The sequence below is a fragment of the Lygodium microphyllum genome, chromosome 3 (assembly GCF_053477565.2).
Source record: "Lygodium microphyllum isolate KBCC chromosome 3, Lygodium_microphyllum_v1.1.10, whole genome shotgun sequence".
Taxonomy (NCBI): domain Eukaryota; kingdom Viridiplantae; phylum Streptophyta; class Polypodiopsida; order Schizaeales; family Lygodiaceae; genus Lygodium; species Lygodium microphyllum.
This window is the reverse complement of record NC_141137.1, coordinates 52,802,520-52,874,608: the sequence shown is the minus strand read 5'-3', so window position 1 is coordinate 52,874,608 and position 72,089 is coordinate 52,802,520. Positions and strand designations below refer to the sequence as shown.

The following is a 72,089-nucleotide window of genomic DNA, read 5'->3' as shown; positions in this document are numbered from 1 at the left end:
TATCAAGCGACCTTTATTTTTCATATCCTCAACAAAGCATCCATGAGGATTAAATCTGACCTGCAAGCCCTGCTCAACCATTTGACCAACAGAAACCAGAATCTTGGTGATATTCGGGACATGAAATACATCGGACAGGTATTTCTTTTTCCCATCCTGCATAGACAAAAGAATTTTTCCAATCTGCACAATAGGATGTGCAGTATCATCACCAGTCTCCACAAATCCTGGTTTTTCCATTTTCCTTGCATCCTCCATCCATTTTGCATGACCTGTCATGTGGTTTGATGCACCTGAGTCAACATACCATACATCGTTGCTTTCTTCTGCACTTGTCACAGAATTATTCATGTGCTGCACCATAAACAACTGGTCATTTCTATCATCACCTTGTCTACTAGAAGATGCATAATTCCCTTGTTGCAGTTTTCCATTCATGATGTCATTCTGCTTTTTATAGCAGTCTTTAGCCATATGACCCATTTTACCACAGTAGTAGCATTCAACATTACTATTTGCATTTTGGCCTTTTTGCCATCCACCACGACCTCTTTGGCTCCCCCTGCCTCTAGAGTTACCACGTCCTCCTCCATAGGACTGGTTTTCTTGAGTTTACTACATATTCTGATTTCTACCACGGCCTCCAGATCGACCTCCTCTACCTCTGCCTCTACCTCTTCCAGCATTTGAGTAGAAGACAGCTTCTTTTGAAGTTCCTCCTGAAGAAGATGCACCACCATTTCTCTACTCCTCAGAAATTAGAAGAGCAATCAACTCCTCAAAATCAGGAAATCTTTCACGGACGGAAATGGATGTTCGGAACTGTGCATAATCCTTTCCTAGACCATTCAAGGTCACAGAAACTAAATCATCATCTTCCACTGGTGACCCAATGGAAGCAAGTGCATCTGCAATCTTCTTCACCTTCATATGGTAGTCATTGATGCTCATATTTTTTCTTTGCACATTATGCAACTCTTGCTTGAGCTGCATTTTCCTGGCTTGAGTATTTGTGCTATATATTTTTGACAAAGTATCCCATGCCTCCTTTGGCGTACTTGCATCCTGAATATGCACAATCATAGAGTCTGAAATACTGATAGACAGCCAATACATAACTTTCCTGGCTCTCTCATGCCATGCTTTAAATGCCTGCATTTACTATTGATTGGGAACATCCGGAAGAACTAGTTCTTCTTCATTTCCTGCAACAAATTCCCAATATCCTTTTCCCATAAGGAAATTCATCATTCTAAACTTCCATGCTTGGAAGTTGTTCTTGTCAAGCTTTTCAGTGACAATCTGTGAGAGAGAATCAGACGCCATTACAGAACACTACAAAAAGTTCTGTCACTGCAAAGAACACAGCTTTAGCCTCACAAGGGCTAATCTGTAAAACTGACGAAAGTGGTATTTGACCACACAGTCACTTCCTAGTGACAATTTTGCATCAACAGGCAACAAGGATGATTCTGTAACTCCCAATGTCTTTGCACACAAGCATACGATGCAATTTCTACAGTAACTTTTCACCGACCTGTAGAACAGTGGTCGCACAGCATAAAACTGGGCCTTTTCCTGAGTGCATGCAAAAAACTTCCGCCTCCAAAACAGGCCCCGAAATGGCCTCAAATCAAAAAAACAGGGTCGCCTAGGGCTAAAGCCCTTTTCCCGCAGCATATACTGCCCTCTTGCTTTACCGCGAAGGGCGTCTCAACCTGAGACAATGCACTCTTGCAATTTCCAGCTGTGCTACCTGCAGAGATCTGCTCCCAAAACAGAAAATGAAAGCAACACTGCTCCTCTTACCAGAACACCACGAGCTTGGCTTGCTTTCTTGAGCTCCTTACCACGAACAAGGCTCTGATACCATGTCAAGATTGTGGGAGAGAAGGAAGGAGTCTCACTTGTAGCTTTCTTGCTTGCACAATGGGGGAATACACACAAAGGTGGAGGCTGAAAACAGTTTTTCCTCTTCTTAGTTGTGTAAGCCAAAAGAACTCAAGTACATAGAAATAGAAGAACCCTATATATGGGTCTCAAACTAAACTCAACTAACTAAGGTGGCATACTAATTGAGCCACGAACTAGAGTAGATAAGGATAGCTGTCATCTAGCTATTATTCATGGGCGGTGTACCAACCGCATTTGCAACTGACAAGTCGGTGACATAAATGCACAACGGTCACCCTGGCATATCACGAGTGGAGCTCGATCTCTCAACATTTTGAACTAAGGGACGGGCTGTTTGAGGAGCTACAGAAGTTGAGAAAAGTGGGTTTGATCTTTTTCGTTCTACATACTCAATGGTGTTCACCAGTTGTGATCAGAAAGAAGAAAAATAATCAAATCCGACTTTGTGTAGACTTTAGAGAGTTGAATAAGCAGCCTGTTAAAGACTACTAAACTGTTGCCCTTTATTGACCAAATTTTATATCAATTAGCGGGTAGGGAAATATATTTGTTCATGGATTGCTTTGCGGGGTATAACCAAATGGTGATTGTTGAGCCTGACAAGCTGAAAATGATATTTATTACTGTATTTGGTACCTTTGCGTACCATGTAATGGCATTTGGTTTATGTAATACACTTGGGTTGTTGCAAAGAACTAAATGGTGTTCAGTACTTGCTATCATAAAGAAGAAAAATATTCAAATCTAGCTTTCTGTAGACTTTAGAGAGTTGAATAAGCAGCCTATTAAAGACTACTACCCGTTATTCATTCATGGATTGCTTTGTGAGGTATAACCAAATGGCGATTGCTGAGCAAAGACAAGCTAAAAACAACATTTATTACTATCTTTGGTACCTTTTCGTACCATGTGATGGCATTTGGTTTATGTAATGTACCTAGTTTGTGGTAAAGAACAGTCGACAAGACCTTTGGTAATATCTCCGTAGAGGAGTTGAAAGTATTCATTGATGACCTAGGGGTAGCTACCACAAGAGAAAGGCAGTTGATTATTTTGCAGAAGTGTTTCGAGTATTGTAGACAATTTTGCATAGCTCTTAACCCATAGAAGTGCATCTTTGGAGTGTCTATCTTAGGAACACTATATTGGCAGGGTGTTGACCATATTTATCGCCGATGTGTGATGCCTGACAAGGTTCCATTTAGCTTGGAGGAGTGCAATAACTCTGCTTGTGGGGGGCACTTTGCTGGGTGGTTGACGGCACAAAAGGATTTAAGAACCAAATATTAGTGGATGTCCATCTTTCAGGATTCATTTAAGTATGTTAATAGATGTGATACATATCAAAGACATGACAATCGAGAGAATAGGAAGCACCCACTTGCACCTATTATAGCTACCCTTCCATTTGAAAAGTGGGACATCGACTTTGTGGGTCCTATAACCCTATCGTCTACTACTCAAAAGATATATATTATAGCAGCAACTGATTATTTAAAAAAGTGTTCAGAAGCACGGGTGATAAGGTAGGACAATGCAGAAGAGACTGCCAATTTCCTACTTGAGCATATCATTTGCCGTTTCAGTCCACCAAAGGAAATAGTATCGGACCGTGAAACCCATTTTTTGAACAAGGTGATTAAAAGCCTAACTGAAGCATGGAATATTAAGCATAACAAGACAACCCCCTATAATCCGCAAGCAAATGGGTAAGTTGAAAGTACCAATAAGCAGCTTGTGGGTATCCTGTCCAAGATAGTCTTCTTTGAAAAGAAATGCAACTGGGATACAAAATTCTATGTGGCGGTATGGGCTAATAACACAGCATTTAAACGAGCCACTGGCCACACCCCATTCAAATTAGTTTATGGGGAGGCGTGTTTCTTTCCCTTGGAAATTGAGTTTTCGACCATAAGATTCACAATCAATCACTATTTGGGTGAGGAAGATGCCCTATTCGAGTATTTTACGACTATAGCCCACTTGGATGAGCTCAAATTGTAGAGTTTGTTGCACCAGGAAGTGGCTAAGCGTCGAATGAAGCGCCTGCATGATCTAAAAGTGAAGAAATATACCTTTAAGAAAGGACAGTTAGTTCTATACTACAACATGCATAGGGAGCTATTTCTAGGAAAGCTGGAACCTAGATGAGATGGCCCTTACAAGGTAGTTAGGATAGGAAAACTTAAGTCCACTGTTTTACTAGCTAATCTACAGGGAGTGGATTTTAAAAATAATCCTAATCTTAATAAAATTAAACCTTATTATTTTTTAGTATGCTAATGCACTAACTACATTGCAAGTCCATGCTAGGGCTGATTTGAGACCTGCAGGAGAGCTTAAATTGATTGATGGGGCGGTTAATCCATTATTTGGAGCACCCATATCTAGAGCAAAGATATTATCAAGGGAAGCTTGTCTGGTGGAGCAAAGGATACAAAGTGGTTGAGCAAGAAGACGCTACCTTTGTGTGGGAAATCAAAGTTTTCTGCCATCATTGTTTACAAATTTTGACCAGCATCCCTGTTGAGTTTAATGCAAAAGGTGGGATGGAGCTGTCCATTTATCCTCTAAATATGTTGAATTTTGATTATCATAATTATGAATAGGAGAGTTCTTGATGGTTGTCTGTGTAAACCCATTGTGGACATATACATTATACTTTGATGGAGTATCTAGGGGCCCAATAAAAAAGGAAGTGTTGGAGTAGTTATTCGAGATCCTCGACGTAGAGTTATAATGAAATTAGCTATTTATCTCGGGGTAGGATTCACTAACAATATGGGGGAGTATAAAGCCTTGATTATGGGACTGAATATTGCCAAGAAAGGTGGTATTCGACAGTTAATGTTAGTAAAAGGGGATTCCCATTCGATCTTAAATCAACTAAATGGGACATACACAGTCCAGAATGCCATCCTTCACATGTATCATCGAACTACTATGACCCTACTTGATGAATTTGAGAGAGTATCTCTTCAGTTGATTCCACGTTCTTGGAATCAGTTTGCAGATTCCCTAGAAAATTTTGCTTATGAAGAGGACCTCTTCTTCAACTATGGTCATAGTCCGGATGTTGCTATTGATAATGAGACAGGACCTGGTCATTTGTGGAGAATTTTATCAGGCTATGCGTTATATGGCAGGTGATGGTTGGTATGGGTAATGCAAAGAGTGGCCCGGACCCATCTACCACTACTATCTTGGACCCATAGGTTGATCAGACGACATGTTATGCATACTCCTCTTGCTATATATGCAGGAGGGATGGGTCACAATTTGATGCATTTAGTTTAGGGTTGAGAGCCCTGTTTTTCTCCTTGGAATGGATCATATTTCATATATCTACCTTATTCCAAGGAGGGATGTGTAGGTGTTGTTCTCTTTGATCCCATTAGGCCAAGAGGGCTAGTTGTTTTAAGGTTTTAATGTTTGATTTTATTAGGCAAAGAGAGCCAGTCAGTTTTGTAGTGTTATGATTGATTTCTTTAGGCCAAGAGGGCTAGTTAGTTTGCAGTAAACTGTGCTATTTCTTTAGGCCAAGAGGGCCCTATGTCTGTTTGGTGCAGGTATGTTTGATGGATTTTGTTTTAGTGATTGCATCATACAGATTGATGAAGTCACTGCAGGGAGCCTTTGCTGCGGAGGATCTTCTTGTGGCCAATCCACGTCGTTTCCTCCCCTTCTTGAGTTTTTTCCTTAATCAATTAATGATATATATGTCTGTGAGGGTTACTTTCTTTTGTTTGTTGGGGACCGGCGCTCAAGGCATGAAGTCCCAAGTTTAGGTTATGTATGTCTGGGGAGGTCTGAGTAGTCATTGCCTCCTATCAAAGGCATTGTCAGGCACTGAAATACCTATTTTAGAGGAAGTTCCAGTGACCATGTTCTGCTGACCTGTTAGGCAGCCATTCTAGGAGTTTCTGTTAGTTGTGAGGCAATTAGAGAAGCTTGCTCTAAAAATAGAACAGGAAAGAAAGAAAAATCATGGAGCAATTGTTTATCACCTTGCGAAGGCCTGATAGGTTTCTAGGGACGAGACAAGACCCGGGGCCAATGCCTTGTCTTCCTAGGGGTGGCATCTAGCTTTTAAAAAAAAGAGAGAAGATTGGAGCGAAAATAAAAGTGAGGGTTAGAAAAGGATTAAGTGTCACCTTGCGAGGGCTTGGTAGGTTCTTCGGTACCGAGACATGACCTGAGGCCAATGCCTTGTTCTCCTTGGGTCACTACGCTCAGCTCCCTCCTTTTTACACGCCTGCATATGAAAAATAAAGGCCTCAAAGTACAATGTGTTAAAAGAGAATATTTCTTGATAAGGCTATAGGAGTCCTCACCTAGTAGAAACTCCTCGGTGAGTTGTCCTCAATTAGGTAGGTAGTTTAGACCACCACTTAGAATGACCTCTTCGATAGTTCTTTTTAGTTTGGCTATGTTGGAACAATTGGCTAGTGACTAGCTTTAGCCTTTTTTGTCAGATTATGCTAGGCCTACTACTCATGGATTGCATGCCTTGGTTTTGATAGGGGATAGGGTGAGAGCTGTGATGTGTTTTGTTGAGTATTTCCTATATCAACTTGATGCTCTTTGTGGTTGTGATTTTGTGTAGATCTGTTCATGGGATTTGACAGGCTGAAACACACTATCCCGTGGTCGCCAATGAGCAGTGGATTTTGCCCAAGAAACTTACTCCAAATTAGCCAAAAAATCCAAATTTCAAGAGAAAAATAGACTTTGTCGAAGGCAGCATCTACAGTTAGTACGAATTTAAGTGGCAAGTTAGAGACGGGTACCAAAAGTGCTTTAAGACCCACCGAGCAACGGTTGGGAAATTTCATAATTTTCCATGATATTAGATTGGATCCCGGGAGATGCTAGGCAGTGCAGGACCTCGAGATAGATACCTAAAATTTTTCAAAAGTCAAATCCGATGCCGGTTGCGAGACTGGGAGTGTCCGAGGTGGAGGGACAAAAGAAAAGCAAGTATAAATGAACTTTAGGTGCAAAAGGGTGTGACCCTTGGGGGCTCCCCTTGCGGCCCCCCAAAAAATTGATTTCATGGGGGGAGGGGGGGGGGAGGGGAGGGGACATTGTTTTCTTCGGGCGGAAAAATTTTTGAAGGCACCATTTACGAGCGACGTGATTTTGAGGGAGAGGGGGACTATGGTGGCTGAGAATACCCCCCCCCCCCCCCCCCCCAAACACCGATTACATCCCTGATTTTGTGTCTTCCTACACTCTCCATTGCCATTTTCCACCCATCCAATGGCTACCTGGATATGGAGATTCTGTTCTAGTCTTTCTCTCTTCTCCCTCTCTCTCCCCTCTATGGGTTGTTCATACACACTATCTTGAAGGAGGAATCGGGAAGGAGATTGAAGCAAATGATGATGGAGATTAATGGAGATACTAAAGCTTGATGTGCAGCATGGAATTGAGAGAAATGGAGACTCGATCCGTTGGTCACACAGTCATTTAATGCATCTCGGGTTTCGTAGAAACACGTTATGACTATTTTTTATGAAGAAAATGAAGTTTTTTTGATATTTTATTATGAAAATGATGTTTTTATGAGATGAGAATTTGTTTGAATGGTGATTGCATCATGTTTAATTACTATCTATAAAAAATTTCTGATTTCACAATGATTTACATGCACTATTTAAATCCTGTAACATCCAAAATGCGGTTTCTAAGAGTAAAATGATGGTTTTGTCGTTTCGGGTGGATGAAATGTGTTTCTATGGGAAAAAATGAAAAATTAAATTAAATTTTAGTATGATAAAATGATTGGTATAGGAAAAATAAAATTAATAATAGTGATTATTGACAAATAAATATCTAAAAATAATAAAAATAATAAAAATAAGCTTCATAAAAATAAGAAAAAATATAATGAGTGTTTGTAAATGTATGGTAGTGGCAGAGCGTGAGGTTTAGCATCAATTTTTCCTATTTGTTTGTCAAAGTTCGTGATTTAAGAAAAAAATATAATGAGTGTTTGTGAATGTATGGTAGTGGCGGAGCATGAGGTTTAGCATCAATTTTTCCTATTTCTTTGTCAAAGTTAAGAAGATTTAAGAAGATTGGGGGTTTGAATGATTCGATTTGAGTACTGATTATTGCTAATTTTGTTGATGCATAGCATAATATAGGGTTCATTGTATTTTAATTAAGAGGATAGTAGCATGAGCATTGTCTCGGTGCTATCCTTACATCGCCGTAACGAGTTAGTAAATGAGCATTGGAAACCTTGGTTGTGTATGACACGTTTCTGATTGAGAATTATGTTTGAGCACTTTAGGATCATCCACTTTTGCATGTGCATATCAACCATGGTATTGGAATATGAAGAACTGGATGCATAGCACCTGTTTTCCGTTATGATGACATATACTTGTGTGTGTGTGACAACCTAATCTGTAGGCTAGTCGATCGTTTTTTGGAAATTATTTGGTAAGGACACATGGTATCTCCTGAAATATGTTCAAAATGAAAGAGTGGAGCTTGTCTCGTGTGTACTTTATGTTGGAGCGACGCATCTTGGGGCCAACCTTCGAGGTGTAGAAGAGTCGCAGTGGAGCCGCGGTAGTCAGCCAAGAGAGGTGCTTCCCTATATTTGTGCTACGAGGCACTATTTCTATATGTTATGGGATCTCCCTATGAGGAGGAGGGATCGTAAACGTTGGACTATGATCTAATACAAACACATAATCAACATTAGCATTTAGTGTAGAGTGAATCTCAGACACTCCTAGTCCACGAGGCCATGTGGTGGGGACGTTGTCTGTTATGTGCATGAGGTCCGGTAGTGCCATAGCCAGTGCCGGCCCATTTTAGGTCCCATCAGTGGGACACATGCACTGCCCTTTATCCCAACACAAATCTCCCATGGATGGTCATTCTATTTGTTTTTGCTCTTCAGTTTGCTCCCAAACAATTTTGCACCAAGATGCAGGTCTCTATTGCTTCAACAAGGAGAGAAAATAGTCCACCACATAGAGTCTGCATCAAGATGGTAATATGTTTTCACTATTGTGGCCGGATAAATTTATTGAAGAAAGTCCACCACATAGAGTCTGCATCAAGATGGTAATATGTTTTCACTATTGTGGCCGGATAAATTTATTGAAGAACGTGGCTTTGCCAATGAGAATTTCCAATTCTTCAGTGATAGAAGGAACTTTGCAAGCATCCATTGAATTATTCTTCTCTCAGCAATGTCATTTCCATAATTTTCAGCCCCTTTTTTTATGCTTGTTGGCAGTCTTCCCCAGCTACGCACAAAAACATGGAGCCCTAAGAGGAACACCAACAAAAAGGGGAATCTACTGCAAAAAAATCTTTGATCTTGTGTCTTTCTACGCTCTCCATCATCATTCTCCGCCCGTCCACTGTCTGGACATGGAGATCCTGTTCTAGTCTTTCTCTCTTCTTCCTCTCTCTCCCCTCTATGGGTTGTTCATACGCTTGAAGGAGAAATCAGGAAGGAGATTCAAACAAATGATGATGGAGATTAATGGAGATGCTGAAGCTTGATGTGCAGTATGGAATTGAGAGCAATGGAAGCTCCATTCACTAGTAACGCAATCATTTAATGAGTCTCGAGTTTCGTAGAAACATTGTATGACTATTTTTTATAAAGAAAATGAAGCTTTTTTGACATTTTATGATGGAAATGATGTTCTTATGCGATGGAAATTTATTTGAGGGGTAGATGTATTAAGTTTAATTATTTTCTATTAAAAATTCTAATTTCATAATGATTTACATGCGCTATTTAAATCTCGCAACACCCAAAATGTGATTTTAAAGGACAAAATAATAGTTTTGTCATTTCGGGTGGGTGAAATGTATTTTTATAAGGAAAAATAAAAAATAAAATTGAATTTTAATATGGTAAAATGATTTATATAAGGAAAATTAAAAAAATAATAGTGATTATTGACAAATAAATGTATAAAAATAAGAGAAAATAGAGAAAAAATAAAAATATGCTTTATAAAAATAAGAAAAAATATAATGAGTGTTTGTGAATATATGATAGTGGTGAAGCATGAGATTTAGCCTCAATTTTTGCCATTTCCTTGTGAAAGTTGGTGATTTATCACTTTTCATACATCAAAACATGACAAGATGAACCCCTATATCTATGCAACGGAAGCACTACCTAAACGTAGGGGGTGGGGGTTTAAATGATTCGATTTGAATGCTGATTTTGCTTATCCATAGAATGATATAGGGTTCGTTGTATTTTAATTAAGAGGATAGTAGCATGAGCATTGTCTCAGTGCTATCCTTACATCGCCGCTGTCGTGTTGCTGCGCATCCGAGTCGTATACACCTCCATTTCTTTTGTTGTGCATTTGTGTTAATTTCTGCATGTGATTCATTGTTTGTGAGGTGCATTTTAATAATCCGCATCCAATATATATATTCCCTTAATGCATTGCACACAGATTATGTTCTGGAGTTACTATCTGAAGTTGAGAAGACTGACCTCAAACCACTCCAACCATGTTTTGACAGTGCCATGAATATGTATTTGCAATTGAAGTGCTATAAAGAAGTGGAGTCTTTGTTCGACAGGGCAAAGGCTGCGAATGTGCGGCCTGCACATGCTACTTTTAATATGCTTATAAAGGCTTACATAAACAGTGGACAGATGGAAAAGGCAGAACGTGTTTATCAAGAAATGAAGCAAACAGGTGGTATTGTTTTGAAGGCATCAAAGTACTCAGCAAAACAGTTGCAACTAGTAATGAAAGCTCTTAAGGCTAGAGCAATGGATTGTTGGAGAACATATGATGGACATCAAGTTCGCTTTCAAGGCAAATCAGCATCTAAGATTTGGATGTTCATGGAACCTCATTTATTACTTGAACTTAAGGAAGAACTAAAGTCTGAAGAGGTATGCTATAGCTGAACCAGGGGGTAAAAAGTTAGGCGAAATAGTGCAGAGGCACTATTCTGGGGGACAAAGGGGAAAGCAATGCTAATTAGGGAGAAAAGGAGAGAAAAAGCAGGGGAGGTCACGAATGGATGAGGGAAAAAGCTAAGAAAAGAGAGGTTTTTTTTTGAAAAGGCAAAAATGGCGGGCTGCGCCTGGATTGGAGGAAGGGAAGATTGTTCGTGGGGATATCTCTGGGGGGGAAGGCGTGTGGGGGGCGGCACCTTGATTCATCATCGTCTCCTCCTAGGTTGCTCGTGCGTTCAAAGTGTGCATCTGCAAGTTCTGCTCTCGCTGGAATCCTTGTCCACAGATTTCACACACATATTTATTAGATTCCATCAATACCTTTGGCGACAGTGCTACTACCTCTGCATCTGGATCTTTGAATAAGTGAAGTGGACAGGAAGAAGGAAGGGGCAAGAAATGATGGACTCTTTCTCCTTTTCGCGCTTCTCTGTCTCAGCTCCTTTCCTGTTGTTGGTTTGCGGCAGCAAGAGCGTGCGAATGGGTGTCTGGGGCCGTCTGTGAATCGAGAGATGTTCGAGGATACAAATCTCTGTGCAATTCATGCGAAGCGAGTCACCTTTATGCCTAAAGACATTCAACTAGCCAGGCGAATACGAGGCGAAAGGACTTAATTATTTCCCCGGAATCTAATCCTTCTTCAGCATTGTGAAGAATTCTGAGCGTTGATGGGAGAAGAGGGTTGAAACGCTATTCTTTCTGGTTCTAGTCCAGGATGAGGCTGATGTAGTTAAAGAAGCGGAGGAAAACTTGGAGGAAGCAGAAACGATTACTGGTGCGACAGAAATGAAGATAGACACTGTCAACTGATTGAGGATGCATCGATGGTTATGGTCCCTGGAGGAATACCGCAAGTGGCTACTTCCTGTCCCTATCCCTCTTTCTCATAATTGCAATTGCATCATGTGCACTTTCAGTCTGAGCTGCCATGGCTCAATGCCCGTCCTACTTATCCTGAATCTTGGTGGTCCCTCGCTTATCTGAATCTGACGACTATAACAGGCCTTCACCATCATGACAAAAGTGTTCTTTAATGCTTACCGCAGCATTATCATCCTGCTGTTCAGCAAGCATATCACTTGACAGTTGGATGGGACTGAACAGCAAGCTTTGGAGATGCAGAAAGTGGAGTTATTTTTGCAAGCTGCAGATGCTGATTTACAGGAAAAGTTGGATGATCTTTTGGAAGATCAAGCTACTGATTCAGGTTTAAAGACTGAGTGGAGACATGTTATTGATGCTGTGAATGCTCTTGTCAAGAAGCAGCGCAGGAGAGTCAGATTGCATTGTAATACAGGATTAGTTCCTGAAAAATCCTTGGAGACTTCTTCTTCTACCCCTGCTGCTTCTTTGCCTAAGCCTACTCCTCCTGTTGTGAATCCACCAATACCTGCTGCTCCAGTGCCCTTATCTGTAGATGATGTTATTAAAGGCTTGGCGGATTTGACGATTGAAGCAGTCAAAGCTGAAGTTGGTAAGTTAAAGGAGCAACTTATGTCAGTACCTGTTGTAGCACCTGCTCCAGTGACTGCTTTTCCAGCGCACTGGTCAAAGAAAAGGGCGACGATGTATTTGGTGTGATAGTACAGAGCACCAACACTGCAGAGATTGTGATGCTTTTCAGGAAGCACGTAAGAAGAATGTAGTGTTTTGGGGACAAGATGGGAAGATATGGCTGACAGAGACTGGCGCTCCTCTTGACACGAACTTTGGTAAGGGAGGTATGAAGAAGCTTGTTGATGATATGGCTGCGCGATCAACTTATGTGAGTGTTAGAGGAGATGCTTCAGCTTTTGGAGTCCAGCTTGAGCAGAAATCTGATGGAGACTCTGCTTTATGGTCTTCTGCCTTGGAGATAGCGAGAAGAGGGAAAGTTCAAACTTCTACTATGACTTGTGTGGGCTCTAGCATCCGAGGAGAAACAGGATGGGATTCTCCTGTTGACAGGTATTCTATTTTTGCTTATATTGCTAAAACGCAGGGTTTAGATGCCATGGTTGAAGAAAAGAGAAGAAGAGATGAGGAGGGTCCTAGCACCTCCAAAAAGACTAGAGGGGGTGACTTTGTTTCACCACCTGTTACAGCTCCACCTATGCCAAATTCTCCAGCTCAAACAGGTTCTGATCAATCAATGGGAGATAAGCAGAAGGAAAAGAGGCAACCAAGAAAAGAGCCAGGATTCAAGCTCTTATCAGACCTTGATATGCAAACGGATATGAGTAAGATTTTTCATGAAAGAATTTTGAATAGTGAAGTCACTTTTACTGTTGGAGAGGCTCTTGGGATTGCTAGAAGAGAAATACAGGATCAGATGCAGGATCTTTTGCGGAGGAAACGACATGCGATGGAAGGACCTGCTTTACAGGGATTGTGGCATGGAGCTCTTGGAGAAGAGCATGATGATGCAGTGATGGTTGAGAATGCTTCTGTTAATCCGCAATTGGAGAAAATAGTGCAGCCTATGCAGTATGAAGATGATGAAACCCCTATTCTCATTCCTCGCAGCCATTTTTCACGAAGTCATTGGGCTAGAGCAACCACTGAGACAGTGGTAAGGATTGGAGAGAAACAAATTCCCTTGATTGCTTTAGTTGATCATGGTTCTGAGATTAATCTTATTGCTCGAGGTGTTTATGAGAGTGGCAAGTGGCCTATGGATGCAGAGCATGGCTGGCGCATGAGAGCCGCCAATAATACTTCTGGTGATATGTATGCTGCTTGTCCGAGTATTAGAATTTCTATTGGTAATGTTGAAGAGGATTATCATTGCTTTGTTCAGGATTCATGTTCTTATCCGATTATTCTTGGACAGCCTTTCATTACAGAAGCAAGAATGGAAACAAAAGTGATGGATGACGGATCAGCTTATGCACGGATACGCAGTAAAGATGGTATGCGAGCTGTTCAGTTTATGACTATTGGGGTAAATCATCCGAGAAACAGGGACTCCTTGCGTGAGGCACCACTACCTGCGAAGGAGTTGGATTTTCATTAGGTACCGCTGTCTTGCGAGACGCCAGTGGTACGGAGCGGAGAAAAGTGGAGATCTCGCCTCCTGGCAGCCAGTCTTTCTCCAATAATTTTGTTGGGTTTACTTCAGATAGTTCAGTGAGTTATCAGAAAATTTCAGATTTGCCTAGAGCTGCCAGGCAGTACATTGGTCGTAAGGAGGAAGAGTTGAAGAATGCAGGTATTTTGCAAGCAGAAGAGCATGTGGATGGATTGTATGAAGGGATGTCTTATGCAGATACATTATTTGAGATGAGTGCAATGCTGAAAACTGATGTATACAAAGGTTCAAAGATCATACCTGTGCAAACCTTGGATATGTTTCAGGAAATTTCTGGTTTTATGCTGCAAACAGAGTTAGAGGCTGAGAAAACTCAGCAAACTGAATTTATGGCTGATCTTGATCAGCTAATAGAATTGCAGAGGGCTGAATTCATTCAGCCAACAGAGTTGAATGCAGAAAAATTTCTGCATACAGAGTTTCAGGATGCATCTATGCAGTCCATTGAGCCGAGGGCTGAATTCATTTAGCCAACAGAGTTGAATGCAGAAAAATTTCTGCATACAGAGTTTCAGACTGCACCCATGCAGTCCATAGAGCTAAAGGCTGAAATTTTTCAGCCAACAGAGTTGAAAGATGCTGAAAATTTGCAAAAATTGCAGCAAAGAAAAGAGTTCTTGAATGATGCCAAGGTTGACACAAAATATAAAACAGTTAATAAGAAGGTTAAGCCGGTTGCAGGCCCGCTTCCTTCTGATAGTGATGAACAGATTGAAAAAGCTATGAAGCAGCCTATGTTGAGGGATCCTGCAAATATTGGACATAAGTTTACAGCTGAAACTCTTGCAGAATTGAAGATTGGAAATGAGGATTTTTTGCTTCCAGTGGAAAAAGAATGTTTTAGAGAGATGCTTGGACGTCATGGTAAGGCATTTGCTTTCTTTCCACATGAAATTGGCTGCATTAGTCCCGAATTGGTTGCACCTATGGTCATCTTCACTGTTCCTCATGTACCATGGAATATACGTCCTATACCTGTGCCTAAAGCACACTTGCCAAAGCTGATAGAGTTGCTGAATGAGAAGATTAAAATGGGGATTTTGGAACCCTCTTCTGCACCCTATTCTAACAGGTGGTTTACTGTACCAAAGAAGAATGGTACTTTGAGATTTATTCAGGATATGCAGCCCGTGAACAAAGTGACAATCAGGAATGTGGGTACAGGTCCAGTTGTGGATGAATTTGCTGAGGCTTTTGCAGGACGAGCCATCTATTCACTAGGTGACTTGTATTCAGGTTATCATCAGTTTCAGCTTGCCTTGGAAAGCAGGGATATTACTACTATGCGGACACCTATTGGTCTTGTGAGGATGTGTACCTTGCCTCAAGGTGCTACAAACTCAGTTGCTCATATGATGAATGCTATGCATAGAGTTCTTCGAGACTATATTCCGCAGTATACCATGCCTTTTCTAGATGATGTGCCTATTAAGGGTTGTGCAGAAGAAGAAAAGAATGAAAGTCTTGATTTGCGTGGATGTAGACAGTTTGTGGCTGACCACTTGATTGCTTGTGAGCAAATTTTGACACGATTAGAGGAGGTAAATTTGACACTTTCAGGGCTGAAATCTGTCTTTGCTGTTAATGAAGTCATCATAGTTGGGCATATGGTTGGATATTATGGCAGAAAGCCTTCTCCTGCAAAGGTGGATGCCATAAAAAGGATTGCAGAGTATTGCTCGACTACTTCAGAAGTGCGGAGATTTGTGGGAGCTTGTGTATTTTACATGATTTGGATTCCTCATTTTGCTCATATTGCAGATATTCTCTATCAGCTGCTTCAAAAGGGGCAGAAATTTCATTGGGATGATGAAGCTGATGGAGAAACAGGTTTACTAGAATCAGAAGATGGACTTGACCTGTTTGTGGACTTGAATGATCCTGGATAGTTGGCACATCCAGAGGATGCGCAGGTTTAGAGGGGGTGGATGTCGTGTTGCTGCGCATCCGAGTCGTATACACCTCCATTTCTTTTGTTGTGCATTTGTGTTAATTTCTGCGTGTGATTCATTGTTTGTGAGGTGCATTTTAATAATCCGCATCCAATATATATATTCCCTTAATGCATTGCACACAGATTATGTTCTGGAGTTACTATCTGAAGTTGAGAAGACTGACCTCAAACCACTCCAACCATGTTTTGACAGTGCCATGAATATGTATTTGCAATTGAAGTGCTATAAAGAAGTGGAGTCTTTGTTCAACAGGGCAAAGGCTGCGAATGTGCGGCCTGCACATGCTACTTTTAATATGCTTATAAAGGCTTACATAAACAGTGGACACATGGAAAAGGCAGAACGTGTTTATCAAGAAATGAAGCAAACAGGTGGTATTGTTTTGAAGGCATCAAAGTACTCAGCAAAACAGTTGCAACTAGTAATGAAAGCTCTTAAGGCTAGAGCAATGGATTGTTGGAGAACATATGATGGACATCAAGTTCGCTTTCAAGGCAAATCAGCATCTAAGATTTGGATGTTCATGGAACCTCATTTATTACTTGAACTTAAGGAAGAACTAAAGTCTGAAGAGGTATGCTATAGCTGAACCAGGGGGTAAAAAGTTAGGCGAAATAGTGCAGAGGCACTATTCTGGGGGACAAAGGGGAAAGCAATGCTAATTAGGGAGAAAAGGAGAGAAAAAGCAGGGGAGGTCACGAATGGATGAGGGAAAAAGCCAAGAAAAGAGAGGTTTTTTTTTGAAAAGGCAAAAATGGCGGGCTGCGCCTGGATTGGAGGAAGGGAAGATTGTTCGTGGGGATATCTCTGGGGGGGGAAGGCGTGTGGGGGGCGGCACCTTGATTCATCATCGTCTCCTCCTAGGTTGCTCGTGCGTTCAAAGTGTGCATCTGCAAGTTCTGCTCTCGCTGGAATCCTTGTCCACAGATTTCACACACATATTTATTAGATTCCATCAATACCTTTGGCGACAGTGCTACTACCTCTGCATCTGGATCTTTGAATAAGTGAAGTGGACAGGAAGAAGGAAGGGGCAAGAAATGATGGACTCTTTCTCCTTTTCGCGCTTCTCTGTCTCAGCTCCTTTCCTGTTGTTGGTTTGCGGCAGCAAGAGCGTGCGAATGGGTGTCTGGGGCCGTCTGTGAATCGAGAGATGTTCGAGGATACAAATCTCTGTGCAATTCATGCGAAGCGAGTCACCTTTATGCCTAAAGACATTCAACTAGCCAGGCGAATACGAGGCGAAAGGACTTAATTATTTCCCCGGAATCTAATCCTTCTTCAGCATTGTGAAGAATTCTGAGCGTTGATGGGAGAAGAGGGTTGAAACGCTATTCTTTCTGGTTCTAGTCCAGGATGAGGCTGATGTAGTTAAAGAAGCGGAGGAAAACTTGGAGGAAGCAGAAACGATTACTGGTGCGACAGAAATGAAGATAGACACTGTCAACTGATTGAGGATGCATCGATGGTTATGGTCCCTGGAGGAATACCGCAAGTGGCTACTTCCTGTCCCTATCCCTCTTTCTCATAATTGCAATTGCATCATGTGCACTTTCAGTCTGAGCTGCCATGGCTCAATGCCCGTCCTACTTATCCTGAATCTTGGTGGTCCCTCGCTTATCTGAATCTGACGACTATAACAGGCCTTCACCATCATGACAAAAGTGTTCTTTAATGCTTACCGCAGCATTATCATCCTGCTATTTAGCAAGCATATCACTTGACAGGCTTCACGCTGATGCACTCCGAATTTTTATCATGGCAGGAAATGGCTTTTGCTGGCTTTACAGAAAAGGGATGAAAGCGAGTGAAGGTCTCCATCACCTCCTTCAATAGCGCAGCATAAGATGTGAAGGCTAATCTGTCCCAGAGAATGCAGAACAACATTAATGCAATGGAGCAGGCGGTCTTTGGTGATGATACATCTATTATTGGAAAAAACATGTGTATTTCCAGGCTATGCCTTTATATGTTTCCTTGCCTACAGCTTCAGAATACATGATTGAACAAGGCTGGACTAAGTGTTATCCTAATTTCAGCCATGTTGGATTGCTTCACTACATAGCATGGTCGATAGTTTACCTTGTGGTAATAGAGTTTGGCATTTATTGGATGCAAAGAAGTTTACATGATTGCAGACCCCTCTACAAATGACTACATGCAACACACCATATTTACAACAAAGAGAACACTCTATCGCAGTTTACAGGGTTGACATTTCACCCAGTGGATGGGATTCTATAGGTCTGTCCACATGTGATAGCAATTCTGTTTATACCGACCCACTTTATAACTCATGTTGCTCTCATATTTCTGGAGACTGTTTGGACCACCAATATTCATGACTGTATCCATGGAAAAATTTGGCCAATCATGAGTGCAGGCTATCATACCATCCTCCATACAACATACAAGCATAATTATGGGAACTTCCTGAAGCAGTAAAAATCTCGTATGCATTTTTGGCAGCCATGCTTATGTGGATGGTTCTTTGGTCAATTTTTGTTGCTCCTGATATGAGACAAACAGTGGCTATGGGTGTCTTCAAGAGGTTATGCTAGAAAACAGGGAATGACTATTCTTATGCATAAACAATCCCAATTGAGAACCTTTGATGCTCAAAAACAGGAGTTAGATTGCTGAAAGTTTTTGGACTGATGTGCCTGCTGCTGTTGTGATCTGAATTTGATAGAAAATCTCTGAAAGCATCTGAAATCAGATGTGTGGAACAACAGAAGGTTCACTGCTCTAAAGGACATGCTTGATTGGATTATAAGTTAATGCTCATTATTCCGTTCAAAGTAAATGACATCATACATCTGAATGTAATCAGTTTATTTTGAACATGAACTTCTTGTAACTCCTTTGCAAACAATATAATGATCTTAGCATCAAATATTGTGTTATTGAGATCTTCTTGTTAGTCTTTACTTCTTGCTGTACCTTGAACCCCGTGTTCTGCAGCCCTTACACGAAATCTACGACACCGCAACGAGTAAGTACATGAGCATTGGAAATCCTGGTTGTGCACGACACGTTTTTGATTGAAAATTATATTTGAGTACTTTAGAATCATCCACTTTTGCATGTGCATATCAACCATGGTATTGGAACATGAAGAATTAGATGTACAGCACCTGTTTTTCACTATGATGACTTACGCGTGAGTGTGTAAGACAACCTAATCTATAGGCTAGTCGATCGTTTTGTGGAAATTATTTGGTAAGGACACATGATATCTCCTGGAATACGTTCAAAATAAAAGAGTGGAGCTTTGTCTCATGTGTACTTTATGTTGGAGCGACGCATCTTAGGGCCAACCCTTGAGGTGTAGAGAGTCGCAGTGGAGCCGCAGCAGTCAACCGAGAGAGGTGCTTCCCTATATTTGTGCTACAAGGCCCTATGCCTATATGTTATGGCCGGATCTCTCTCTGAGGAGGAGGGATGGTAAATGTTGGACTATGATCTAACACAAACACATAATCGACATTAGCATTTAGTATAGAGTGAATCTCAGATGTTCCTAGTCTACGAGGCCATGTGGTGGGGTTGTCTGTTGTGTGCATGAGGTCCGGCTAGTGCCATAGCTAGTGCCGATCCATTTTAGATCCCATAAGTGGGACACATGCACTGTCCTTTATCCCAACACAAATCTCCCATGGATGGTCATTCTATTTGTTTTTGCTCTTCAGTTTGCTCCCAAACAATTTTGCACCAAGATGCACGTCTCTGTTGCTTCGACAAGGAGAGAAAATAGTCCACCACATAGAGTCTACATCAAGATGATAATATGTTTTCACAAATATGGGATAAATTTATTGTAGAAAGTGGCTTTGGCAATGAGAATTTCCAATTCTTTAGTGGCAGAAGGAACTTTGCAAGCATCCATTGAATTATTCTCCTCTCAGCAATGTTATTTCCTTCATTTTCAGCCCCTTTTCTGATGCCTGTTGGTAGTCTTCCTCGGCTACGCACAAAAACATGGAGTCCCAAGAGAAACACCAAGAAAACGGGAAATCTGTTGCAAGAAAATCTATCTTGTATCATTAATAAGCATGTTTTTCATATTTTAATCAACCACAAGAAGAAAAACAACACCAATCTTCTCAAATCTTCAGTACACAACATCATATAATAATTCTCCCATGGATTTATCACCACAAAACTTCAGCACATTCTTTGTATTCTTCATCAAAAGAACAAGAGCACACAAAGAAATACTCCACTTTGAATGTAAATTATCACATAGTATTTATCTTCAATAGTTTCATAATCTCTCACACATAGATACATTGTTTTTAATGAAAATTTGGCTATCTCTCACTCTCTACCTCTCACACACATGCTCTTTCTCAATAGTACATTGGAAGACTGAAGAATAATCATCCATAACTCTTCTTTGATTGTGGATACCCCTCCCAAGGGAGGTATGTCTGATATAAAAGGTCACCAGAGCCACTACAATGTCCTTTCGTAGCTCAACAGTGTCACTGCCAATTCGGTCTTTACTTGAGTCCTTAACAGCTACTCTTTCCACTTCTTTGAGCTATTTTGGACTTGTATTAATCTCTTCTAAAGATTAAAAAACTTTTTCAAGTTATACATTCATCCCGGAGAAAACTTTCAGAGCCATTAAAAAATATTTAAACGACATATTTAAGAATTTGAGAATTTTCATAAAGTTTGAGAATTCCTAATGTGATTAATATTTGGACACATGGTCAAAATATGTGTGATATAATATATGAATGTGATATATTATATCCGTGTAAACTAGGTGCCATGCGGTGTTCATAGCGAATGTCCTTCTTTGGACACGTGGTGCGTGTGAAGTTGCAGGGATTTTGGAGGGTGACAAGTGCTCCCCCTTGCATAATATATGGAATAGAAATAGAAGAAATTATATAATATGCAAGCCCATCTTCGGCCCTTGTGTTTGATGAAAAGAGTTGGAACATTGTGAAAAATAAGAAGATTTGGCTGCTGGTGGAAGCCTATCAGAAGCTTCAGGCATGGCCATAATACGAACTACATCTTTAAATGATAATTAGAGGACGGCATTCCAAATGCGGTGTATCCAATACCAATGGAAGGCAGGTGGCTGCATTTGTGCCGTCGGGACAACTATCTGATAACAGACAATTAGAGAGACAACAATACGATTGCGACAATAAGAGACGGCGATTACTTGGGGATTCCCGATGCCTGAGCTGAGAGGGGCTATCTATATAAGCAGCAAACCGGGCGCATACTGATTGGAAGACTGAAGCACAATTAGATTATCCCATTTAATCGGTCGAAATAAACAGCTTGTTTAGTCTCATCGCAATAGCTAAGAACATTGTTGTGGGGGGTAATTCAGAGGGCGAATATGGCCGCCCGCATGATGATGATAATGATGATAATACTATTAAGCTGGAGCTGCGGTAGTGTAACGGCCAAGATTATCAAGGTGCCGAAAGAGGTGTTAATCCGGGCGGCGATAGGGCTCACGTCAGATTATCGACGAGCACCAGCCCAGGCGCCAAGCTGGGGCTACGGCGTCGAGGGGCCAATGGACGCCGGCCACGTAGTGCGGGAGGCTGGCGGCTCGGATCACGTCCCAAGCGTAGACGCCCAGAGCGCGTGGTACAAAGCGCCAGCTGAGGCTCCCAGCTGGAGCGACGGAGCTGAGGCGCCCACCCAGCCGTGGCCAACGCCTGGCCACGTGGAGAAGAAGAACCCGACTGAGGACACGTGGAACGGGCCGTACAACGCCCCAGTCCAGGGACCCACTTGGAGCTATACTGGCGCAGAGGGAGGTATGGCGGCCGGCGTCCGGAAGGGGAAGGCCGGCGGCTCGAGCATGCCCAGCGTGGATGTGTGGAGCGGGCCGTACAACGCGCCAGCGCAGGCACCCAGCTGGCCTGCTTATGGGGAGGGGCCAATGGGTCAGGCCGGGGGCTCGGACATTCGGACCGTGGACACGTGGAGCGCGCCCTACAACGCCCCGACCCAGGCACCAACGGAGGGGGGAGCAGCTCGGGCCAGCCACGCGGGGGAGACTGGCGGCTCGGACGCTCCGAGCGCATATCCGTGGTACAGCCCGCCAGCTCAGTCGCCCAGCTGGATCTCCGCTGTGGAGAGGCCAATGGAGGCCGGCCACGTGGAGGAGGCCAGCGGCTCGGACACTCCGACGAGCGTGGACACGCAGAGCACGGCGTACAAGGCGTCCAGCGTGGAGGCGGCGTCCGTCCTGGGCAGCCCCAGCGTGGCCCTGGCGGGCGTGCTGCCCGCGGGCAGCGTGGTGTCCCTGTGCCAGGAGGCCGTCACCCGCGGGCAGCTCAACTTCTCAGCTCCCGTCACCACCACCACCCCTGACGGCCGTAAGGCGGGCGCGTCCACCACCCAAGACTTGCAGGTATTTATAATGCAGTTAGACCAGCCTAACTCCATTGCAAATTACCATGACCTGCATCTACAGTCTAGTGCATTGAATCGCATTCGTCCATTTTCTTCGTGCTTTCAGGTGCTCTCCATCGGTGGCTGTGGCGCCAACTCCGCAGATGGAGTAGAGGCCCTCGTGAAGGCAGCTGCCGATACCACCTCTCCCAGCAGCGCAGTAAGTAGTTCATGCATCCTCCACTCGTTCCTACTTACACCTCTCCCTCTCTTTAGTGCATGCATCCTCCATTCGTTCCATACTTACACACCTCTCTTTCGTGCATGCATCCTCCCTTCATTCCATCCTTACAACTTCTCCTTTTTGAGTCTTTACTACATCCAATGTGCGTCCTTTCATTCCATTACAACTTTCTTTTTTATCTTGTGTAAATTCTAACCTCTTAATCAATTGCTTCTTGGTGAATGTCAATTTCTTTGAACTTTCTTTGGCAAATGTCAATGCTTGTGACAAATTTGCTCCAGAGCCATCCATTAAGAACTGTTTGTAGGACTTTTCCTAGAATTTGCAACTTCTTTTGGAGTGCTAACATGGAATCCATTCCAAATGTTCAAATTAGTGAACTCTCTTTCCAAAATTGCAAGTTTTTTTAAAAACTAACTTCATTAACACTAAAACATTGGATTTTCGTGAAAAGTAAAACTTAAAGTTCATTTGCATGTCGCAATGATCCAACTATATGCATAGTGTAAATGGTGTTTATAGTGTACCAAGAATAGTGACCCTCTTTAGGTTGAAACTTGAGATCAATACACCCCATGACACTCCATTGTGAATTATTCAATTAATACAATTTTGTTGAGGTTTGAAATTAACTGCATCAAAGCTAGAATGTGGAAGCCCCCATTCTAACATCTATTCCATACTTTGGAGTGTGAAGTTTTTAAATAAATGGGAAAGCTTTTGAAATGTCTTATCATATGCATGCAAAAAGTGTAATATCCACATGTTCCCTTCACAAGAAAAAAAAAACATTTTCTTTTAGTTAATACCATGAGAAACTCTTGGGAATGACTTATAGGAATGAGTATGCATTCAATCCCTATTCATCAAATGAAGCACTCACTAAGAGATCGAGCACATTTTTCTAGTTAAATGAACCTATTACAATGCTAACCATTGAATGTTGTACATGCCAATCTTGCAGGTTATTTGTCCTGCCCAAGATTCTATTAAGCTAGGATGCTTCTTCTTCCATGCAAGTGGTGACTCAAAAGCATACAACTATGCCTTCAAGAGGACTAGACTGGGTCGAACTCGTAGAGGGAATATTAGCAAACAACACCAAAAAAAATTTCAAGCTACTCCTAAAGGGATAAAACGGGTTCATACATAATGGCTTTTATGAGTAACCATGATCATCAAGTATGTTCTCCCTCGATAATGCTTTTATCAATCCTCATCATCACAAACATCATCAACACCATCATCATTGTCATCATTATTGTCCTTATCATTAGCTCGTCATCATGAATACAAACATTGTTGCCATAACACCCGAGGGCAATTATCAATAAATTCAACAACCAATTAAATCATATGTTAGTATGTTTCAAGCAAGTTGTCACTATGACACATGGAATGGATCAAATATGTTTTAGTAATAAAAAGTTGGTACCTATTTGTAAGAAATACCAACTTTGAAATCTTTCTTAGATGAAAGCATCGCTAACTCTAAACTTTTTCATATGTAATTGTCTTTACCTTCCACAACACCATATACTAATATTTATTAATCGTCACTTTTAGCCACAATGGATGCATTAGACCAAAGTCTCATTTGAAATTGTAATGTTGACAAAGTATGCATGTTTGACGAGAACGTATAAATCAAGTCATCTTGTCTTGAATCAATTACTACTTAAGGAGGGTCAAGAATGAAGAAATAATATAGCATGTGTTTAAGGATGCATGAAATTTTTTAAGAATAAATCATTGACATCTTGCTAAAGCCAATTTATAAATATTGTCTTTATATTTTGAATTTTCACACTTAAGGGTTTGAAATTTGGCATTACAATTCATAATATAAAGAATATTACTATACTAAAATGAAAGAGATAATTGTACTATTATGATTTATCAAACAAACCATATCCACTGTGCTTATTTCTCACATTGTGTTCTCATCTTCTCTTCATCATGGCTTCCTATTCTTTGAAGTGTTAGTGTAGACGTACATGTGCATAAAACTATCTACAACAACTTGTTCTTCTCATCGGAGTCTTACATCATATAATCCAAATTAATCCTTTGAATTTGTGATTAAGAAGTTTCTTTAGAATTTTCTATGCATGAGATTATATGGGAAAATCCTACTTTTACAAATGTATTTTTTCTTTACCAATCTTTGAGATGATGATCTATTTTATGTTTTTCATATTTGAAACAAATATGGCACCTAGGTATTTAGGAGGCTATACCATGGAAGATCTATAAATTACTTAGGGATTCAAAGGGAGCACTACTCTTACACCTCCACCATTATAGCTCCATTTCTAGCACCTCTCTTTATAGGGCACTAGAAGAGGACTTTTCCTATACATGAAGTAGACACACTTGTTGTGCTAAGAATTGCTCTTACCCGTTCAAGATCGTGAGGCGTATCTTAATCAGTGTGTCATGTGTCCTTGCTCTCAATGTAAGTTAGCAATTAGACGAAAACGTCAATTGTCTATGGAACACATACGACGCTTCGTGAGGATACCTAAGTCTTTGTATTGGGTGGGTCACTCAAAGTATATCAATTAGTATATGATTCTCATTAAGAGGTGAAGCTCAATATTTGTAAATATTTTGTGGCCCACCAAAACAATAGTTTCACACTCATGGAGGCAAAGTAATGGACATCATGCAAATATAACTTGGTGGTTCTACATGAATCCTAAAACATATAGGAATATGTTACATCTACAATTGGCATGGTTATAACATCAACCTTTCTACTTTTCAATTTAATCTCACTATCTTAAGAAGAAATCCATTTTTCATAGAATCTTTGTGATGAAGAACAAGTGAGCACAAACAAAGAGGAAGGACAAGCTACAAATGATTCAAGTGAAAATAACTCATCGTAGAGAGAATTAGAGAAAAATAGAGCAAGGTACCTATGAAGATGGCAAGAGGGTGAGAGCAATGCAGAAAGCTCTTACAAAAAAAAACACATAGAGTCTAGTTCATTATCTTGGGTCCTTTTCAATAGGAAAATAGTTACTTCTCAAGTATCTAATTGCTTATGAGATACACCTTCTACAAAATCGTTTGCTAGATTGTACACTAGGATGCCATTTTCACACACACACACACACACACACAAATTGTACTTAATCTATAATCAATACATATATGCATAGTTGATATATATTACATATTAATACTTATTTTTAATGTATAATTACAATTAATTTATTTTCTAAAATAATTATAATCATTGATATACATAATAATCACTCATAATAAAAAATACATTTTGATATAATAATTAATATATATGTATATATCATTATATGTATTATTAATATATAAAATAATAAATAATTACAATGATACATATGATATAATTGTACATTAAGTAAATAATATATATATTAATTATAGGTACTAAAATATTTTTATAATTTATTATATATTAATTAATTAATATTAATATATTAATTAATTATTAAAAATATTTATAATATATAATTATATAATAATTAATAAACAGATTGATGTATACACGTATATTGTATTATGTATATGTTAATATATAACTATAGTCTATAATATTAAGTTACGTATTATCATTTTATTATGTATAATTATATTTAATGTATTATTTATGTTAATGATAATTGTAATATATGTACTATAATTATCATTAATTTCACATAGTTAGTTGAATATTAATGAGTAAGTATTAATATATCAAATAATTATTAATTAAAAATATAAATATATTTTAATTAAGATATTATATATAATTATGTATATATTATTAATTATTAATTATATGAGAGAGAGAGAGAGAGAGAGAGAGAGAGAGAGAGAGAGAGAGAGAGAGAGAGAGAGAGAGAGAGAGAATAGAAGGAGGAGGAGGAGGAGGATTTCTCAATATAGTTTATGGGTTGTCAAGTTTATGTGATGTTATTGCCTCATCATACATGTGAGGATAATATGCATGCTAGGATAAGCTTAATGTGAATAGAGTCACCATCACCATTAAATGTATTTGTCTTTGAGAAACTTTGAGAAATGGTCATAAGGTTTCGTTGGAGATATATCTAGGCTTGATCTCATTAATGTGGGTCTTTTTCTCTATATATATTAGTGAGTGCCACATTCCTATATATTGTAGTTTCATGCATTCAACATTGGATTAGTCTAAGTTGCCAAAGCTTTCCGAGTTCAAATTTTGTTTCTTATATCAATCTCCCATGAATTCTTTTTCCACATTAAACGTGCTTTAAACCTGATGCGAAGATTCGGAATACATTGGCATGAAGCATTCGGAGAATCTAGGTGCAGAGTGCATATTATAGGGATAATAGGATGCCCTTTCTATCCACAATTGCTACATTCTAGAATCTTTGATGCAGAAAATGTCATTCTTTTGAGTTGCAAAAAGGTTTGAGACATTTTTTTATTTTCTTATCTTTTCCAAGTAAAGAGCTAATGACTCCTTTAAGGGAAAGACTAGAAAGTTGATAGCTAGAGTTAGATATCATTTTCTATTAATATTGCAAATAGTACCCTTCTCATAAAAAATCACCTAAATCTTATTCATGATATGATGAGACCAAGAGAAAGTATACATTTTTCATAATCTAGTAAAAGTTGTTCAACTAGGACTTTCTTATGAGTTCATTTTTGAAGTTTTTGAGCATGCTTCATTAATTTTCTTTAGTTCAACCCATGTTTTCTTTAAAGTCTTATTCAAACACATGTGGTAGACTTTTTTTTTCTTTTAAGGCTTGAAATTTGAAAGATGGAATATACATCAAGATTGCATCCAAGGTATGAACTCATCCACCCATGTATACACCCACACACTCAACCACTTGGGTTGTAACCTGTTGGTAGTAGATCACATTTATCCTAAATGAATACGAACATTAAGTCTTTTAATTCAAAATTTGTGATTTGTTTAGTATAGAATCTATATATATTATCATTTTGATTATGGCTTAGGTAAATACCGAATCTCCCAAGAAGCTTTTGAGCCTAAATTCCTTTCAAACCAAAAAATTGAATTTGGCATATCTATTCATTAAACAGACATGCAAATTCTCTTTTTCAAATCACTCACACACTTACTCTCTCTCTCTCTCTCTCTCTCTCTCATATGTGAGGTTCCCACTCATCTCTCTCTCTCTCTAGACTAAAAGACATGAGTGTTGTTGACTACCTTAGTGGCATAAGAAATGCATATCTACTAACAAGGCATTTCTTCTCACCTTCCGTGTGGCAAAACACACTACCAAGATGAGATCCATATCTTGCTTTTGCTGATCACCAATTGTTTTGCTGCTACAACAAATAGGAAGTCCACATGTAAGCTTAATAGTAAATACATTATAATAAAAGAGCGGCATGCTCTCCGTATCGAGCTATGTGCTAATAGATCAAATTGTACTGGTAGACCTCATGTTGGTTCTCACTTTCACTATTAAGCCGACGACACTCATGTGTTGATCTCTCTCTCTCTCTCTCTCTCTCTCTCTCTCTCTCTCTCTCTCTCTCTCTCTCTCTCTCTCTCTCTCTCTCTCTCTCTCTCTCTCTTTGCAACAAGCTATTGGAGAAGAAAAATCCAAAATAGAGATGAGGCATTTTCATAGTTAGAGGGTAAGAGGGGGTGTGTGTGTGTCTTTCTCTCTCCCTCTTTGTGTGTATAGACCAATCATGGCCCTCTATCCCTCCCTTTGTCCCTAGTGAAAGAGAAGTAGGTTGAGGTGTAGAGCAAGTGTTGGTGGAGCCAATTGAGGCGTAGAGCGCTTGGAGGTGGGAGTGGTAGTAGGCAACCAAGTCAAATTGGAGGATAGTGTGGCGATGTAGGATAGTGCTCTCTCTCTCATAAATAAGGGCATGAAAATATTAATAGGCAGGGGTTGTGATGGAGAGGTGGACAAATAGGTTAGCAACTAAAGTCAAAGAGGTAGGCGCCGATGATTGATGGAAGAGAGGTGGGTAGTGATGATAAGTGGGAGATAGCGGCTTCATGAGGGAGAGGTGAGCATCTAGGAGGCATAGGAACATGGTAGTCTATATATATATATATATACATACACACACACACACACACACACACACACACACATATATATATATAGAGAGAGATAAAAGAAGATGATGATGATGATGAAAATGAAGATGAAGAGAGAGATTGGGGAGAAAAGGATAAACACAAGAGAGAGAAGAGAAAAATAAGACATATAGGAAAAAGGAGGAGAGAGAGGATAGGGAAAAAAGTGAGGGAAGCAAAGTTGCCATCTAGCTTTCCTTGCAAAGCCACTTCATAGTAGTTTCACACGATAGTGTAAAGATATCATGAAGGAGCTAAGTATTCCTCACACACAAGGAATGCTAGTAATACATTTAATTCCTTATACATGAATTTACTAGTTGAAGTATTCAATGACACATGTGCAAATTAGGTAATATTATTCTTAGGAAATTTTATTTATGCTAAGCAACACTTATAGTACCAAGAAGCATTTAGCAGAAGTGCAACTAGTGGGCCTCCCTATACTCACAACATTGAGGGATGAGGGGTTTGGTGGTGAAGGGCCCCCCATTTATGGCAATTGATGGGCTTGGGTAGAAGGAGCAAAAGTTGATTGACTAAAGGGTGTGGAGATGATCCATGTGGCTGGTGAGCCCTTGGCATTTTCAAAGCAGGGGAGGTGATAGGTTGCAAACCAAGCAAGGACCTCAAGGGGTGATGATAGTGGTGAAGAAGGGGGGTGTGGTTAGTGGGTATGGTGAGGCCCTTAGGGGATATGTGGGATCCCCCTTCCACCCATTTGGGGCTTTGTAGGTGTACCATGACATTGGAGCCAAACACACCTATATAGAGAGTATTAATCACTCAAGCTCTACTTGGGATGTGCTCTACATATCACTACTTATGCTCAATGATGAACTCGATGTCATGCCCCTGACACAATGTGAAAAACCATGGAGTGCATCATCATCTGACTTTCTTATTAATCTAGAGAGTCAATGTCATCTTAGTCATTAGTGCTAGTGTCCATAGTATGGCTAGTTCCAAAATATGGGATTTTTGGACAAGTTTAGCCTATTTTTGATATTTTGGATATTATTTCTTGTAAACATTCTAAAAAGTTATAGAGAACTTCTAGAATAGGGTGATATGTAAAAAGCAAGTGGCTTTTCAACCATTTTTGGGAGATCTCATGCAAAAAAGAAGGGGCTTTCGAAATCGCACAGCATGCAATCGCACTCTGAAATGGGGAGAAGAAGAAGGAGTGATCTGGAAGAATATTGAGAGTAGGTGTCCTGCAGTTTTACCCCCTTTTCAGTGCCAACACAACCATCAAATTTGAGGTTTGAGCAACAGAGAAGAAGTTAATGTTTGGTGCACATTTTTTGTCTACCATGGAGCTCCAAGAGATCTAATGCTTGGAGATTACTTTCGAGTAGTCCCAGACAAGGATTTTGTTTATCTTCTTAGGTTCTATCAATACATAGTGTTTTGATTCATTGAGCTTTATCTTTATCTTGTATACCTATTGTCTATTAATTTTCTTCTCTTCTATCTCCTATTCTCTACTTCATTCTCTCCCTGATCCATAGTGGATATGACCTTTTGACTAAAACCCTTGTGACACCACACATGTGAAGTGTCATGAGGGTGTAGCCCTAAGATTTGCCTATATATTGTACCTTTCTATTAAATGGATACAAGGATTTCTTATAAAGATGTTTTGTATCCCTTTCCATGGAGCATTTCTATGCCTTTTGATAGGTTTTCATTTGAATTTCCATGAAGGTCCATAACACTTAGTATTAGGGTAACCCTATCGTGGAGCAAACTAGCTTGATAAGGGAGCAAGTCCATGGTCACAAAGAAGATCCTAACGGAATGAGAATTTGACCCATATGTACCAACCAAGAGAGCAAGTCCATGGTCACAAAGAAGATCCTAACGGAATGAGAATTTGACCCATATGTACCAACCAAGATGTGGAGTTGTGATGCAATAGGGATACATGGCATGCCATTCGAGACAACAACCACATGGAAATATCTCAAGCTCTATAAGGACACTGCATTCAAAGAGGAACCCAAACTATACCATTGGCTCAAAGCTGGATACAAGAAGAAAGAGCTATTGCTTAAATAGATCAAGAAAACATGGGAGACAATCAAGAAACTAAAGAATCACAGAGGAACTGAGCTGTTGAGAAACTTGAAGAAAAAAGCTAAATATCTAGATAAAGTCCTAGAGGAGGTCAATTACCAATTGATCATGATGCATGAAAGAGCCAAGGAAGTAAAGATGTATTGAGACTAGGAGATTGCCTTTAGATAACAAGAGTTGGCGAAGCCATACCTAAAGTAGATGAGAGGTGACAAAGTCAAAGAGTGAAGTGAAGCCAACCAAGCAACAATAGAACATGGAAGAGAAGCCAAAGGGAGAAAGACGTGACATGTGAAGATGAGTTCAAATCAAAAGAAGATGAGAAGAGTATTGGCAACTAGAGATAGACTACTACCCTAAAGACTATTATGAAGGACCTAACTACCCGAAAGGAAACTAGCCCAAAGAAGGTGAATAATACTATCCTAAAGAATACCCCATCAACTACCACCTAGAAGCAGAATAGAAGGAGAAGGATGGAAGATAGATGTTAGGTCAAAGCTAGAAAATATCATGAAGGACTTAGGCTACAAGGCAAAAGATGAAGATAGGTGTAGATGGGCCCTCATACCCATATGTTGCAACCCAACTTAAAGAAGAACAAGTGCTAGAAGAAATGAAGATAGAGAAGGGGGAGGAGATGCTCGACTACATGAATCAAGAAATATCTTTATCCATTGAGATTCAGGGTAAGGCCAATATTGTTCCCTCTTTGGAGACATGAGATGACTTTGATAATGAAGATGATGAGGAAGTTTATGAAGAAATAGATTGAGGATGGAGATGAATAAATAGACATAAAAGATGAAGATGGTAGGGAAAAGCACCCTCGGCAAAAGGGAATCATCTACATGGGGCCAACTCTTCATTGTGCAAGTGTGACACCCAAACCTAAGAAGTTAGGAAGAAGAAAGAGCAAGTAAAAATAGGTGTAGGAGGCAACTTAGAAAAACAAGCATGTAGAGAAAAAATCCAAAGGGAGAAGAAAAGAATGAGAAAGAAACTAAGTTAGAGCATGAAGAGCAAGTCACAATAGAGCTAGGTATGAATGCCATTGAAGAGAAGATGGAATATGAGTTAGACAAGAAGGTGAAGGAAGGAGAGGAGTAAAAGATAGACCTAGAAGAAGAAGGCTAAGAAGAAGAAGGAAATTAAAAAAAATGTAAAATGAAAGAAGAAAAAGAGAAGAGCAAGATGAAACCAAGTACCAACAAATATATGGCTAAGAATGAAGCAAACCATGCATTTGATCCAAGGCCATAACCTACTGACTTAGATAAAGGGAGTAAATATATGCACTTCAATCTTGAGGTCGTTGTCCCAACCAAATCAGATAAAGGAAGGAAACATTTGAACTTCAACAACATATAGTTATTTGATACTCCTTTGAACCCAAAGGCATCAATAATTGTGTGCTCAAAATGATGGAACTAGAGGAAGTCTTGAAGAAGGAAGAGCATGAGGGAGTGATCGCAATATGGTCTCGACCAAGGTAACTTAGTCTCATGGTAGGGAAACTTGCTAGTTGAGCCTTAGAGACCCTCCAACTCTCCATTAAGGGTGAAGGTCTTTGGACTATGGAGCCTATTGGGACCATACTCAATGTTGGTAAGGATTGAGATCTCAGCTTTCAAGATGCAAGTAGTGCAAGGCAATGTCATCTCAATCCTATGGATCCATGATACCCCAACCACTTCAAACATGGACATCACCCCAAACACCAACTTGATACCTCTACTTGTGATGCTAAAAATCCAGTCAATAAGATGACTTCATCCATATCCCCCAAAGAAATTCAACTCAAAATGAAGTTGAAAGGAGACAAAGGAAAGGTGCCATGCAATGGGTCTACATCTTCCATGCAAAGAGACAAGCTGCACAAACCTACTTATCCAAAATTAAGGTTTTAAAAAAAGATCTGAAAAAGAGGCCAAGGAAGATAGCCTAAGTACTTGAGGGAGTGCTCACAATATGGTCTATCCAAGATAACTTAGTCTCATGGAAGGGAATCTTGCTACTTGCGCCTTGGAGAGCCCTCTAGGTCACTCTTAAGGTGAACATGTTTGGACTATATATGGAATCCATTGGACCATACTCAATGCCTTGAGATCTCAACTTTCAGGGCACAAGCAATGCAAGGAAATGTCATCCCAATCCTACAGATCTATGACACCCCCAATGCTTCAAATATGGGCATGACCCCAAACATAGGCATCACCCCAAACATCAACTTGATACCTCTACTTCCTATGCTAAGAACTTGGTCCAAGTGTGATGACTTAGCCCATTACCCCCAAAAAACATCAACTCTAAATGAAGCTAAAATGATCCAAAGGAAAGGAGCTATACAATGGGGCTTTTTTTTCTATGCAAAGAGATAAGCTACACCAACCTACTTGTCCAAAATCAAGGCAACAAAGAAAGATCTAATGAACAGGCTAAGGAAGATAACCCAAGTACTTGACTTAGCAATGATGGAAAATCATCTTGGCAAGCAACCCAAGAGACCCAAGTCCCCAAGTCTCTTTGAAAAAGGTAGAGAACCAAAGGGAGGGGATGCACAAGGAGAAACCCAATGGACTACCTCCGTCAAGGCATGGCACACCATGGTGACAACCAAGCCACCACGCCTTGACATAACACAAAAACCTAGGATCATGCCTACAAAGCTTGGCATGCAAAGCCATAAGAGCCAAGCCAAATAATTTTAAGACTTTGAATCCTCCACTCCTAAAATTTAATTGAGTTGTGAGTGGACTTGAATGAAAATCAATCAAAGAAAAGAGTTTAGATGGGTAGACACTAGTCAACTTGATAGGAAAACTTGTATTAAGTCCCCCAAGTCATAATACATTAAAAACTAACTAGCTTGATGGTAAAGGTTATGTTAAGGTTGCACTAATGAGTCAAGTCCTAGATTGGCAAATATTAGCTAGCTTGATAGAATGAGCTATGTCATAAGCCTTAAGTTGTTGAGAACAGTAATCCATTGTGCAAGGTGAGTTTGGAATCCCCCTTTTCTCCCTTTGGGGCTTTGTAGGTGTATCATGATGTTGGAGTTAATTACACCTATATAGGGATTACTAATCACTCAAGCTATGCTTGAGATGTGCTCTACATGTGATTCCCTATGCCTAGTGGTGGTGAGCCCTCACATGTGCATGCCATGAGGGTGTAGTCGTGAATGTGCCTACATGTTGTACATTTGTATTTCATGAATACAAGGATTTGTTATTGATATATTCTATGTTCCTTCCTGTTGTGCCTTTTGATAGGTTCTCACACTTCAAGTCCTGGAAAGGTCCATAATGGTTGGGGGGCCATGCTAATGCCCCCCCCCCCCCCCCCCCTATAGTCAACATAACGGCAGGGGTTAAAGAAACCTTGCACATATGGTGGTTCATGGGTCTAGGGAGCCCCCTCCCACTTTATACATACTATATAACTTTTTAATAATAATAATGATAATACTAATATTAACAAATTACTATAATAATAACTATGTAAAGTATATATATTAACTAACTAAGGTGCTAACTCCTAACCTACATGACTCATCTAAAATTTGTGCACATTCACCTTTGATGATCAAATTGAAACTCATCCTTTAGGTTCTCATCTTTTCATGTGAGTTGCACTATTTTGATTGATGTATCCCTAGAATTTTTAGCATGAAAAGGATACTAAATATTCTTTGGTTTATGCTGAATAACAATAGTAATGGTAGCCCTCTATTTGGAAAATACACTATGTGTACATAGTCGTAGCTATCCTACTACTGCCATCACTAGCTCGATGGTTGCTCCAAATCACACCATAACTATTGGGATTAGTAGTTTATGATTCATGTTGGAACTCAGCTTTGACTAGTAGAGATGGAGAATAGTCCATCATCATTGGTGCCTTGCTCAAATCTCAACATAAGGGTCCTAAACCATGTGGTTATTGTTATCAACATGCCTTCTCTTAGGCTTGCTCAAGTTGAAACCTCTCTTCTAGAAGAAGTGAAAGGAATGAAGTTCAACCAAGAAGTCAATAAGGCACCTTAAGCTAAAGCTGCCTATATCAAATTCAAAAATTCAAGGGAAGACAAGACAATCCATAGTGAACCAATTGTGTGTGAGTTTTGTCATAAGGCTAGCCACAAGCATACTTCCTCAAATAGAAATCTGCATGCGTGGGGTGTCATGAAGGAAAATACAACATTAATATTTGCACCTTGGATTAATTCCAGCCTTTGTAAATTTAGCTTTAGCCTATGTGTACATGTGTGAACAGCCCTTAAGTTTGGAAGAGGGTTAGAATAAAAGGGACTAGAGGCCAAAGGCAAGACATCTTTTGATCATTCAATAATCTTGGCTTTACCATTTTCTTGGAGTTAGCTTCTTTCTAGCCTATGAAGCACTCAGCCATGGCCGTCATGTATTCTTGAATCCCCAACCATTAATACATGATGAGGATGTCTTGGTGCAATAGATTTGTTAATTCTTTGTTGTAACTTAGTTAATTTTCAATTTCAGTTAGATTTCATTACATGGTTGATTGCTTTCATTACATTGGTATCAGAGCCATAGCTTAGATCCTTGCAGAAGTCATTTTCAAGTACTAGATTCAGTTTCCTAGGCTAGAGAGAGCAAACCATAGTTAGGAATTTGAGTGACAGGACTTAACAGGACATGAAGATTTCAAACCGGAGTTACATGTGAAGGTCTGCTACAAACAGGGATGAAGATGGTGATTCTTGGCATTACCAATGGAAGAAATGGAAGGCTCCAGCCAAAATAGCAGGACGTGATCAAGATTGAGCCAAAATTTGGGGTAAGTGTACAAACAAATGGTAACATGACATTTTAACTGTGGTTACTTTTGAGAAGGAAGGGTTTCTTCTTCCCTTTCCTCATTTCTTCAAGCTTTCCACAAGAATCCATGGCAAAGACAACATCAGATCTTCTCCTTCTCACTTCTATCATGAGAATGTGTTGGATGACCTCTTTCCCTGCCTCAAGAGCTTCAAGTGGAGTAGCTAATGTAGCTACTTAGCACCATTGCTGATTTCTGGGACGTGAGTATGTACTCACGCTGTTTGCGCCGCCAGTACATACTCTTATACTGCGTGATCAAATTTTAGAGTAATGATGCCTCTTGAGCCTTGCTATTGATCTTCAAACCTTTGGCAAGTGATCTTTCACCAATTTCTTCAAGATCCTTATTAGTTTGGAGTTTTCCCTCTTCTTCAAAACCCTGGTTATGGAGTTTTATGACAGTTCTGGACAGCACTCAAATTTCTCAGATTTCTTCATCAAGATCAAAGGGTTTTTGCTCTATTATACTCCCTGAGGCCTCTACATACATCCTAGTTCCAACATTGACTGATCTTGAAGCTTGAAGCTTTGTTGGAGCTTGGATATGGAGATTGCAAACTCTATGTGTAACAGTTTGGGACAGCATTAAAGATTCCTGAAATTTTTAAAGTAATTCATGGGGCTTTTGTGGGCAAAGCATCTCTGAAGCTTCCTCAACCATTCCCCCTCAAGAATCCATCAACATTGAACCGACATTGAAGAGATTGAAGCCAATGGAGGTCTAGGTGTTCAATGGACAGCATGAAGCTTTTATGCCATAAAATTTTGGCATTCCCTCTCAAATTTCGGGATCTCTTGGACACATTGAAGCCCTCTCTATTACCTATTGCAACCTACTTCAAGTAGAGAAGGTAATCGGTCTTCATCAACCCTCATTTGGAGCATTCATGGGGTCATGGAGCTTTCATGGAATTCATGAAGCTGAAGCTTATCAAGGAAGGGATTATCCTTGAATATTGAAGATCTCTTGGACTGATTTTGCTGGATTATCAAGCTCAGCTCACCTATGTCAAGCATTATGGATTGAAGGTCATTCCATCAACAATGCTCTTCTCCAATCAATTAAATGAGGTACTCTAATCACTCTTAATTTCTCTTTACATCCAATTGTTGCTGATCTTATTTCCAATTGCTGAAGAGAAATAAGAGGATTAATGAAGCTTTCATTCATAGCCTAATGCATTACATGAAGCCTATAGGTTATGTCAGTCATTGTCTTTACTAAACCTCTTCAATTTACTGAAATGGCCATCTCTAAATGCCTCAAACTCTTCCATAATGAATGAGCATTACCCATCTATTTCCATTCACTGAAATCAGTAATTTCTTGAGCTTCATTACTCAATCTTTATTGCCTAACCCTGACATGAAATTGATTGCCTATTTTGCCTCTTGATCATAAGAAAATCATTACCCAATTGGTAAGTGAGAAAAGCTTTGTAAGTAGTGAGTCACTGCTGAGGTAAATACCTCCCCATTTCTCATTTACATTTCAGCCTTTTCAATTCCAATCTTGCATATCATGAAAAGGGAAAATGAAAGGCAATTGTATTTCCTTCCTATTCCATGCATATCATACTGATTTTTAGAGCTAGAATTCACTTGCCATGTACTTGCCCACGAGGAAAAGTGGATGCCGGGCGAGTCGGTAGGACAAAAGAGAGGTGACCCTCCCCTACCGACGAGGACCCTGAAGGGGAGCACAACCCGGTCCGAGAGGGAACTTTGCAAACCCCTCGGGTCTCGGATCCCACGTATTTTCAAGTTTAGGTGCAGGTACAAATCTCAAAGGCACTTGAAATCAGCCTGCAGCATGAGTTATGGACAGTGAGTTCTTGTGATATTGGCAAATGTATGGTATGGCAAATGTATGAAGACATATGGCTACAGTAAAATGTATGCATCCTATGGTAAAGACACTATGGTTCAGCATTAAAGTTTGGAACAGAGTATGTATACATACCCTCATTAAAGATTGCAGTCTACATTGAGTTAGACAGCCATTTTACTGGTCACAGATGTCATTTTCAGTATGGGCAGACTTATGAGACTCTCCTACAGGGTTATGAAGTTGGTACATGCTTGGTATTGATGGTACAAGCCATTAATTGACTAGAACAGGGTATTCACTGCCTGCAGGAATTTTCAGACAGCAACAGAAAATCCCTTACAGAAATTTCTGTACTCATCCATTTTCTGCACTTGATAGATCATTGGATAGAGGGCTCTTCAAGCTTTGAACAGAGCCAGAGACCTCGTAATTTGGAGCTCTAGAAGTAAAGATAATCAAGTTTTTCTACTACAGGAAATTCAGGACAGAAATCAACCCATGGCTAGGAATAAGAAGAGAGACCCTGTTTTGGATACTATCAATGAAGAATTGAAGGAATATCAGCAGGAAAGGGATGAACATCAACAGGAAAGGGGTGAACATCATGACACTTCTCAAGATGCCATTTACCGAATGCATTATGAGAACGATGAGGTCGATGCAAGCTCCACTCACTCCCCTACCAATCAACCCATAGAGACGTCTCATATCTCAATGAATTCAAATAGTTTTCAACAATTGTCAAATGACATAAAGGATATGAAATCAGGTTTCGAGGGTATGAGGTTGGGTATTGACAAGCTTGTAGCACTTCTTGGTGAGAAAATGTTGCCTACAGCTGGTCTTAATATCCCACACCCGCATAGGGCTGAAGAACCACCTAAACCACTTACTCCTAAGGTGGTAGGCCAATTTGAAGTTGGAGAATCATCTAAAGCTAAGGATTTTGTTCATTCCACTTCACTTCAGCCACAATTCCATCAACAAAAGGGTCACTTTCAGCCACATGGGCAGGATCTTCAAGAAAGAGTGCAAACAAACTCAAAGCATGATGAAGACATCCATGGGTGCAACTCTTTCTACAAGCAATTTTACCCTCAAGCAAATGTTGGTGGCTATGAGCAAGTCCATGTTAATTCAGCCCCAAACTCTTATGGGCAGCCACATGGACATGTGAATTCAGCCCCAAATGCTTTTGGACAGCCACAACATAATTTCTCTTCTCAAGTGCAGGCCAATAGGCCAAGTCCCATGTCAAATCATGGTTGGAATCAGCAAAATAATGGGCAGCAACCACCTTTCAATTCACCGATGCATGGACAACCTCCCAATGTGAGCAACACATACTTTCATCCTCAAGGACATTGTTTCCAGCCACAAAGTCATGGTATGCATTATGGACAGCAAACTCCTTATGCACAAGGGCATGGAAATAATGAATATCCTAGGCAAGGACCTTTTGGCAATTCTTTTGGGCCACAAAACCATAGTGGGCAGCAGCACCCTAATGGGCAACCTCCTCAATACGAGAGAGAGTACAAGGAGAAAATAATTATCTCAAACTTCAAGGGAGAGAACCCTTCACCCACGGAGTTGGAGGAGTGGTTTGACAAGTTAGAGATGTATTTTTCCCTTTACCCAAGACCCGAGAATGCCAAAGTAAAATTTGCAGCCCTTCATCTAGAAGGCTATGCTCACACTTGGTGGAGATATATGGCAAGGATGGGACATGACTTCTTGTCTTGGGATGCATTGAAAAATGCTATGATTGAAGTCTTTGTTTCCCCTATTGAAAAAGAGCGGTTAGAGAAAAAGTGGTATGCACTTAAGCAACGTGGTCTCTCGGTTAGAGAGTACTCAAATCAGTTTTTGAACCTCTCGATGTATGTTCATGGGGTCTCCGATAGTGCCAAGTTGAATAAATACATATTTGGTTTGGAACCTACTCTTTCTTCTGAAGTTGGAGCCATGAATCCTACATCCCTACAAGCTGCCATTCAATTGGCTGAACGTTATGGGCAGAAATACAAGGGTTTTCAGCCAAAAACAGGGCATTCTTTTCAGCCTACGCAGTTCTCAAGGACATCAGGCCATTATGGGCATGCTAAAACTGATTTTCAGCATATTGGGAAGCCATCAAATACTTTCAGCAACACTTACAGCAAGATACCCACTTTTCCTACTGTGTTTGGGTCAAAACAAAGCAGTAATTTCAGATCTAATGCTGAAAATAGATTTGATGGAAAGAGGACTGATATAAATGCCAAAACTTCAGTCCCTACTCAAGGCAAACATGTATCGAATGACAAGCTCAAAGATATGTATGCTAAAGGTCTATGCTACAAATGTGGAGAGAAATGGTCACCCGATCATAAGTCCAAATGCAAGGCCAAAAATATAAAGATTAGCATGATCATCGAGGATGATTCCGATGTTGAATCTATTGAAGGAAGCTTGGCTCAGCTTGATGTCACAACAACTCAAGAAGAGGCGCATGAAAATGAAGAGAATGGCCATGATGAGTTCTATGATCCGATGGATGGGTTTCCTTTCGACCCGGGTGGTCATTATTTGGATGATTCATGGATTTATTTACATCCATCGTTATGTGCCATATCAAGTGATGCATGGAGTGGTTCAAGAGGGGATAATACCCTACGCCTTAAAGGTCAAATCAAGGGAAGGACCGCTCATATACTCATAGATACGGGAAGTACACATAGCTTCATTAATGCTAAGTCACTCAATGGGCTGAAACTGAATACGCATGAAATGCCTACATCACTCAAAATCCAAGTGGCAAATGGAAATTTTGAGATGAGCAATCAATGCTGTCCAAATGTACCTATCACCCTTTCCCCATTGTGCACTACATCAGTGAGCCTAATTGCATTAGAAATGGGTCCCATTGATATAATACTTGGCTGCAACTGGCTGAAATCTTTGGGCAGGTTTACCATGGATCTCAACAACATGGAAATGGAGTTTAAATGGTGTGGACAACAAGTAACACTACATGGAGCTGAAAAGAAAAGAATGGAGATGATCAGTCCCAAGAAGGTTAAGAAAGAGATAAATGCAAAGGTATGTATGTTCACCATTCTTCTTTCCAAGATTGAAGAGGATCAGCCCTCTTCTCCTACCAACAATATGGACCCATGTCTTTGTAAATTGCTGAAAGAATATGATGATATTTTTCAGCCACCTACCTCTCTTCCTCCCAAAAGAGAAGTGGATCATCCCATTGACTTGCTGCCCAATACAAAGCCCATCAACAAACCACCATATCGCCTCTCCAAAGTGGAAAGAGAAGAGGTAGAACGCCAAGTCAAAGAGCTTTTGGAAATGGGTCTCATTAAGGCAAGCCAATCACCTTTTGCTTCTCCAGTCCTTCTTGTGAAGAAGAAGGATGGCTCCTTTCGAATGTGCATTGATTACCGCGATCTCAACAAGGTCACTATCAAGAATAGGTATCCCATACCTAGAATAGATGATCTCTTAGATGAATTGAAGGATGCCAAGGTGTTTTCAAAAATTGACTTGAGATCGGGATATCATCAAATACGCATGAAGGAAGGGGATGAATTCAAAACAGCCTTCAGGACAGAGAGGGGTCTTTATTAGTTTATGGTTATGCCTTTTGGGTTATCAAATGCTCCAGCCACATTCCAGTCTCTCATGAATAAGATACTTCAGCCATTGCTCTTTAAAATAGTTTTGGTATTCTTTGATGACATTTTGATCTATAGCAAGAATAAAGAAGACCATTTGCATCATGTAAAAGAGGTCTTTGACATATTGAGGATACACAAACTGTTTGCCAAGGCCACTAAATGCTCTTTTATGACAAAGGAAGTGGAGTACTTGGGTCATATAGTGGGAGAAGATGGAATCAAAGTGGATCCTAAGAAGGTTCAGTGCGTCAAAGAATGGCCTACACCAACCAATGCCACTTCATTAAGAGGGTTCCTTGGTTTGTCATCCTTTTACCGACGGTTTATGAAGAACTATGCTCATGTTGCAGCTCCTCTTACCGATCGGCTGAAAAAGGAGGCCTTCTTTTGGGATGAGATCGCTGACAAGAGCTTTAATGAGCTGAAAGAATTGCTTGTTTTAGCACCCATACTAGTTTGCCCTGACTTTTCCAAGACTTTTACCATTTATGCAGATGCCAGTGGTAGAGGTTTGGGAGCAGTTTTGGTACAGGAGCATGGTGTCATTGCATTTGAGAGCAGAAAATTTGATGACAAAGAGAGAGAGATGCATGTTTATGAGCAGGAGATGCTTGCTATTTTACATGCAATCAAGAAATGGCACCACTACCTCTATGGGACACACTTCAAAGTCAAAAGTGATCATAGGGTTTTGAGATATTTTCTCTCGCAGCCCAATCTTTCTCCCAAGCAAAAGAGATGGTTGGCTACTTTGCAATCATATGATTTTGAAATATCATACATGGCTGGCAAGGATAATGTGGTGGCTGATGCGTTATCAAGAATGTGGGCATGCAGTCTATCTACTGTGTCCACCATCTATAAGGAGTGGATTGAAGACATTCAAGAGGAATATGTGCTTGATGAGCATGCTGCCCATATTTTACAGAAATTACAGCAAGGGTGTGATGCTAAATTTCCTAATTTCAAAGTGCATAATGGCCTCTTATGGTTTAAGGGTAAAGTGTACTTGATTCCTAGCAGTAAATTCAAGCTGAAGGTGCTTCAAGAGATGCATTCATCGCCAATGGCTGGTCACTTGGGCCTTTTCAAGACGTTTGATAGAGTTCATCAAAGTTTTTATTGGAAAGGTCTATGGAAAGATGTTAAAGAGTATGTATCTCAGTGCTTGGAGTGTCAGCAAAATAAGGATTCCACTCTATTACCAGCTGGTTTACTTCAGCCTTTACCTATACCTACGGGCAAATGGACAGATATTTCCATGGATTTCATAACGGGATTGCCTACTACCAGTCATGGATGGAATAGTATCTATGTGGTAGTTGATAGATTAACCAAATCAGCCCACTTTATCCCAACTAAAGTCCAATATTCAGCAAGACAAGTCGCCGAGCAATTTATGGAAGGTGTGTTCAAACTACATGGTATGCCTATGAGAATAGTATCAGACCGTGATTCGAAGTTTATGGGCAACTTTTGGAAAAGTCTATTCTCCTCTATGGGTACTTTCCTCACTCCTAGCACGGCCTATCACCCTCAGACTGATGGGCAAACGGAGAGAGTAAATCATTGGGTGGAAGTGTACCTTAGGCATTATTGTCATGACACACAAGCTTCATGGGATCGTTGGATCCACCTTGCTGAATTTTGCTATAATAACACGCATCACATGAGCATTGGGATGTCTCCGTTTGAAGCTCTTTATGGGTATAAAGTTCAACTTCCATCAGTTTTATTTCATGAAGACATCAACCCACAAGCAAAGGAAGAGTTGGAAAGAATGGAGTTGCTCATGAGGCAATGCAAGGACAGCATAAGGAAAGCACAAGACGTAATGAAGGTCTATGCTGATGAGAAAAGAAGACATTTAGACTTCAAGGTTGGAAATTGGGTATTTCTCAAAGTGCCCAAGACGCATTATGCTTCACTAAAGGGTGGAAATAACAAGCTTGCTCATAGGTTTTATGGACCATATTTGATTCTGGACAAAATTGGAGAGCTTGCTTATAAACTTCAGCTACCATCCTCCACTAGAATACATGATGTATTCCATATTTCACAGCTGAAGAAGTATGTGGGGCCCGATGTACAAGTATTGGAAGAGTTACCACCATTGGATGAGGCAGGACTGATCATATATGAACCTGAAAGCATTATTGGAAAGAGAGAGAAAGTTCTCAAAAATCGTACTCTCATTGAGTATCTTATTAAGTGGAAGAATTTTCCCATTGAAGAGTCTTCTTGGCAACCATCCACTTATGTCAGTAACTTTCCTTGGCTATTACAGGATGATATATGATGCAGTATGCAGCGACTGTGCAGAGACAGCTTGCTGTATGAAATTTCTGCAGACAATAAAACTGTCCTGACTTCATCAAAATTTGATTCTGATGTTATGGGGTGATGCTTGGGAGTGTATACTTCGTTTCCACACCTCGTACGCCTTATTTGGACCAATATATCAAAAGTTATGGCAGTTTTAGTGAATCAGCCCTGTTTGGACAGCAGCCAGTTTTCTCACAGTTTGGCATGCAAAAGGTCTTCTTTTCATGGACAGTGCTTTTTTATCATTTGGAAGATGAATGGGCATGATTACTATCATTCTTGACTTGGATATAGGCCATTACTTCTTGGTTTTGAGGACAAAACCATCTTCAGGAAGGGATGGTTTGTCATGAAGGAAAATACAACATTAATATTTGCACCTTGGATTAATTCCAGCCTTTGTAAATTTAGCTTTAGCCTATGTGTACATGTGTAAACAGCCCTTAAGTTTGGAAGAGGGTTAGAATAAAAGGGACTAGAGGCCAAAGGCAAGACATCTTTTGATCATTCAATAATCTTGGCTTTACCATTTTCTTGGAGTTAGCTTCTTTCTAGCCTATGAAGCACTCAGCCATGGCCGTCATGTATTCTTGAATCCCCAACCATTAATACATGATGAGGATGTCTTGGTGCAATAGATTTGTTAATTCTTTGTTGTAACTTAGTTAATTTTCAATTTCAGTTAGATTTCATTACATGGTTGATTGCTTTCATTACATGGGGGGAGGGGGGGTTCTACTTTCTTGGAACTTAAGGCTATAGTTGAGATTGATATCAAAGAGAAGAATCCAAATTCATACATGAATCAAGCTTATGCTCTCTCTGTATTCTACATTTGATTGTGTTTGTGGCATTGATTGGGTCCTAATTTAGTTCTTATTTGAGATATCAATATGTCCTATTCACTTTTCACACCTCTCTCTCTCTCTCTCTCTCTCTCTCTCTCTCTCTCAACTCCATGAGGATGAGAAAAAGGCATTAGAATCTTACCAATGTCTAGGGAGAAGGGCCACATCATGGAGGACATGTTTATATGTCCATCCAATCCCAAATGTACGCTATAGCTAGGTAATTAAATACTTTTTTTCCATTTTTTATTGATCACTATATTTTTTTAAAAGGAAATAAAAGTTCGTAAATTGCATATACTTGCATACATTTTAAAAATTGTATAAGCATGATAATGATCCTTATACCCATAATAGATGGAGCTTAGGCATGATCTCTCATGCAACATTGAAACACTCAACAACCTCCCATGAGTACAATTTGTCAACATCAATGTTGCAAGCTCATGCAACCCCACAATCTCCTATTACTACCATCACTAGCAGAATGGTTGCTCCAAATCACACCATAACTATTGGGATTAGTATTTTATGATTCATGTTGGAACTCAGCTTTGACTACTAGAGATGAAGAATAGTCCATCATCATTGGTGCCTTGCTCAAATCTCAACATAAGGATCCTAAACCATGTGGTTATTGTTATCAACATGCCTTCTCTTAGGCTTGCTCAAGTTGAAACCTCTCTTCTAGAAGAAGAGAAAGGAATGAAGTTCAACTAAGAAGTCAATAAGGCACCTTAAGCTAAAGCTGCCTATATCAAATTCAAAAATTCAAGGGAAGACAAGACAATCCATAGTGAACCAGTTGTGGGTGAGTTTTGTCATAGGGCTAGCCATAAGGATACTTCCTCAAATAGAAGTCTGCATGTGTGGGGGGGATTCTACTTTCTTGGAACTTAAGGCTATAGTTGAGATTGATATTAAAGAGAAGAATCCAAATTCATACATGAATCAAGCTTATGCTCTCTCTGTATTCTACATTTGATTGTGTTTGTGGCATTGATTGGGTCCTAATTTAGTACTTATTTGAGATATCAATATGTCCTATTCACTTTTCACTTTTCACACCTCTCTCTCTCTCTCTCTCTCTCTCTCTCTCTCTCTCTCTCTCTCTCTCTCTCTCTCTCTCTCTCTCTCTCTCTCTCTCTCTCTCTCTCTCTCTCTCTCTCTCTCTCTCTCTCAACTCCATGAGGATTAGAAAAAGGCATTAGAATCTTACCAATGTCTAGGGAGAAGGGCCACATCATGGAGGACATATTTATATGTCCATCCAATCCCAAATGTATGCTATAGCTAGGTAATTAAATACTTTTTTTCCATTTTTTATTGATCACTATATTTATTTAAAGGAAATAAAAGTTCGTAAATTGCATACACTTGCATACATTTTAAAAATTGTATAAGCATGATAATGATACTTATACCCATAATAGATGGAGTTTAGGCATGATCTCTCCTACAACATTGAAACACTCAACAACCTCCCATGAGTACAATTTTTCAACATCAATGCTGCAAGCTCATGCAACCCCACAATCTCCCCTACATGTGATTTAATGTAAGAGGGGTATCTCAATGGGAGGTTGGATATCTTGTATAATGTACCTTAGTCCAACCTTGACATGGCCATTGCAACATTATGGATGCAAACACATAATACCAAGTAAATGTAGCTTTGATTTTATTATGTTACTCAAGGGTTGATACTATGCTACAAAGAAACCATGCCATCATTAAACTATCTTGAGAATACCCATACCAAATGTTAGATTATGTTTAAATATCAGTGCTTACATAAGCATTAAGCCTTAGTAGTAGGGAAAAAAGAATAACATAAAATAAACGAGAAAAATAGCTATATTAGTAATAATACATATAGTACTATTATAAAGATTATAAACTCTATAAAAATGCTTAATCATGATGAATCATATGCTCAAATGACCTACAACCATAGGATCTTCAAGAGAATATTAAAATCTTCTCCTACTCCATTTCTACTTGCCTTTAGGCTATTTCCAACAACTCAGATAACTCCTCAAAGAACCCTCAAAGAAGCTCCATAATTTCCATGAGTTGATGTAAAGCAAAAGAGGAGGGTAAAGCAAGCTTTTAATAGAAGAAAATGGCTAGCCATAATATATCAATGGAGGTAAAACTAAATTTAGCTCTCCAAATCTTACGTAAACTAATCCTAGATGAGTTCTCTATAGTCCAATCGTCTTAAACAACCTCTCAATTAAGATGAAAGGTTGAAATTTAATGTATCGTCTGCTTGAAACATGAGGTAGCGTTTGCATTAGGGCCAAGATGCATAAAATTAATGGCACTTTCTTGAATAATTGGATTAAGGAAAGAGCCAATGAAAGTTTTCCATGTGTGCAAACATATGGTATTCTTATCTCCTAACACCATATTGGGGAATATGGGAATTTCCCATAAGTTTGGGACACGTGGTCAAATCTTTGGATTTGTCATAACTTGAACACTATAACTCCAAATCAAGCGCTCTATAGCTCAATAGATTCCATTTTTCAAGCGCTTTCCAATGATAGGTTGCATCATATGGTTTTGAGAAACTTATGGGCATGTTATTTGGGTGCCACCTTTTTAGTATTCAAAAAATGGGAATTGGGAGATTCCCAAACTCACTAATATTGTGTTTCCTCTACTTTGGAGATAGTAGAGACCATTTTGTGTATTTCTCCTCTTTTTTGGCCAAAATCTGAGAACTAACATCTTTTGGTAGTTCCAAAGCTCATAAAGCTAATAAAACCCAGCAAAAGATGAGATAAAAAGGATATGCAACGATCAATTTTGTAACTTTCAAGATGCATTTGACCATATTAGAGAATTTGGGAATCTCCCTAGTTCCACTTTCAAATAAGGAGTAAAGATTTGACGAAGTGGCTAAATCTTAATCCCATATTTGAGAGTGGGACTTCGGGGGATTGCTTATATATTAGATAGGGAAATTTTCACCCTCAAGTAAGGAGATAAGATTTGACCATTTGTCTAAATATTAATCACATTAGGAATTCCCAAGCTTTATGAAAATTCTAACATTCCTAAATATGTGGTTTTTGAATATTCTTCTTAGTGTTGAGTGTATTTTCATTAGCCTTGTTGATATTTATTTTGGGTTCATCGACCTTTTATTTTTGAGTTTCTTTCTTTGCACATTGGCTGCACTCCCTTTTTTTTAATAGCTTCTACAATGCATCCTTCTCATTCTATAAACTTTTGCACCATCTTTGACAGATATGTAGATGGAAAATGGGAGCCAAAAATATTTAGTATAAAAGATTGGGCTACCATGTTTCCATCTTGTAGGGCCTCTCACAAGGTGAAGAAAATGAAATGAGAGGATATCAAGTATCACTAGAAGGGATGTATCACTGGTTTCAAAATCACAACACTCACAAGGTGTTTGGATGGCAAAGGAAATATATTTTCCTCCAAATGAATGTTTCCCTCAGCAAAGCTATTATAAGTTTGGATTTGAGTTAAATCTTGTATGCGAATATTTTTTTAAATTAAAATACTAAGTAAACAATGGATTATTGATGTTAGATATCTTTCCATCGTCAAGTTTTGAATGGCAGCCCATGGAGAGTCTTAGTGGCATGTTCTCTATGCAATTCATAAAGAATTTGCAAACATTATCTATGCTAATCGAACCCAAGTTTTTCTAGTGAAGGTAGGATTTTGCTATATTATGCACAATATGTGGTTCTCTTAAGAGAGGGTATATATGGACACATTGAGGATTTACCAAAAGGCCATGACTCTTAGAAGCATGACTCTTGGAAGGACATCTAGAAGCAATGCATGTCCTAAGTGTTTGCCTATATCGTACAGTATCTCTCACCAATCTCTTGCTATGGATTTTGATTATAGAAGGTACCAATGTAGGTATGGTACATGGGTTTCTTTATATTTTAATATTTATTATATTCTAATAAAATTGGAGATGCGAGTAATTGGACAAGAAGTAAAGGAGGTTTGATGCTCAACTGCTAAGACCCACAGACCGCTTATTGCTTCAAGTGTTCCAAGCAAGCACAAATGGCTATCTCTCACCTAGCCTATGTGTCCTCAATCCCACGAGGGTGTAGTGAGTTTACCTTCATTCTTGAATGAGTAGCCTCTTCCCTCAACCAAAGCGATAGCTCCATGATACGAGATGCGAGCTCAAGCCTCCACCTCCAAGCTCCATCCTCCATAGCCATGTGTGAGACAAGAGAAGAGAATAGAAGAGAAGAAGAAGAGAGGAGATGATGGAGAGCTTCTTCTCCAAGATTCCTTGCCCTCACACACTCACTCCCTTGCACTCTCACACTCCCTCTCTCAAGCACACACAAGCAAGCAAGAAGGAGAGAAGAAGAGAAGAAGAATAAGAGATCACTTTAGCCACACACCAAAGAATGAGCTTCTCATTCACTTTTTTGAGTCTATATACAAGCTCTAAATCCCTTGGGCACCCATCCCATTTTTCACATGATCAAGCATCTTTCCAAGGTCCTCTTCCCCTATTCTCTTCTAGTTGCCTTATCCCTTCACCTATGCCCATTTATACTTTACAACTTGCATAAGAGGGAGTCTCGCACTCTTTTACAAAATTTTAGTGGCACATTTGTATTCTAAGATGCGCCTTTGTTTTTTACTTGGCCTTTGAGGTCGCCCTTGCACTTTTGGCCTTTCTTCTCTTATTCCTTTGCCTGGTTGCCTTTTTTTTCATTATTCCATATTTTTGAATTTTCTTTTTTTCGTCTTGCATCAGGGTTAGCATTACCCTCTCCTATAAGACGAGTGCTAGTCCCATGGCACTTGTGGGTCTGCATTGATGAGGGTTTGGCGATCGGAAGGGTGGTCGTGTGAGTCGATGATGATGGAGCCTCGTGGGGATTGGTCTTGGGGAGAAGCTAATCACATGATTAAGTTGATGGGGGCTGAGAGTGGATTGAGTGGACGACGGGGCCTCTAAAGTTGGTGGTTTGCAGCATTTGGATTTGCTTGAAAAGAAAAGAAAGTGCACTACATGGGGGGTGTGTCTACCTTATCATGTGGTATATTGTGCTTGTGCTAGTGGAACTGGGAAATGGGTCTGAAGTTTGGGTGTTGTCCCACACTTGAGGACCTAGTTCATACCTAAGGGTGGTGTGGTGAGTGTGGCTTAGGGAGACAAGTCTAACTATAGGTGAGGGTGACCTCCCTAGGTATGTCCCGCCCTTGATGTGCCCTAAACGTGATGTGGAAAATCAAAATGGGCTAAGGGATTCGGGACTGAACCGGCCAACCAAAGCTACCAGGTGCACCTAAATTGAGGACCCCTAGGTGTAGTGACTGTGGCCTACATGTAGTGAGATGATTCATTTATTTTCTTTTGTGAATTTTTTCTCATGATCTCTTATTATTTTCTTTTCTCTCTTTTTTTGAATAGAAAAAATTATAATCTTCATGATCAAAGTCATGAGAGGGAGGAGTTAGGGGCTTAAGAGATTTGTTAAGGAATTTCCAACCTTGCATGTATCCTTTGAGATTCATTCGTACCTGGAGAGCAGTAGTGGAAAGAAATTGATGATTATAGTGAGTGAAGCGACTATCATTCATATCTTCTAAGAGAGCTAACGGGAAGTAGGGTAGCTGGCATCATTAACCTAGTCATAGCGCAGCTCTCTATGCCATTTGGATCAAAAAAGAGTGGCGATAGGCAGTACTCTTGCCATGTAGGTTCTTGCTTTAATAGTACCTTTAAGCAATCTAAGATAATTACATGTAGTTAGAAAGGCTAGGTCTGGACATGAAGTGAATTTATTAAGAAAGTGGGCTATTGAATCATATAGGTCTTGCAATGTAAAAGTGAGGGCTTCCTAAGGCTTGGTGGCATTGACATTGTATATCCTTGGGAAGTCATATCCGTGGATATCTCGATTGTAATCCACTCCTACCCTTCTTGGATATGGCATGAAAGTAGGGTTATTTATTTCAAATGTTAGGGTGTTACAAAATGATATCCAGGCATCCGTGTTGCCTTCCCAGATGTGCCTCCTTCACTTTGGTTGTCCCTCATAGCTCTTCATTGTTTTGGGCACTTGATAGACTTTGTTCTCCCAGTAGTCTAGAGCCTCTATTCCCCATTGGGGTAGGATTCTTCTCTCTCTCAAAGGTCCACCTATCTCCCAACCTCCTTCCAACATTGATCACCTCTTCCACCACCTTGGTTGATAATACCCTTCTCAATGCGATGGGGAATCAGAAATCAAAGTCAAACGGCTCACGGTTATTCTCTCTCTACTCCCAAAATATGAGTTCAACATTATAATTTATCGGGAAGCAGTCTTCCCTCGCTGGGATGGGCACTGCTAGCACCATTGCCATTTGAGCATTCAATCTTATTTGTGCTTGCTCTAACATTTGCTTTTTCTTCTTTTTGAGCTCATCTTTCCTTTTAGCAGAGGTGCCCACCTCCTGTTGCACTTGAGGTTGTGGGCAAGGAGGTTGTGGGACTAGCTTCTCCTCTTTTTGTCCCATCTCAAAGTGTTCCGCCTCTTCCTCCTCCCTGTGTTCATGTGGTGCTCCTTGGTGAATCCTAGGGCATCCACTTCTTGCATTGTCAAATCTTCCATCAGCAAATAGTTCCTTTGATCCTGTAGGCTTAGACTGACTACTACTGCTTGTGGTGGCATATGCAGCCCTTCTCTCAAGGCCCTACAAGAAATCCCTAGATTTCTTTTCAATGAATCAATGGCCTCCCCATCTTTTGTTTTGGTGACATCCATGATAGTGTTGAGAAAGTCGTGTTGTTGGGTCTCTAAGCTTACTTGTGCAGCCTCTGCCTTGGTCTCTGTGACCACCTTGTCCCCTTCTACATGAGCTAGATGGCGCACTAAGCCTTTTACTCTTCTTTCACTTCTGGTTGCCCATTCTTATGCCTTCTTTTTCATTTCTTCGAAGCTTTCTCCCTACCTTTGAGCTAGGATCATTAGCATGTGCTCTTGCTGCTCAATTTCCCTTTCTAATCTCTTTTGCTCTTCTAGCTCTAAGGCTACCTTCTTCTTCAAATTTTTTATGTCTTCTAGATACCTTCGAGCCCTCTCTTCTCTAGCTACTTCTAACATTTCTATGGTATCTTGGACGTTCTTTATCTCCCCTTGTAGCTCTTTGTATAGCACTATTAGCTCTTCATTTAGTCGTTGCATGCTCATGAAAGTCCACGTCTCTTCAACGAGCTTTACTTGCTGCCTTTCTTGTTCTCCTTCCTTGGCCTTGAGCTCCTCCTTTAGCTCATTTATTTCTCTTAGACACATGGCCACTTGGTGGGTTTTTTCTAGTTGAAAGGCTGCCATAGTCTCCTTTTTTGGACTCTAACTTAGCAACAACTATTTTCTTTTCTTCTTTTGCTCTCTCGAGCTGTGACAGGAATTCCTTAGCATAGTCATCATAGTTCGTGGACAATGGCAGTACAGGGGTGGGGGTAGCGGTTGTGGATGTTTCAATTCTCTGTCTTTTAGGATCCTACCTTGACTTGGCATCTACTGCTACCAGTCTCTTCGTCCCTATCACAGAAACTCCTTCACCTCCCTCCTAGGCCATTTCTTTGTTGATCAAAAATAGCACCCATGCCATGATGTTACTGGCATCGACTTTAGGTGTAGAGCCTTGGGTGGTTGTGGTCATTGGGGTGGTCGGCACTATGTTGGCTAGGAGTGAGTGCAATAGACCTTTACCCTTGCCCTCCATAATTGGCGGTGCTGTAGCTTCTAGCACTTGGGTGCTAGAACTTGGGCCTTTATCTCTCAGTGGGCATATCGTAGCCAGCTCTTCTTCTCTTGAGGGCTACTCCACTGATAGGTGGATGGCCAGGGCTATGTCTTCTTTTTCTCTCCTCCTGAGCTCCTGAGCTCCTCGACTTCTTCATCTTCTTTCCTCTTTCTCTCCTCTTTAGCCCTCTTGGATTTCTCTTTTATCCTCTTTGCCTCCTCCTTTTCTTTTCTCTTTCTTTTGTCTTCAGCTTTTTTGGACTCTCTTTGGGCTCTTTGTAGGTCTATCCTCTCTTTCTTCCTACTCTCTTGTTCGTCACTCTCCATCCTCTCACTGGATTGTTCCTATTCTTGGTGGAGAGGGGACTTGTCTGGTGTTTTTCCGACTCCCTCGTCTTCTTGTGTTTTCACAATTGCCTCTCTAATGATGGAAGTCAATACCCCTCCAAACCCAATGGTCGAGGCCTTCGACAATGACTTCTTCCTTGACTTGGAGGCCAAAGACTCACCTCCTGCCATTGGTCTTCCACCTATGGCCATCGCTTTTGCTAAAGTTTCTATTATTTTTCACATGAAGCTGCTCAAGTTTACTTCATCTAGGGATTTGGCTGTAACGCTTTCCAACAACATAGGTACGTTGATCAGGCTCATTAGTGCATTGTACCTATGACTGGAGAACAAGGCATGGACCATCTTCGCTTGCAACTAGACTTCTAGATCTAGGATGTCGGCGAGACTAATGCTGTCATTGGTGCGGACCAGAATCGTTTCCATTCCCAGCATATCATACACATCTCTTCCAGGCGGTCTCTCAACCTTGCTGGGCAAGCCCAATACTCTCTCCACCAACTCAGATCTGAGCTCGACCTTCACTTGGTGGGTTTCCCTTTCTTGACGCATAGTTACGATGCCGCGGTTCCTCCTATTGAAGGTTTGGAGGAATTCCGCGCACTTTTCATAATCCATAGCTTGCTTGACTTTCTCCAGGTACTTCTACAGATTGCATTGCTTCACAATTTGTTTTATGGCATGTTCTTCCATGGCCACATCCTCCAAGTTTAGGACATGCCTGAACCTGAACTAGTTGAAGGTCCTTATCTCTGTAGGCAAGCCGTACTTAGCTTGTTCCTCTTCCGAGAATGGAAGTTTGCTACTCTTCTCCTGACCTGCCATTGTGGATCCCTATCATAACACCACAAGTCACCATTAGTTTTCTTAAGATAATGAGTAGAGAGTGATTGTGTGCTTATAGAAAAATGAAAAGCTTAAGTACAAAAAGATAATTTTTCTTCACAATTCACACAATCCAATGAAGCCATGAGAATTTTCTTAAAGTATGTTTTTCCACCTTATCCCCTCCCCCTTTGGAAATGAGACAAATCCTTCCTAGGATTAGAGGTTGAAGGGTTAAGGCCATTCAGCACATGTTCACAGTGTTTCACTTTCACATGAGCCAAGCGTAGAAGTTTGGATTGTACTCCATGTTAGCATAGTGGTCCATGTCGACAAGTCGGGTGCTTACATGGGTGATGTAAGTGAGGACATCCGTTAGGAAATCACCGGAGTCTATTCTATTGGCAATATGTAACTTCTCCTCTATCAAAATGCGATCTAGATAGGGGTGAGGCATGATGTGCTCTTCAAGGGACCAGTTGCGAATGGTGGTCAACACCCTAGAGGAGGTTGGGGCTACATAAGTTGGGTCATATTTCGAGATCTTGATTGCACATCTCTGCTCAATGCTGGTCATTATTTGGTAGCCCTCTTGCTCCCATTGAATTCGAAGAGCATACCATTGTCGCAAGAAAGAGGAGTCAGTTTCAATAAGTTGTTTCAACTTCTCAATTTTCTAGTTACTAGCGAGGAATGTGCCCTTGTCGTAAGACGTAATGAGGCATTGCTTGTGTGCTTGCTCATAGGAAATCTCGATGGCAATGAGTTCCTCAACTACATGGATAGCTTTAACGAATACAAATTCCGATTCTTCCCATGAGCAAGGCAGCGTGTGTATCTCCATTGCTAAAGGCTTGTCTAAAAGACCTAGGTCTAATCGATCATAACTTCTAGCAAGTGTGGTAAATGTGGCATCCAAATACCAAAGGCAAACAATCAAGTCATCCCTTGTATTTTCAACTAAGTCTGTGGCCAAGGTAAGAATCGATTGTCGTTTGTAAGAGGGTTTAAGACCTCCCAAAGGTTGTGGGGTTTGACTAGACATGACAACTCAATGGCTCACATCTGCAATTGTGGCTACTCTTGAGTGTGCGATTTAGCCTCTTGTGCGCTAAGTGTGGTTTGTGATTCTGATGTTGTGCTGCCAAATGTTTTTGAGGCTTTAGGGACACTAGCAGTGCTAGGTTTTTTGCCAAATGTTTTTGAGGCTTTAGGGTTACTAGCAGTGCTAGGTTGGGTCAGTTTGGATTAGCAAGCTCTGTGGTTTTGGTCAATAGACCCGTTGAGGCTCTACAAGCTTAACGGGGTTGGGCTTTATGGGCTTCCCGGCTTGATTCTTTTGCAGCTTTAGTGTTGTCTGATCTATTGTGGGGCTTTGTGTGGTCAAGTTTAAGGGTGGAATTTGAATAGTGCCATTGGCCCTCTTGGTTCTAGGCACCCATATATAGGCATTGCTCTCTAATAGCCTTGCACTTATAATAAGGACTTGGGGACTATTCGTAAGTGTCGATAGTTTCTTCGTCGCCTCTTAGGCTTTGAGTATGAGTTCCTAGGCTTGCGAGGTCGTGGTTATATGCTCTTAGGCAGCAATTCTTAATGTTTAGACACCAGATTGAACTGTGGTTCAGGGTTTTAGCTTTGATCTTAGCAATTTGATGGCGGTGTGGCTTGGTGGGTTGTGACGTCTCCTTAGGCTTGGTGATCGGTTTCTCTATCAGTGGCCTTGTGGGCTTTGATGGAGCCACGATGCCCTTGCTAAAAGCCTTGACTATTCATACATTGCCGATAGCAAGGTGAATACGATGAGACTCGTAGTCAACATTACAATGTTCTTGCTTTTTAAACGAGTCACCTCACAGCGATTCCTTACCAGCATGTTTTGTATTTGGCAACACATAAAAAAGTATGGGTATACTTTCAGACTCGATAGAGACTGCGACTTTGCACTTTCTTGAAAGGGCATATGATCGGCCCCCAAATTGGGCTAAGTTTGGCGTTGGTAGGTTGTAGTCGTGGGCGGCCAATTTTAGTCCAATGATCGTGAGTTAAGATATTAAAATCCACTCCCTCATTGATCAATGCATTGAAGGTTTGCTGGGCAGTGACCATTATACATAGGTAAGCAAGTGCTACTGCCTCTTCCTCCTCCTCATCAATTTTCATTACTACAACAACTCGGACCTTCACAGGGACTCATCATGGGAGGCTCATGCAGTGAATGTATGGGAGGATAGTACTTCTTATGCGGCTACCGTTGAAGAAGCTTATGCCCTCTCCATCTAGGGTCTCAAGCTCTACACTTCCAGTTTGGATGATAGTGCAAATGCAAAAATGCCCTAATCCCCTAAACTTCATCTTCTATTTATGGCCTTTTATTGAGTACAACAACACTAAGTCATCCTACTCAAATTTTAGCTTCTTAACGTGCTGTCAAACCGACTCTTGCTTTGTGCCTTTTTGCAAATCAGTGCATGGGTGGCTAGAAGTCGAGTCTCTAATAAGTGTTCTAGCTTTATTAAGCACTCCATCCATGACTCATTTCCATCCCATCTTCAACCCCGTAGGTTAACTTGAATGGAGTCTATCCTATTGTAGTTTTATAGGCTATTCGATAGGCCCATAAGGTTGCCAGTTTATTGTCCTAGTCATTGCACAAAAAGGTCGACAAGAGGTGAGAGATCACTTCATTAATGAAGTGTGTGCCTTGATCACTAACTAGTTCAATGGGGTAGCCGAATCGTGAGATCACTTGCTCCCAAAGGAACTTAGCATTGTTTCTAGCATCGTTTTTCCTCCTTTTGGCTTGTGCTTCTGCCCACTTTGTGAGATAGTCTGTAGCAACGATGATGTACTTGGCCTGTGAGTACTGTGCCGCAGGGCTAATCAGCCCAATGAAGTCAATTCCCCATTTCTTGAATGGTTGTCTTGCAATGATTGGACGTAGCTCCATTTTGTCCTTGCAAATGGGTACCTTAGTCCATTGGCACTCGTCACAGTGCTTTACAAATCATGATGCATCATCTCGAAAAAGAGTAGGCCACCACAGTTGAGACTACAGAACCTTGTAGGCCATCATGTCTCTATTGAACTGCCCACTTGCAATTCCGTCGAGCGCTTCTATAAGTACATTATGCATCTCATGTTTGCACACATATCGAGACAGCAAGCCATCTTGCCCTAGCCTATAGAGTTGTCCTGTTATCAACTGATATGGTTGTGTTTTAAGGATGAGTCATCTAAGTCGGGCCTTCTCAATGGGTCTTTCAGGTAGTCCGTGCTCAAGCACTTGGACTTTATTGTTCTACCCAATATGGCAACAAGTTAGCTCTAAGAAGTCTCTTTCACTAAACAAGTTAAATAGATGCACGTCAAGCAAGTCGTCTATGATGCCTTGTCCAATGGCTTCTCCTGTGGGTATGCGAGACATATGGTCGGTCATGTAGTGCTGCTTCTCTTTGCACACAACCATAGAGAAGTCGAACTCTAAAAGTAGAAGTAACCATTGAGAATTGCATCCCGTAGCATAGAGTTTGTTAACAAGAGAAAGAAAGGCTTGATGGCCAATAAAGAAGATAAAAGGTGTAGCTAAAACGTAATGCCAAAATTTCCTTATAGCAAATACCATGGCTAACCCTTCCCTCTCCATGTAGTAGAGTAGTTCATTTCAATATGCATGAGTTATCTACCAGTAAAGCTCATTGGATAGTCTAAATTGTGTTCACTCAATTGGCACAACATAGCTCCCACGGCAAAACTTCGAGGCATCAATGTGAACATGGAAGGTTATGGTCTAGTTTGGGGCCCTTAGGATTGGTGATGTGCTTAGAGCCTTCTTCAACTTTTTGTATGTGCATTGGCATTCCTCGGTCCATTCAAATATTATTATCAATTTGTATAGAGGTCTAGCAATTAATGCATAGCTCAACAGAAATCATCGATAGTATCTTGTATGGCCTAGGAAAGCACTAGACTCTGTTGTAGTCACTTGGTGGTGGAAGATTGATTATAATCCTATCCTAAATTTTGAGAAGTCTGTGGAAATGCCATTCCTTGACACCACATGCCCTAGGATGCATCCATGCTTTACCCAAAACTGGCACTTTAAGGGGTTCAATAAGAGATGATACAGTCTACATCTTTCAAAGACTGTTGTCTAGGTGTTCCTTCCAATTAGAGTGAACATATAAATCGTCAAAAAATACTTCTAACTCTCATCTAAGCATGTCTTTGAAAATGGCACACATGAGCCTCTGGAATGTGTTTGCTGCATTTGTCAATCCGAAGGCATGACTATGTAGGCAAAGATGCCCTACTCGGTAGTGAATGCGTTCTTGTGCTTATCATCAAGATGCACTTGCACGTGATTGTATTTGGAGAAGCCATCCAAGAAACTATAGGCCGCTTTACTAGCTACCCTTTCCAACATATGCTCAGTGTACTGTAGTGGATAATTGTCTCTCTTTGTAGCAGCATTGACTTTCTTATAATTGATGCACACCCTAATCTTTCCATTCTTCTTCATTACAATCACTATGGGCGAGACCCAGTCTGTGTGCTCGATTTCATAAACAAATCCTACTCTCAACAGCTTATCGCTTTTCTCTTTGACAGCGTGAGCATGTTTGGGATTCACTGGATATGATCACTACTTAACCGGTGTTGCATCACGTGTCATCGAGATGTTATGGGTCACTACACTCGGATCTACCTCTTTTAGCTCATTGAGGAACCAAAATAATACATCTATGTACTCTCACAAGAGAGCAATAAGAGTTGTCTCCTCTTCCTGGGTCAAGTCATCAGCCATGAAAATAGGTCGGGGCATCTCCCCTTCCTTAGCTAGATTGACCTCCTTGACTTTGGCGAGTTCTTCTATAGGCTCACTCGATTGCCCTTGTCTTTTGGCTCCTAGTAAGATCACTACTCTATCGCCTTTCTTAAATCTCGTGAATTGTTTCAATAGGTTTTGCAGCTTTCTTTGCTCCTCAACTTGTGGATCCCTAGGTTGTTTCCTTCTTTCCTCCTTTAACCTTCGGTGCCTTAGGTGGACCGGCAAGTCTCCCTTGGTGTGTTTGGTCTTAGGTGGTTGGGGTATCTTAGGATCATTGTCTAAGCTTACTTCCAACTCGGAATTGAACTCTCTATCTTTGAGAGAAGAGAGAGTCTCTCCTAAAGGTCGTAGCTCAGATGGTGATTCCATTCTGAATACTGGTGTGGCACTTAGTTGGGCAAGACCCACTCATTCATGATCAATCACTCCTATGTGCTGCAACCAGGTGCCATTGCAATCCATTCGCATGACTCCTTTCTTGATTCTAAAGATGTTCTTCTTTTGTGGTTTGGAGTCTGCCCATATTTGTTCAATCACATGTCCCTTAGTGGCATACTCTATCGTGTCGATCTCTTCTTCTATCTCATCACTGGAGGAACAACAGTCTTCGTACTCATCATTTGAATTATCATCATCCGACTGCTCAAAGGTCTTGATATTGTGTTTCCTTGTCATCGGTGACTAAGGCCTAATTCTACATCAAGTTAAGATTGTGCACCTTGGTTCATTGCCACTTGGGTTCATCCAAGAGATCCTTCGGTGGTTTAAGATTTATGGCTAGGTTACCGGCTAACTCATTCAATAGGTGCTCTAAGATCTTGTGGAGCTCTTGTTTGTTATTTGAGACGTGGAATGTGATAGAGGTGGATTGGCCATGCAAGCATCTAGCCATCATGTAGACTGGTACTAAGGGCGTGTCTCTGGGCTCACCGACTACCTTAGTAGCTTGCTCATATTCCTCGTTATAGGAGAATGAGAGATCAATTGCAGCTAGCACATGCATCCAATCTTGCTCATCCTCAAGGCAAGGGATATACTTGGTTAGCAGCTCGTAAGATTTTCTAATCTAAGCGTCACCCTTCAGCATAGTTGAGATGGTGTCTAGATCAACTGGTGTAGTCTTCCAAGTATCGATCTCCACTCTTACCACTTCCATCCAATTACCTAGGAAGATCACACCGTTGCCCCATTCTTCTATGACTTATGCATTGCGCATCTAAGTTCGGCCTAATAGGATATCGTAGTCCACTCCTTTCATGACTACAAAGTCCATACAGAATTGGACTCCTGCGATCTTCAATGGCCAAATTTTTAGCACTTTTAATGGCTTTACTTTTGTTATGTTAGCCTGTGTGACGTTGAACCTAGCATTCTTGATAGGTGGGTTACCACAAGCCTAGAATATTGTATGGCTAAGCACACTCACTCTTGTGATATCACATAGAGCTAGGACCAACAAGATCGTGTGCATCTCTGTGCCTTCCTAGAAAGCATTAACATGCAAGGGCTTAGGCACTGAGTGTAGCATCAAGCTCAATATTTGTGTTACTATGCCGTGGTATTGCAAGTCAACTCCCATTTGCTCTAGCGATCCTTCCACCCATTGCTTTAGCTCTTGCCATATAGCGTTGGATGATGCCTAAGCAGATCTCCTTGGCTCAGAGTTATAGGGGTGGTCACTAGGGTCCTGAGAAGATTGTTGGCTTCTTACTTCTGTCCTAATTTTGAGCTCCTTGGCCAATGACCTTGACTAGTTTGCTAGATTGTGGTGTTCAAGCTCTATCTAGGCGACAAAATTTAAGGTGCGGATGAGTCTCTCAATTGTGTGAGAGAGACTGGAGTGCTTATGCTAGAGAGATCATCGATCTTGTCTTCCAATATGGGCTCTATGTCCTTTAGGTGTTCTTGGGCTCCTTTCGCCCACTCCTTAACCTTTTCTATGGCTTCAAGTTGTCACTTCGGGTTGGGGTACTCCCCTACCTTAGCACTCCCTTTCTCAGTAGTCTTTGGAGCAGATGTTTCTGCCTCAGCATCTATGACTTTCTTTCCAACATGTAGTGCCATTGCACTCTTGGTTTTCAGTGTGACCTCTGCTTTTCTTTTCTTCTTTCTTCGCCTATGACTTTTCTTTTTGATTGAGGCTACATCTAAGTTACTAGGTCTTGACAATGATATGCAGGCCTGCTTTGTCTACGCGCGAGTCATAACATGCAGCGGGATGGGTGTAGCCTCTTTGTTGAGTGTCTTGACACCGAACAATCCCAAATGGAAGTGATGGTACAATTGTTGAACTAGAGGATGGTTTCCATCTAGGACAATCAACAAAAGAGGTGGGTGATTCCACACTCATCGCATCTAAGATCAGACTTAACTTGATGTGTCCTAGGTGATCGCAATTCTAACAAGAAATTAGCTCTTGGGTTTACCCTCCTAAGCCTCTATCTCTCCCTCTTCCTAATGCCATCACCAGCACTTGTCAATAGTCCATGAGAACTAGATTGCCCTCTTTGTCATACGAGAGACATAAGGGTTCACGCTCCTCATTGTTCAGCTCCTCCACACAGTGGACTAGAGCATCGCTCGATGGATGGGTTGTGTAAGGTCTAGGTGGACTAGGTATGCCCATGGGATTGATTTCCATCCTAGGGATGATTGGATTTGCATCATTAGGTGTCGGAAGGGCCAATGGGGCTCCTCTCCCAAAGAAATTTTGAGACCTATTTCCTAGGTGAGGTTGGTTGTAAGGTTCTGAGTATGGGAGTCTCCTCGTCAGTCTCTATAGTGCATGGCATCGTGGCCAAACCTACCGCAATTAGCGCAAGGTCAGGACCTAGAGTCCTAACACTCAGTTGGAAGGTGGTTTCTGCCACAATACAAGCATTGGACATGTGGGCACGTAGATCTTCTCATCATCTCTTGTAGTCTGGCTAGCTCCATTTTTATCTCTGCTAGCTCCTTGCTTGGGTCAGTGCCCTTCCCTTTGTCCTAGTTGCTTGGGCCTGATTGTTTGCTAGATGTTGTTGCCCTTACTGAGGTTTTAGAGTTGGCTTCATCTTGATTCGAGCTTTTGGAGCTTCTCTCCTTGAGTTGGTCGTCCACTCATATGGCCTCTTCAAAGACCCTAGCTAGTGGGTCTCTCTGCAAGCTTGAGTTTCCTGCCAAGGCCTTGTAGAGTTCCTCATTGTATTTCATAGATAAATACGGTGGACACTACTCTATTAGTGGGTCTTTCCTTAGTTGGGATTCTCTTATAGAGACTCCGCACATGAGTAACGCAGTCCCTGATGTCCTCTTTGTCCCTCTTCTTGACATTCATTAGCCACACTATGATATTATTTGAGTACCCATCCTCCAAGAATCTCTTAATGAAGAGACTCTTGAGGTTATTTAAATTATTGCACTCGGTAGTGTCTAAGCTTATGTACCACATCCTGCCCTTATCGCCCAACCATAGGTTGAAAGCTTACGAGCACCAAGCAAGATCGGTGAGGCCGTTAGCCTCACACACCTACTCGAACTGCTCTATGAAACTATATGGGTCATTGGCTCGATTGGTATTTGTCTAGCTGTTTCGCAACTACGGGAATTTTCAATTGGCTCTTAAAGCCCTAGGTGACTCCTAGTCCTACAAGCAATGACATTGCTAGTGTTGTTGCGCTTTGTTCTACTGACATGTTGTCTATTAGTCACTTTGTGAGAAGCTTGATTAGAGTTAAATTTTCCTCTAGTTCTCTTTCCCTCTCTACATTTGATCATGTTCGATTTCTATTTGCTAGGGCTAGCACACACTAGACTTCTCACATTTTTGTCCTGCCACAATCTCCTAGTTTGCTATTGCTAGTTGTATGCCACTATGCTTTGGAAAGCTTTCCATGCTAGCTTTCTTTCCTCCTTGAGGTCCGCTATGATGTCTTCTAATGGTCTACCATGGTGGTCCAACCTAGTTTGCGCATCATAAATATTCACCATCTGCTGGATTTCGATTGGGAAATTCCCCAAGTCGGGCTCTTCATTTCCACACTTTGTACTAGTTTCTACCATATCTATGGTCTCTTGCTCCACCAAGTTGTCAATGAGGTTGATCAAGTCGGGAAGTATCGCTTTCCCAATGGTGTCAATCCTTCTATGTATTTGGCTTTCCATGTTGTGTCTCTCACTTGGTCCTACCAATTGGGGTTCTTGATCACCCATCTAGGTTTGAAGGTTGTCTCCTATTGGTGGGTTCATTATGTTCATTAAGTCTGAGTGTGTTTCTTCTTATTTACAGACAATCCTCAATTTATGTTCACTCAATGTATGCGCGGTGCTCATTTCCATGCACTGTGCAAAATCGGGCTTTCAATTTTTCAAGTGTATTTCGAGTATTTAAAACAATGTGGGTGGGAACATGAGATGATAAATGCATCTTCCGCACTCCGATCTATGTTCTTGGCCGAATAGGGTTTTAGGCTTAGTCATCACTAGCTGCTCTCATTGGTCTCTAAGGTATGTGCTACATTATTCAGCTCGATAAAGGTCCATTAGAATGAGGAGGAAGCTCTAGTGCTCCCCTTCTCCTAGTGAGTCCACCCACTTTAAATGGAGTTGCAGTCACTCAATTACAAACTCCTATAGTAAATCCAGTTGTTGGTATGGTGCAACCAATTGCAATTTTTGCAAGAACGCCGGATTTGTCAGCTTTAGATTTTGCTCTACCCATTTTTAATGGGTTAGCAAAGGAGAATGCAGAGATTCACATTAGTGAGTTCCAAAAACTCATGTTTAATTGTCAAATTTAAGACGAGGGACATCTAATGATGTTCTTTAATATGACCCTAAAAGGGAGGGCTGCAATGTGAAATCGGGGCTTGGAAGCCTATACCAAAACCACAATTGATTTATTCTTTGCAACCTTTCGAAGGAAATTTTTCCGTGAGAGAGGTGGACAATATTGGCTACGTGTGCTAAATGTGACACATCAAGAGCTGCGTGAAAATGCCCAAGCATATACCAAGAAGATGAAAGAGGTCTTTCACAAATTGCAAGCCTCTATCCCTGGTACACAGATTGGTCGCTGTATGCTCGCGTAGTGAATGCCGGAAGGTCCCCAAGAACAATGAACTCTACTTTTTGCACAAGTTGTAAAAAGCATGAACGACAAGAGCAAGAGACCAATTGGGTGCAATCTTCCCCCCATGCCTTGTGTGAGCGCTTCACAAAGCATGTATTTTTATGTATATTTCATCTTCATGCTCAATAATAGCCCAATTTACAAAAATATATCAAGCTTTTAGCTTTTGAGTTTGCTTTTACAAAAATAGGAATAAAGCTAATGGACGGTGCCCATAGAGTCTGGCACGCCCAATACAATGTCCAAATAGAAATAACATAACCGTGCGCCCATGCGCATACAAAATAATAATAAATAATCGATGCCTCAATAAATAGGCATGACAAAATATAGGCGTGGCGCCTATCAAAATATAATCCATAGATCGAATACTCGCTATCCTCCAATGCTTTCCTCCGCCACTGCTGCTATCTCTACACATCAACTGAAGCATTCACAATCATTAGTAAAATAATATAATTAAACCAACAAAAGTGAATACTTAGCAGTCTTCAGCTACAAAAATAAATCAACTGGTTAGAAATAAATCCTAACCTTAATTTATTACGAGTGCGCACTCTAAACTCATAAACGTTTATTAATTTAATATGCATTTTGCGGAATCACCCGTTATGGAATCACCCATGTACATACTAAATTAATAAAACGCCCGAAAAGGACAGGCGTCCCCATCAACTTCTCGCACAAAGAATCCACTTTGTGTATGAGCCCCGGTCATCAAAGTTTACGGAATCCACCGTGGCATGGAATCCACCGTGAAATATGCCTCCTGGCATCATACCCCCGGGGTGGGATAGCAATTGACCTCAATTGCTATTAGCTCAATGTGGAGCTAACAGAGTGGGGAAAGCATTTAAGTCTCTAGCATGCATCCATTGTGCTTCCTCTATAGGATGGTTCTTAAATTTAACTAGATATCTAGAATATCTTCGGCCAGTTCTAGTGGTCATAAAGTTAGTGTCTATAATAGCTTCTGGTTCAAGTATTTCAGTCTCTTCCTCTAATAAAGGTGGGTTTTCATAAACAGGGTGTACAGGTAATTGGCCTCTAAATGGTCTCAATAAACTAATGTGAAATGTGTTGTGAATTTTCTAATGAGGTGGTAATTCTAACTTGAATGCATTGTCATTAATTTTATGAATGATCCTAAATGGTCCATAGAATCTAGGGGCTAATTTGACAACTGGATGTCTACCTACGCTTTGTAGTCTACGTTTTTCTATTCTCAGCCAAACATAATTATCAACTTTGAAATTCATTGCTTGTCTTTTCTTGTTGGCTTGTTTGGTATATGATTGCTGGGCTTTAGCAATCATATCTTTAACCTCATCAAAAATAGTGTTATGCATACTAGCAATATCATCAACACTCTGAATTCTATTAGACAAAGATGCAACAGGTGTAGATAATCTATATCCATAGATCACTTCAAACGGTACTTTCTTTGTAGATGTGTGTGGTGTATTGTTATATGCAAACTATAATAAATGCAAATGTGTGTCCCATGTCTGTGGTTTAGAAATAGTATATGCACGTAAGGGATCTAGAATAGTGCTATTAGTGGCTTCTGTTTGTCCATTAGTTTCTGGATGAAATGCAGATGAGAAATCAATCTTTGTGCCTAGGTTAGCAAACAGAGTAATCCAAAAATTGTTACAAAATCTAGAATCACGATCTGAAATAATAACTTTTGGCAATCCATGGTTAGTAAAAACGGTTTTCAAAAATAACTGTGCTGCTTGTGATGCTGTTAAAGTTTTCTTACATGGAATGAAATATGCTTGTTTACTAAATCTATCTACAACTGTCCAAATCTTATCATGGTTAGATTTAGTATTAGGTAAACCAGTAATGAAATCCATAGAAATTTGTTCCCAAGGTTTAGATGGAATAGACAAAGGCATAAGTAATCCATATTGTTTTCCATGATGTCTCTTAACTCTTTGACAAATCAAACATTCAGAAACAAAGTTAGATACATCAGCATCCATATGCGGCCAATAAAAATCTTCAGTTAACGTACGTAAGGTAGATATGATACCTCTATGACCTTGATATGGGGGACAATGAATTTCATTCAAAACAAAAGATCGGAATGGAATTGTAACACACAATCTCTTTTCATAAAACATAAATCCATCATTATATGACAATGAATCAATAGGAATAAAATTATTTTGAACCAATTTATTCCAATCAACATGAAAAGTAATATCCTGATGATATGTATCTTTCATAGTAATCAAAGAATCAAAAGATATGGCAGAAATATTATGAATGGCAGGTCTTCTACTCAATGCATCAGCCACTACATTTTCTTTTCCGGGTTGGTATTGAATGATAGGATGAAAACTTTGAATAAAGGATGCCCATTTGATATGACGGTCAGTGATTTGGGGTTGGCTAAGTAAATGTCTAATACTTTGCTGATCGGTCTTAATCATAAATTCTGAACCCATTAAGTAGTGTTTCCACTGTCTTAATGCTTGTACAACTGCTAATAGTTCTTTGTCATATGTGGAATATTTCAGCTCAGAGGGTTTCAGCTTAGAACTAGAATAGGCTATAGGATGATTGTATTGCATAAGTACAGCTCCTATTCCGGATCCACTAGCATCGGTCACTACCAGAAAGAATGGTCTATTAAAGTCAGGCAATTGTAGAACAGGGGCATGGGTTAATGCATGTTTCAGTAAGTCAAAGGATTTCTGTTGATTTTCAGACCATTGATAAACAATTCCTTTCTTCAGAAGTTTGGTTAATGGTAAAGCAAGTAATGAAAAATTACGTACAAACTTCTTATAGAAACTAGCAAGACCAAGGAATGAGCGTAACTCATGCACGTTTTTAGGTACAGGCCAATTCAATATTGCATCAATTTTCTTAGGATCAACTTTAATTCCATCATATGATACAATATGATCTAAATACTCAATTTCTGTTTTAAAGAATTCACTCTTTTCAGGATTTGCATACAGTTGATTTTCTTTCAATAACTGAAAAACCAATGACAAATGCTCATAATGTTCTTTCTCATTTTGACTAAACACCAAAATATTATCAAAGAAGACAATTACACAATACTGATATTTTAAAAATATACGGTTCATCATTCTACTAAACGTAGCAGGTGCATTAGTCAATCCAAATGGCATGACTAAAAATTCGTAATGACCAAACTGTGTTCTAAATGTAGTCTTGAATATGTCTGACTTATCTAGTCTCACCTGATGATAACTAGACTTAAGGTCAATTTTACTAAATATAGCAGATCCTTGCAGTTTGTCCATAAGGTCATCAACTCTAGGAATGGGATACCTATTCTTTACAGTGATCTTATTTAAAGCGCGATAGTCAATGCACATACGGTAGGTATTATTCTTTTTCTTGACTAACAGAATAGGTGCACCGAATGGAGAACTGCTAGGTCGAATCAATCCTCTATTTAGTAATTCCTCAACTTGACTCTGGATTTCTTTTTGCTCTATCTGGTTATGCCTATATGGTGCTTTGCAAGGTGGTTGTGTGATAGGGATTAAATCTATCTTATGGTCTTCTGGACGTGAAGGAGGTAAACCAAGTGGTAGGTCTTCTGCAAAAAAGTCCTTAAAATATGCAAAAAATTCTTTATGCCTATGATGCATATGACTTTCTTTTACTTGCAGTTCATTCACCCAAATGAGATAGGATTTACTACTCTTGCGTAATGCATGTTTAGCTTGAGTATGCGAAAGCAGTGGAAAAACATTAGATGCATGCATACCATATAATGTAATAGATTTTCCTTGAAAATTAATATTCATTGTGTGTGTGGAATAATCTATATTTGGATTATGCTGGTGACGCCAAGGCATACCTAAAATAATGTCACTCGACTGTAATGGAACAACTAGAAAATTTTTTCTTTCAGTGTATTGACCAATTTGAATCTCTAAGTCTTGCACTTCCCGTGTACCATTATACCTAGTGCCTAAGAATGCAGCTTTGATGTGATAATGCGTAGGTACAGTCTGTAATTTCAATTCTTTTACCAATTTTACTGAAATAAAATCATGAGTACTACCGTCATCATGCAAAATAGTCTTTTCCTTTCCATGTACCAAACATTTCATAGTCAATAAAGAATGTGGAGTAGGCATACCTGGTAAAGTATCGGAAGTATAGTAGTATCGTCCTCATCTTCAGTGAAATCAGGCATATCTTCATGTTCGTCTTCGTCCATTGCTCCAAGGTAGTTGATATAGGCAGCTGGCTTCTTTGAATGACAATTTGCTGCTAGATGTCCAGGCTGGTGGCATTTATAGCATACTATTGGCTTGGCTTTGGTTACATTATTTGCAATGGCGGGAAGTTTAGGTACATTAGAATTTGGCTGTGGAATAGGCTTAGGGTTTTGATTGAGATTGGATGGTAATGCAGGTAGTTTTGCCCAATTTTTGCGGAAAGATGATGAAGAGAAACGACCTGGATTAAATCTTCTAAAATTGGAATTGAATTGTTTAGATCCATAGTTACCATTGGCTTGGAATTGCTGTGGACGTCTGTCTCTACCTCGTAGCTTATCTTCAGTGTCATGAGCTAGTGAAATGGCGTCTTCAAGAGTAGCAGGCTTGAACATGTTAACTTCAGCATAGTAATGCCCAAGGAGTCCAGACATATACTTGCGCTTGTGTGTCGCTTCTGGTACGTCTTCAAGCATGCGTAACTGGAGTAGTGCATTCCAAAAACGCTCTGTATACTGAGGAATAGGCTCACGATCCCGTTGCTAGAGAAGATTCCATTGCTTAATAGCTTTCTCATGAAATTGCGGTGGAAGGAAATTCTGCATGAACTTCTTCTTGAAATCTTCCCAAGTAGCAGGACATTCTATGCTCTTGCGTACGATAGTCCACCAAAGAGATGCTCTGTCTACTAAATGATTAGTAACACACTTGATTTTATCTTTTTCTGTATAGGTTTCCTCATGGAAATAGTCATCAAACTGACTAATGAATGCTAGAACAGTTTTTCCTTCTTGTATGCCATTGAAAGTACGGAATTTGAAACTCCGTTTACTTATCTTTGATTCCTTGCGGATGGTTTGAGCTTCAAGAGTTGCGTCGATGGTACGTCAAATCAGATCTTCAGCTTGAGGTTCTTCTTTATCGGTAGACGCTCTTTGTAAATTTGCCAGTTGAGCTTGCAATGCTTGCCTAGCCCTTCGTTCTTCTTCCAATTGCATCATGATTAAGTCCAGCTTTTGCTCCATCGTAGGCTCAGGTAAGTCGCCTTCAGCCACCATAAGATCATCCATATGTGGTTCCGTCATCCTGCAAAACTCAAAAGACCTTTCTCACTCAAAATCAGGTTAGCGAGATGAGCATAGCTCAAGTTCGAGAATACAAGGCTTATGTGTTTTTGGGTATATCTTTCTCAATCTTAAGAAAATTTGCGATTTATCCTTCTTCGTATGCTGAAAATGCTTCAGCAACCTGCGTATGGGTAGAGTACCTTCCAATGAACAACTTTGCAGTTCGGAGTTTCTGCGTAAGAACAGTCCTTCTAGGAGTTTTGAGCACAAGTCAGTTTTGACTCCGGTTGACTAGTCTGACTTGCAGAGTTGCAGACTTATGTGACTTGCAGAGTTGCAGACTTGCAGAACTTATTCGATTTATGGAACTTGCAGAACTTGATCAGAAAATACTTGCTGAACTTGATTTTTGTGGTGTGACCTGGAGTTTGTGACTTGCAGAGATGACTTGCCTTAGATGACTTAGCTTAATTGATTAAGCTTAGGAAGGCTTAATGAAGTGAAAACGACGCAGATCGTGGGGGGGGCCGTTTTTGTGCCGCCGCGTGATTTTCGGAGCTACTCAGAGGCTTCACAATTAAATTCGAAGCTTTAAGCTTCTTCTAAGGTCTCTAAGCTTTAAAGCTTAAAGCTTGAAAAATGGAAAATTGATGACTTATCTCTCTGTGTAGCCACGACTTGTTGAAGGGGATGAAGGAGTGGTCCTCCGCCTCTGTAGCTCGGTCCTTCGCGATCTAATGATAGAAATAGGGGTTCTTGATCGCCAGAAGTCTGCCTGTATCGACAGTTCGCGACGAGATTGACCGTAGAGCCCGATCGTTCCAAGAGCTCCACCTTCGCACGAGATGGGTAGCGATTGGAAGCTCTTGATCTCAGCTCCGCTCTGATACCACTGGTGCGCAGATCGGTCGCTATATGCTCGCGTAGTGAATGCCGGAAGGTCCCCAAGAACAATGAACTCTACTTTTTGCACAAGTTACAAGGTAAAAAGCATGAACGACAAGAGCAAGAGACCAATTGGGTGCAATCTTCCCCCCATGCCTTGTGTGAGCGCTTCACAAAGCATATATTTTTATGTATATTTCATCTTCATGCTCAATAATAACCTAATTTACAAAAATATATCAAGCTTTTAGCTTTTGAGTTTGCTTTTACAAAAATAGGAATAAAGCTAATGGACGGTGCCCATAGAGTCTGGCACGCCCAATACAATGTCCAAATAGAAATAACATAACCGTGCGCCCATGCGCATACAAAATAATAATAAATAATCAATGCCTCAATAAATAGGCATGACAAAATATAGGCGTGGCACCTATCAAAATATAATCCATAGATCGAATACTCACTATCCTCCAATGCTTTCCTCCGCCACTGCTGCTATCTCTACACATCAACTGAAGCATTCACAATCGTTGGTAAAATAATACAATTAAACCGACAAAAGTGAATACCTAGCAGTCTTCAGCTACAAAAATAAATCAACTGGTTAGAAATAAATCCTAACCTTAATTTATTACGAGTGCACACTCTAAACTCATAAACGTTTATTAATTTAATATGCATTTTGCGGAATCACCTGCTATGGAATCACCCATGTACATACTAAATTAATAAAACGCCCAAAAAGGACAGGCGTCCACATCAACTTCTCGCACAAAGAATCCACTTTGTGTATGAGCCCCGGTCATCAAAGTTTACGGAATCCACCGTAAAACCTCACGGAATCCACCGTGGCACAGAATCCACCGTGAAATATGCCTCCTGGCATCAATCCCTATCCCACACCTACTACCCAACTACAATATTTCTTGCATGGATTGGACTTTAATATCCAAGTGCACTTGAATAGTGTCCTTCTAGCAAATATAGATACCACTATAACTTGATTAGAGGAAGTAGAGTCCCGCTTACAAGTGGCCTATGCATTGAGGGCAAATTTAAATTTGAGCCTTATTCCTAAAAATATATTGGGATTAGTTAGTGGAGATCAAGGTGTGATCAATATCCTTGTGACCAACCCAAACGATAGAGGAAGCATGATGTAGAATGTGCCTTTTTTACCAGCTCCTCCAAATGTCGTTAAGCCAACAATTACCCAAAGAACTCCTTTTGTAAACCAAGTACAAGTAGCACCCCCTTTGCAAGTTGTGCAACCTAGTGGGGGGTAGCTCCTAACGCCATTAGTTATGAGTCCTCTACATCAAACATTGTAGGGGAAGTAAAATATATGATGAAACATTATACGGATATAATCACTGAGTAATACCGCTAGATCACCATGCATGTTAGTTTTAAAGCACTAGTAAAATTTGATGGGCACTAGAAAGCCCGATGATGCAGGTCCATCACGATTCAACTATAAGCGGTGTGGAGGGTAGCATTTCCCTCATAATTATCCTAATGTCAAATGCGATATATGTGACAAGTCCAGCCATGTAGCCATCTATTGGAGTAGGTTTAGTTCTCTCCAGCACAGTAATCAGCAACCTAGGCCTATGAACCATCATGCAAATAACGAGAGTACTAAAGGAGAAGACCCTAAGAAAATTTTGCAAAAGGGTAAAGTTACACTCCAGGAAATTCCCAATGGGGCAAGTCTGGTTGAAACTTTGCCAATCAATGAGAGTTTATCTCCTAACAATGTTAGGGTAGTCATCAAGGGTCAGAAACTAAACGATGCTCATAAAGATGACCCTAGTACAAGCAAAGTTAATCGTAATCCTAGTAGGGATGATAATAAGTTATTGGATAGTGAATTGTGGGATCATGTAGAGAAGCATTGCCCTAGGGTACATGCATATGTCAATGGACTCCTGATAAAAAATATAGTGGTAGACCCCGACTCATCTGTAAACATTATGAGTATGGATTTATTGGAGAGGTTGGGTCTACCAATCCAAAAGTATGTCATGACGGTTTTAAAAATGGCTAATGATAGCCTAAGAGGGTGCAACCGAAAGGAATGGTAGCGAAAGTATATATGACGGTTGCTAATATTGAGTGCATCCTTGACTTCCATGTTATCTAATTTGTTGTGGGAGACCAAGCTATCAATTGTTGCTTGGACATCCGTGGATATTACATTCTGATTATTTGGTGGATATCCCAACTAGTTGATCGATTTTTGGGCATGGGATATAAAGTGTGGATGCATACATTGAACGCCCATTGAATGAAAGGGCATTACCTCCCACTACAGAATGGAAGGCACTCGAGGAAACCTTAGCTGTTGGAACCTCAAATTCCAAGGATTCTAAAGAGGGTTCTACTACTGAGGAGGTTTACCAAGTATGTTTAAATGAGCCAATAGAGGCAAAGGATAGGATTCGTGATGTTGATGTGATAGAGCTAGATCTTGGGGGACTCCCAATGATCCGTGCCCCATTAAACTCTATTTGTTGATGAGCATGTAGATTATATGGCACTCCTATAGGAGTTCAAGGATATATTTGCATCGAGTTATAAAGAACTGAAGGGGATTCCCCCCTTTGTTGCCATGCATACAATCCCATTGAAAGAAGGTAGTAAGCTAGTGAGGCAAAAAGTTAGGCGTATACCTTTAAAGCTGAGAGAGACTCTTTTTGAGGAATTGATGCGTTTAATGAAGTCTAGTCCAGTATTTTCCGTTGAACATATAGAATGGTACTCACTAGTGGTAATAA

At 40.4% G+C, this 72,089-nt stretch overlaps 1 protein-coding gene across 1 annotated transcript; it reads left to right on the top strand.

Moving 5' to 3' along the window:
* The first annotated feature begins 21,228 nt into the window (after positions 1-21,228).
* On the top strand, positions 21,229-50,853 carry LOC148038336 (uncharacterized). Its single transcript, XM_087675251.1, has 3 exons — positions 21,229-22,313; positions 22,422-22,514; positions 50,716-50,853. Exons 1-3 carry the CDS (start codon positions 21,285-21,287, stop codon positions 50,851-50,853), a joined length of 1,260 nt encoding a protein of 419 aa, XP_087531377.1. The 5' UTR covers positions 21,229-21,284.
* The last annotated feature ends 21,236 nt before the right edge of the window (positions 50,854-72,089 follow it).

Coding starts and splice junctions, on each gene's coding strand:
- LOC148038336 (XM_087675251.1), top strand. CDS start 21,285: ATGGCCGCCCGCATGATGATGATAATGATGATAATACTATTAAGCTGG. Junction 22,314..22,421: donor CCACCACCCAAGACTTGCAG/GTATTTATAATG, acceptor TCGTGCTTTCAG/GTGCTCTCCATCGGTGGCTG. Junction 22,515..50,715: donor CCACCTCTCCCAGCAGCGCA/GTAAGTAGTTCA, acceptor TCCTTTTAGCAG/AGGTGCCCACCTCCTGTTGC.